Source organism: Mustela erminea, chromosome 16, assembly GCF_009829155.1.
Source record: "Mustela erminea isolate mMusErm1 chromosome 16, mMusErm1.Pri, whole genome shotgun sequence".
Classification (NCBI taxonomy): domain Eukaryota; kingdom Metazoa; phylum Chordata; class Mammalia; order Carnivora; family Mustelidae; genus Mustela; species Mustela erminea.
In genome coordinates this window covers 72,609,121-72,681,209 of record NC_045629.1, presented here as the reverse complement: position 1 = coordinate 72,681,209, position 72,089 = coordinate 72,609,121, and the positions used below count along the sequence as shown (strand labels likewise).

Sequence of the window (72,089 nt, the reverse complement as noted above, 5' to 3'; positions counted from 1 at the left end):
CAAATATTCAAAGACCACTAATTTGGCTCATATGAAAGGGGTAAGTGTCCACACAGAACTGGACCCAGAAGCGAAACGGGGCTACTAGAAATTATACTTTTTCTTTTCTCCTTTATACCTCTTCATTCACCCTTATTTCTTCATTCCCAGGTAGCCTCTTCTAGGGTGGAGGTGAGACAGCTTTTGGCTTATATTTTACCAGATTAGCAACTTCCATGAAAAAAAAAAAAAATCCTGAAGGTTTCAGGAAAAGTTGCATGTATTCCTCTAACTGTCCTGTTGGCATTACATTCTTATGTCTAAAGCACGGGTAGCCAGGGGGTGTAGTTCTCCTACCAACCACATCTGGGTCTTGTCCCACTCCGAGAATCAGGATTAGTTTCATCCCCCACTGACAAACTGCATGGACAGAGAGTAGGAAAACATGACCCCCAAAGGGCAACTGGAATACCCTAACCAGGAGGATGACTAAATACTTGGGAGAAAATGCAAGAAGGGACACGAAGTTCAAACATGCTTCAACTCCACCGAACTCCATTTTCTCTAAAATCTTTTCCAGCTGTAATCGTCTCTGGGTCTGCTTCCCAGGTCTCCAAAACGTATTCTAATGGCACGCTTATTTCCAACTTTTTTTTTTCTGCCTCTTTGCGATTAACTATTCCTAACAACAGTTACAGTGTAAGTTTTAGGTATAATAAAGTGGAAAAGCACTCTGTTCTATTTTTCCCACTACCAATCTCTTATGTGGGCATCTCTCTGCACCTAATGACATTGTATCCTAACTGCAAGCAAAGCAACTGGGAGATGTCAACCTTATTGTGAGAACTAGCTTCGCGAACTCAAAGCTGTAAAGTGACCACAAACCACGTAGGGGCAATAAATTTGTTCCCTTCTTTCTATTCAGGGGTTTGGTGAGGATAGATGTATGTAAACTCTTTAAACCCTTCAGAGAAAAGGTGCTATATAAATCCAAGTGATTATTCATACCATTAGCCAACACAAATTGAACCTCCATTCCTTGGAGACTGTTTCATTGCTAATTTCCCTGACAGCAGTTGATAAAGTTGACATTTGGTTTTAATGGCACTAGCTAATAAGCTGTCAGAAGGTTTCACAATCTTATCAAGTAATATATTACATTACAAATATTAAAAATTACTCCTGGAATTAACATAATCTACTTTGGACACTCCACTGAATGAATCTGAGACAGCATGCCACATTGTGTTATTTCCTTTCTCACCTCAGGGAGACTTACATACTCATTGGATAGGTGGGTGAGCGTTTGTAGAGTCTTGTACATTCCTCTGTGTGTGTGTTCTCTGTATGTTTATGTTTGATTTTGGGCATTCAGTCTGCAGCAGGGTAACTGGCATTTTGGCTCAATGCTTTAACTTTTAAAAATACCTACAAACATGAGGCACCTGGTTCTTTGATATTTTTATAGCTTTCCATTTTTGAGACCACTACAATTGTTATGATGGAAATAGTTAGCATTGAAAGGAAACTGAAGATGAAATCACAATAATTGCTTTATTTTTCAAGAGTGTCCTCTGGATTAGTGTTTCTCATAATGATTAATTTTATCCTTGATGTGACTCTTTGAGGTAATTTTATCAATTTAAGCTCTTTTACTTGCAAGTGCCAGAAAACCCAACTCAGACAACTCAGTTCAAACAAGAAAGAAGATTTGTTAACTTGCATGAAAGTCTAGGGCAGAATCCAAGGTCCTCAAACATGTCCCAACGAAGGGCTCAAAAGACAACCCCCAAACCCTTTTCTCAACCTGCATCTTCTAGATAGGCTATATTTTCCAGTTTCCTGTGATGACTTTCATTAGCTCAATCTCTCAAATATAGCACCCAGTCCAGCAGGGAAGAGAATTTATTCCCCCATTAGCTCAGAAAAGATGCACTAACATTAAATTTCCTTGATTCCAGTTGGCCTGGCTTTAGTCACTTGACCAGCATTAAACCAGAGAGATGGAAAGCCTGGTTTTACTGCTTAAAATTTAGCCTTCACTCAGGTCATCTGTTGCCCTCTGGGGGAGAGATGTTTCATCCAGAGTACCAGAACTGAGGATAGAGTGGGCTGGGGCCATCAAAACAAAATTGTGATTTGTGGCCATAGGGGTGGAATGAAGTGGGGGGTGGGGGGAAGGAATGGATGCAAGGCAGTAATATCAATAAATATCCATTACAGATTGGCATTATCTTTTTATCCATGAGGAAACAGAGGTTCTGAGAAGTTAAACAACTCCCGTGAGGGGCGCCTGGGTGGCTCAGTGGGTTAAAGCCTCTGCCCTTCGGCTCAGGTCATGATCCCAGGGTCCTGGGATCTGGCTTTCTGCTCATTGGGGAGCCTGCTTCCTCCTCTCTCTCTGCCTGCCTCTCTGCCTACTTGTGATCTCTGTCTGTCAAATAAATAGTGTCTTTAAAAAAAATAAAATTAAATGACTCCTGTGATATCATACATCTCATGAATGGTAGGACCAGAATTTGCAACAAAGCCCCTGTGCCACAAAGCTAATGTTCACTGTCTTCTGTGACCCATCAATATGGTAGCCTGCACAGAACGCAGCATAGCTAACCTAGCCTTATGAAGGCAGGTCCCACATGTGCACTTTTTTGTGATGGAGAGAGCTGAAGGGCAGTACCTCCTGCAATGCAGTTAATCCGTATGCCATCCATAAAGCTCATTCAAAGGGAAAATCAAAGAATTTACAGCGGTGGTGAAGACTGCAGTGGGGCAGAAGGAACTTGGCATCCCATGCTCTGTCCAAACTCCTGCTCCCTTTAGCAACTTGACTGAGAAGTGAAGAGAGTCATGCAACCTCTCTCAGATGTGAAATAAAGGATAATGGCACCTAACTCACATACACTGGAGACTGTTAAAAGAAACTGATATCTTCTAGAATGTTTTGTGAACTATCATGTACTTACAACTATAAGCTGCTGTTATGAAAATGGATAAAAGGACTTAAAGTGCCCCGTACAGCACAATGCAGTGCTGGGCAGAGAAAGGTGTCTCCGTATCTGTGAATTTGATTTCAATGGTTCTTTTTACAGTTAAAAAATCTGATCTACCCTGAAATGTCAGGATCTTAAAACATTATAAATGCTGCTTCTTGGATGCCTGGTGGCTCAGCAGGTTAAGCATCTACCTTCAGCTCAGGCCATGATCCCAGGTCATGATCCCAGGTCAGGTTCCTTGCTCAGAAGGCAGACACTGTGTGCTGCTTCCCCTCTTTGTGCGCTCTCTCTCTCTCTCTCTCTCTCTCTCTCTCTCTCGCCCTCTGACAAATAAATAAATAAAATCTTTTAAGGAGAAGCCACTCCTTGTCACTTTCTGCTGGTTTATTTTCTGCTTGTCTTCAGAATTTTGGAATCTCCACAGGGTTCTTTCCACAACTCTGCCTCTTCTCTCTTTGTGCCTTCTTCTCAGGTGTTCTCCTCCAGCCCTCTGGCTCCCATAGGGTCTCTATGCCAGCAAGCCCCAAAATGCATTCCCAGCCCTGACCTTCCAGATGTTTGATCCAACTACCAATGTGGCACCTCCCTTTAACCTTCTTACTGGCATTTCAAAATTAAATGGCAAAACTAAAATTCCAGATTTCCATCCTCACTCATGCCTCCTAATCTGCTCCTTCCCTCACCCTTCACATTGCGATGAGTTCAACCTTAATGACCCTTTCCTGCATCTTGCATCTGTTAAATCATCAAGTCTGCTTGACCTCATGTACCTGCAGATCACGGCATGAGTCTACCCTCTTCTCTCCACTTCCACTACGTTCACCCTAGACCAGCCTTCCAGTCTTCCTTCCTTTAGTAGATCTTTCTCATCCCACACCCTCCCTCTGTAGTTTGGTGTCGAGGCAGCGGGTAGCTTAATGCTTTTCAGCTGTGTATCAAGTCAACTCACTCCTCTGTTCCACATGTTACAGTGGCTTCCCATTGTCCTTGGATGGGTTACTCACTCCTGTGTGGTCTAGCCCCTGCACTTTTCTGATTTCATATCTCATAACTCTTCTCTTAGCTCACCAGGCTTCAGCTTCTCCAACCTTCTTTTTTTCCCTAGAATTCCTGCCTTAGAGACTCTCCACTAGCTGTTCTCTCTGTGGGAAGTCCTATTGCCCTTGATTTTCTTCAGAACTGATTCCTTCAGACCATGAACATTTCAACTTAAATACAAACCCCACAAAAGAGCTTTTCCAAGTTTCCAACCAAACTGACTTAGAGACCCATCATCACTCTTAATCACATCATCTATTTCAACCCTCTGTATAATACTTACCAGGACCCTCTATTTTTGTTTATTTAATTGCTTATTCGCTCCCACAAATGTGTGAATTCTATGTAATCAGGGATTTTAGATTATGTACAGTTGCACTGCCCAGGCCTAGAACAATGTCAATCACTACTGAGGAGATGAATAAATGGAAAAAATATGATGAAGTCATGATGAATTATGGCCTCTATTTAAAGCATGGCCCACCTGTGCAATAACCTGGCCACAGATGATTGACATATATATGAGAATCCTAGCTCTGTGAGGACAGGAACAAACTCTAAACTTCCAGAGCCCTGGAACCTAAGCAAATGAACTGAATAAATAGGTCTTTTTTTCTGCCCCATCACAGAGGGATAGCTCAAGACCTCCTGTGGTTATGACCTATACTTCTGTTCAGAGTAAAAGGGCTATATGGTGTGGGAAAGAGCTTAGATCTAAAGTCAGCCAGGTTCAGGCTGGAATTCCTGCTCCATCCCTAACTGGTCATGTGGACGTACATTAACTTAACATCTCTGACTTGCTGTTTTTTCAACTGTAAAATGCCAATAATAGAAACTCATTTCACCAAGTTCTTGTGAGAGTCAATAAAACTAAACAGGACACCTAGCACATGGAGGGTATCCAATAAATGTTAGTTCTCCTTCTCTTGTATCTTCATTTGTCCTTGATTGCAATAATTCACCCAATGCTTGCTGAGAATATCCTACGTTTGAGCTATTGTAGGTATCTAGGGGAAAGGGATCACATAGATAAAAAGTCCTTGGTCCATGTGTATGGCTATTTTCCATTAGCCTTCCGGTTTCACTCTCCCCACTCCCTACATACTCTTTGATCTGTGTCCCACAAGGTAGAACTACATGGCCTGTATTAATGGCTTTTCTTGCTTCCTGGATTCTGCTTAGGTTTGACCAGAGGAGAGCATCAGCAGGAGATTAGAGAGAGGGAGGAGACTGTGGCCAGAGACTGCATTCCCTTGGCTCTGTCTCCTCGGGATGAATAAGGGCTAAGTGCCTCCTTTCACCGAGGGTCATAGCACTTTATTGGCTGGTTTCCAGTAACAATTCCTTCCCTTCCCCCTTCAGCCCAGGAGTGCTAAAACCTCCCAAGGTGGTGATTATTCTTGAGGTTTCCACGCAGCCTGCTAATATGTTTGTAAATATGTATTTAAACTTTCCTCGAAGTACCCAATTTGAGGGTGCCATCTGTTCCTTACCCTGATTCAGCCTGAAACAGTCCCTGTCCCTGAGGAGCTCACACACTAAGAACTCATCACACCAGAAGTCATTAGTACTAAATGGACCAAAACAAGAGTTCTTCACTGCCATTTTACCTACCTCCCAGTGCATCAAAAATTCAGCAAAGTATATTGACGATTCATTACCCACTTTCCCCAAGAAGTCACCCAAGATATCTGTGTGCTTATGAGGAACAGACAGAATTGACAAGTGCTGTGTGTTAAACGTTATTTCTTTTTGATCCCGTGGGACTTTCAAAACAATCCACGCCAGGGTCAATTCTAGGCCACCTGGACCAGAGTCTAGGAGGTGGAGCTCAGGCATCTGTGTATTGGCAAAACCAACCTCATTGTTTCTACTGTGAAGCCAGGCTGAGGATGATGGTTTTGAATATTTCTGGGTATGGCACATAAACTATGACACTTGGAACACTGAGGAAAAAAATAATTAATTAATTAGTTAGTTAATTAATTCTGGAGAGTCTAAAGCAGCGTTCCCCAATACTGGATTAACCACTACTCTGGTCATTTGCTTCCTCACCCTGTAATCGCTCTCAGTCTCTGCCCACCTACATATGCCTCTTGGCTTGGTCTCTGCTTCCCTCAACTCATCCCATTGACTTATTTGTATAGCAAACATTCTTCTAGTAACTCCAATTAATTTGGCCACTAAAGCGTGAAGGGCTTGTCTTATAAACTATAAGGTATTTCCCTTCAAAACACTTAACAGTGTATCTTCATCTCCAAGGATAAGAAGCATGCTGCCATGGGAGCTGCCAGGAACTCCCAGTCCACAGCCTGCCAGACCAGCAGTGCCCTGCAGCCTCCACTTTCCAGGGACAACCAGACAGGTAGAGCGCACACTATACACCATAGGAAGAAATTATTTTCAGGAATTGGTTTCATTAGGGATACATTTTTCACACCACTTATCATATTGAGAATGTTTTAAAAGGCCTCATAATCACTATCATTAAAGTATATTTATATAAAAAAGTATAATTACCCATCCTTAAACAGATCAAGGGACCTTGATAATGACCTCATTCAAATCTCTTAGTGCACACGGCTTTGTACTACAACTGCCCCTATCCCCAAGAGCTAATACAGGTGATAGTTCCTTGTAAAATATAGTATTTTCTATACATACATTGGATTATCATTAATGTTTCTATGATTACAACTTCAGACCAAATTTTTTTTTAAAAAGCCCACACATATGTTTAAGATAAAGTATGCAAAAATAAATCAAATGCAACCAAACCATTTAATAATACTAGTGCTGGGAATGGAATAATGTCCAATAATTATGCCAATGCTAATAAAAACTTTACAGATGATGAATCTAAATAGATTTAAATCTGAACACACAAAGTAATGTTCTAACCATATATTTGAAGCTTATTTTCTGAAGCTTATTTTCTGGTAAGAAGGTTAAATGAACAGGAAGAGGGCCATTGGGGGTGGTTAGTGAAGAGGGAATGGCTTTCGGAAGCCAGGACCACAGTGCTACTCATGTGATTAACACCAACATGACAGAGCTACTGTTAACTCTCCAAGGAGCAAACCCATTCTGACGAACTTCCATCTTCTAGGCCAACTGAGACCTCCCTGGTACTGGTGACCGTGCAGTGCCACTGTGGATTGCAGACAAACTCTAGTTACAGCTGCTACAGAGAAGGCTGATTGTACTATCTGGCATGACCTTCCTGTCAGTTCATTGTGAATAATACTTGATGTCCAATGTAAAGAAATAATATAATGTGACTAGTGCACATAATTAGACAGATATATCAGGGACCTGCATACATAATTATCCATACATTTGTTCAGTAAACATTGCTGGAGCAGCTAGGAAGCACTGGCCCCATGCTATGCCACAGTGACCTACAGGGCTACAAGGCAGGGCACCTGCTGCGGCAACACACATGGGCGTATATTAGAGAAACAGGCATGGTTTTTGAAATAGCAGTATCTAATAAGTGCTATGATACACAGGTAAACAGAGATAGACAGGGACAGGGAGCAGGCAGTATCTGGCTGCATGGGAGATAAGCAGGTTTGGCCTGCCTTAACTTTCCTTCTTGATATGTCATTACTTCTAGCCTAAATTGGCCACTTGAACTCAACCCTTTGTTTACTCTACCTTTCAACACAGCCTTCTCCCTCCAACTTGATCTTGTTGGGTGGGTTCTCTAGACTCCTGACACACTGCTATCATACTGACTCTTCTTACCTCTTCTGATACAGTAAGATGGCTTGATGGATTGAACCTGATAGTCCCAGGTTTGACCTTTGTTCAGGTTTATAAGAACTTGGATCAAAAGGAGTCTTCATGTCCTCAGATAATTAGAAACATTCAGGGTGTTATTAAAATTAAAGAAAGGCACCTGGGTGGCTCAGTGGGTTAAAGTCTCTGCTTTTGGCTCAGGTCGTGATCCCAGGGTCCTAGGATCGAACCCCGCATCAGGCTCTCTGGTCAGCATGGAGCCTGCTTCCCTCTCTCTCTCTCTCTCTCTGCCTGCCTCTCTGCCTACTTGTGATCTCTGTCAAATAAATAAATAAAAATATTTAAAATTAGAGAAAATATACACAAGACACATGGTACAGAACCTAGGGAATGCCATAGACTTCCCCCTCATTCCAATGAATGGAAGTCTTTACTCGGCTTTTATTATTATCAAATCTTTCAAATTTCTGGGTTCGTGTTGTTGTTCTACTTTGATACCTTGTCTTTTGTTTGTTTGGGGTTTTTGTTTGTTTGTTTGTTTTGTTTTTTTTTTTTTCTTTTTAAGATTACTAGACAGTCTCCAAGTCTCATAAGGACAACCTGGCCATATGGAGTTTGATGTCTGCCATTAAAATGTCCTCAGTAATGGTGCTGTGTGGGGGATGACGGGCTGCCCTAGGAAGATGGCTTGGTGGGCAAGAGGGCCTGGGAGGGCTGGAGCAGAAGTGAACAGCCCATGCGCCAGCTGCAGACCCTCAGTATCCAGGCAACCTGGGGTGGTTCCCCAGGACTTATGGAAATGGATGCCCCCTCCCGCTGTGAGTCTGGAGAACTCATAGCAATACCAAGGTCCACCTTGCTCCAAAAAATGTTGTCCTTTTCTCCCAAATCCAGATCCCAAGGAACTCCTTAGTCTTGCTCTCAGGTGTGTCTCAGTCTCTGTGCCTGAGACACACCTAAAACACCTGCAGCCTGTGGAGCCTCCTTGTATCCTTCCAGCACAGGTTCATAGGGATCTGACTCCAATGTCCTTCCCCACTCTATATCAGGAGTGCATTCGGGGAACCCCTCACCCCTAGGAAGATGGCCTGCAGGTCTAGGGTGGCCCATTCACACATTCTTAGAGGGCTTACGTACCTCAGGGCAGGAGGGGGCAGGGACCCAGTGTGACTGTGCCTACCACTCCTATCCTGCTTCCAGGCTCACTGGGTAGGTCTCATGGTCAGGTCCATGCAGGGACAGCCTCTGTCAATGGTGGACCTTTGGGGGACACATATCACTGCCAGGGGCCTTTTTTGATATCTTCCTCCCTTTGTGGCTCTGAAACAATAAAGATGGGAAAGATTTTTAAAGTGAAAGTCTAAGTAGATATCTCCCCTCACCCCAGGAAATGAAGTTTAATTCTTACCCACCAAAGTGGACTGGACTTAGTGACTCAGATCTGAAGAGCAGTTAATAGGAAGTGGGAAAGAAACAACTTGAAGAGAAATATGGGAAACGGCTCTTTAATCAAATGATAGTGGTTATTTCTCAGTGATGTGTTGGGAAAGGCATTTCATATCTATGTTATTCTTTCTCAAGACCCATAATCCTAATCTAGTAATGAGAAAATCTAGTAATGAGAAAAAAGACCAATCAAAAACTGAGGTACTTTCTACAAAATACTTCGCCAGTAGTCCTTAAAATTGTCATGGTCATGAAAGCCAAGGAAAGATTCAGAAACTGTCACAGACCAGAAGAGACTAAAGAGATACAGCAACTATGTACACTGGGGTACCCTGCATTAGATAGATCCTAGAAGAATCTGGAGTTGAGTTAACAGACGTTTACCAATTTGACAAAATATACTGTGTTAATGTAAAAAGTTAGTATCAAGGGAACCAGGGAAGAGACTGTATGGGTCTCTCTGTATCCTCTTTGCAACTCTTCTGTAAATTAGCAGTTATTCCGAAGTAAAATGTTATTTTAAGTGAAAACACTTTCCCAAATCTTTTTATTAGGACTCCCTTATTGTTCCTGTGGATTGGCCACTCAAGACAGACGTTTCTGCCACGTTTCTACTTCATTAAAATACAGTCATAAATAAACCTATCTTTAAGATCTTCATATATTTTTTCTCTTTTGGGGAAACAAGTGTTCCTATCAATCAATATATAATTTCTTCAGGATAAACATAATTAATGATTTTTAGACTTCTCCTAATGAGTGTGTCATTGGGGAGATAGATTCAAAGCACGATCTGATTGACAATGATTTAATATTCTTCATGTGGGTGTTTTTTCTTCATGAACAGAGCACTTTGTAGACACTTCAACAACTGGGTTGGTGATTGGCTAACATTGCTATGTTCTCTTCAACGAGAAAACTAAGGTACAGAAGATGTGTGTCACTTGCACTAAACTCAGGTGACAAAATTAATAAATTTTCTCAAAGATTTGTGTCAAAATCATATGCTATAATGACATTATCTGCATTTAAGGAAATTGGTGACCCCATCGAAGATGGACATTTCCAGGGACTTACAAGAATGAGTAATTACACACTTGCGAATAGTTTCAAGCTTGCACTTTAGCTTCTAAACTTTTAATAAATAAAAAGAAAGAAACAAGAAACTCTTCGTTGTATAGGTAAAAAGGAGCAACATGTAGTAAAATTATGGAAGTTCAAAAGTTTTGTCCCTGAATTCTTGGTGAAATTTTCTAATCATTCATCCGAAGGAGAGTTGAGTCTCCGTTCTTTATGATGTCACTGTAACTTGAACCTTCCTGCATTGCTATGCTTCTCACATTATAATTGTTTTTTATGTACGTGTCTATCTTCTTTGTTAGAATGTGGGATACTTGAGGGCAGGAACCATGTCTCATCCATCTTTATATTCCTAGGACTTAGTTCCTAAAACATAACATACGCTCAATAAATGAAGCAATATTTATTATCTAAACACTGGAATTTTTTTAAAAAAGTTCTCCTTAGTAGTTTTTTGCCAAATGAGCCTGCTAGAAATGAGATTGTCAGGCAGAGTTACAAGTACAAGAGGCTTATAGGGTGGGTGGTAGGGAGCAAGCATGTTAAAGATAAAAAGAGGAAGGAGGAGCAGGCAGAGAGAGACTCAGGTTGCAATGCAGACCTGACAAAGTCTTAGACAATTCCTTAGGGAGCTCCAGAGCAGAGACTGCCTGTCAGTCTTACCCATCCTCCTACCAACGCCACCACTACCCCCAACCCACACACACACACCAGCCACCACTGGGCAAAGTGGCATAGTCATAATGCCTCAGAAAAGTGTGATCTCACTCAAATCTTGTGTCCAGTCCGAAGGGGGTTGCAGCTGGAGGATATCATTGGACTCTACTCCTTACAGTTAAAACCACCTCTTGCATGAAGAGCTCTCAGTGGTGCACCTCAATGGTGGCCACCAATTCTTTTTTTTTTTTTTTTTTTAAGATTTTTTTGTTTATTTAACAGACAGATCACCAGCAGGCAGAGAGGCAGGCAGAGAGAGAGAGAGGGGAGGAAGCAGGCTCACTGCTGAGCAGAGCGCCCGACACAGGGCTCGATCCCAGGACCCTGAGATCACGACCCGAGCCGAAGGCAGAGGCTCTAACCCACTGAGCCACCAAGGTGCCTTGTGGCCACCAATTCTTAAACACTTGGCTGTGCCTTCTTCTGGCTAGTGACCGCCGAGTTGGCAATATGGATGGATAGGCTTCCCAATTATTGGAAGCTTGACTCCAGATCTATCAACAACTTGTAAGGCAATGTAAGCACCCTGAATGACTAACTCCATGTTTTAAATGGCAGAAATTAGGATGCCAAAAGAGCTCTATGACAAGAAAACGTCATGATTTGTATGCACAGACATAAAACGATTCCAGGTTTTTTACAATAAGCTAGTATTATGTGATCTGTGTTAGCAATTACAAAGCATTTATTGTATGAGTAAATTACATTTTCTTATGTTATGTCATATATTTTGAGGAAGATAGGTCAACAACATGCTATAGTGAAAAAATAATGTATCTGAGTCAAACAAAGCTAGATTTGAATCCCAGACCTGACACTGACAGGCTATGTGTCTTCAGGCAAATTATTTAGTTTATTTGAGCCCCAGTTTCCTCACCTGTAAAATAGAGATAATAATATAAAACTGACAGCTGATGCATATGATGGAGAATTTATATGAAATTTGAAGCAAACATATGTTGATGCCTAATGACCCCGATTGCTCTGATTGCCTCACAGCCATTCTCTACCTAACGATGCTCAGAAGAAAGACATTACTCTCAAGCTCTGAGTTTCAGGGTAGAGTATTGTTTGCTTATGTCTACAGGGGCATGATCACCTTGAAAAGAAGGCTAATTCAAGAAAGAATTTCCCAGAAGTTTTTTTTTTTTCTTTTTATCTCTTATTTATTTTTTAATATGTAAGGAACTGGAACTTTGAGGGCTAACTACAGAGGAAATCATGGAGCAGGGGAGAATAAAGGAATAGAATCAAGGGAAACCATGCTCTCTAAGGAAAAGAAGACTTCTGATCACAGGGAGTAGCTTGGAAGGATTTAACATGGATGAGGCCAGATGCTCCCTGGCTCACTAAGAAGGAAGCTAGCACAGCCCACCCATGCTGAGACTTGGATACAGTAATAGCTCCACAGGATTGTGAGCAGGTATACAAAGACACAAGGTCCAAGGACAGGGCATCTCTGTGGGTATTACCTCCAAGGCCCACATGACCCCTTGTGGAGTTTATGCCTAGCCCACAGCTTTACAAATAGTCTCTTTATTAGACTATACTTAAGTTATCATAATTTCCATGTGCCATCTGTTTTCTGCTGGAAACACTGATTTTATAGATCTTAATATCATAATGTCAGAAGTTCAAACTTACCTAAGAAGATTATAGAAACCAGATGCTTTTATTGGACCACGAGATAACAAAATAATTATTTTGGAAAACAGAAATGTGTGCCAGAATATCTTAGTTACTTGAGGACCAAGTTCTGACAAATATGTCAGAATTTTTGAACTGAAAAAGAGTCAAATTCATTTCAAATTAAAAGTTAAAAAATAATTTATCTAAAAATATCAAACAGTGTCTCTTTCTTTTCCCTTCCTAAATGATTTAGTGAAAAGGTATGGAAGGGGCAGGAAGAGATGGTTCAGTACAGAATTTGGAGCCTTAGCCAAGTAGAGAGGGTGTCTGCCTCACAGAGGGCTGGGGTCACTCAACAGTTGAATGACACTCTAATAAAGGGATGACCTGCTATGGGATGTCAGAAGCAGAGTGGGTTCTGGAAGGCATTTGTTTGTAAGTGTGATCTTTAGTATTATTGGGCTTGAGCAGGGCAAGGGCAGTATGCACATAGGAAGATTACTGTATCGACAACTGGGTTTCAGATGTCAGAGCTCAAGGAGAGTGAGGGAGAATTCATGCTGAGAATTACCCCACACAACATCAGAGCTTGAAAGAGGTGGGGAAATTTCTACATGGGGGAGCCTGGGGGGCCCAATACAAGTATCAGAGCCCAAGCAGCAGGGAGACGATATCTCTGCCATGCAACGACAACAGCAGCGTCTCAGCCTGGGGTACTGAATCCCAAGCGATGGGAGGAGGACATCTACATGGTGAGAGGAGCAGTGGTGGCCGACAGGTGTGTCAGGGCCTGGGCAGGGTGAAGAGGGTACCCATGGTAGCGGCATGGTCCATGGAGGATATGAGTGCCCAAGCAGGGTGAACAGATGGTGTTTGCAAATGTGTGTGGGGGAGGGGGCAATCTCACAGGGTAAGCCCTGCGTCTTACAGACAACAGGCATGATCAAATAAATAAATGCATTAAGGAAAATGGAGTCAAGATTCTCACTATTAAAAAACAGAGTTCAATATATAAAATGTGAGAAAAACACAAAAAAACCCTGTAGTGTTGAACAGGAATTGCAGATATGGATATAATCCCATGGTTTTTAGTATATAAACAGATACATACAGCAGTGCATAAGATGTAAATGTGTGCATATGCATATCTAGGGTATATGCATATACTCCCCAGCTCTGTCCGCAGAAAAGATCTAAAAGCAGCATCATTCGAACAGCAATGATCACACTTAGGGCTCAAATCTTGCTTCCTAAGTACTTTTTCCACTAAAAGGAGTCAGAATTCCTTGGAGAAATGGCTGATTCCAAGCTGTGACAGGAAAGTACAAAATGAGCCTGGAGCATCTTTATTGGTTAGAATGTAAAGAAATATTTGAAGATGGATGGGGACATATCAAGAGGACACATAAGCCAGCTTAGAAGAGTTCCTACTAGTCAAATCACAGACAATTGAACATCAAAAATAAGAAGAGTAATAGATTATGAGCTATTGAATAAAAGAATCCAAGTGTCTATACTAATATAAATATATCCACTGAATAAATTGAAAGGTTGAGGAGCAGTGAGATACTAACATAGTTCCATCCCTAGTACCTCCCTTCAAAAAATGCATTAATCACAATGTAAAAAGGAGTAATTTCATAGTGGTGAAGTGTAGCAGAATCCACTTAATAAAGTGGTCAAACATCACCAGTAAGAGGACAAGTGCAAATCATGTGTGTCCTGCCAAACAAGAAAAAAATGAGAAGGATAGAGTATCACTTCAGTGATATTCCTACCAAAGGTGCATATTGCAAACCTAATAATGAAGAGACAGCAGACAAACCCAGATCAAGAAATGTTCTACAAAATCACTGGTCTGTACTCTTACAAGAATATCAAAGTCATGATAGTCAAAGGAAGACTAAGGAATTGTCTTAGACTCAAAGAAACCAAAGAGACACAATGTCTTACTACAACACTCAACTGCATCCTTTTGTTATAATTAGGGTACTTGGGGACACTTAAATGGGGTCTAACAATTAGGTAGTAATGTATCAGTGCTACCTTTTGATTTTGATGGTTGCTCTGATTATACAGGAGAATGTTCTTGCTTATAGAAAATGAATACTTAATTATTTGAGGGTGATGGGACATCATGTAAACAAATGATTCTCAAATGGTTCAGGGGAAAAGAAAGGAAATTCTTCATGCTGCATTCCTAACTTTTATTTACATCTGATACTGTTTGGAAATCACTCTGAAAAAGTTATTGACTGTTTCATCACAGTTGAGCACTAAGTATCCTGCCCCACAGTCATTTTGGATATGCAAACTTAGTGCTTCATGAGTATTCTCACTCTTTACAGCTCCTTCAGCAAAGAGAATTCAGACCTATTCTTACGAAGATAATCTGGGTCATATAATTTACAGGGTATCAGCTGGCAACAAGACAATCCCAGTGAGATTTCTTTCTCTTTTTTTAGCTAACTGCTTCCACTTAGAAATGAAACTTTAAATATTCTGCTCTGACCTTTTCGCCTGGGAGGAGAGTTTAATTACCTGCCCAGTTTACATAAATTATGTCGCCTGTTTGTCTAAAATTGAATCCTGGGCAGAGATCAATATGGCCTCAGAAAAGCCAGAGCAAATGACTTCTCTCAAATGCCATCAAAGGTCACAGGAACCTTTCCTGCTTGGATGGGGACACATTCTGTTCGACAACCTGGAGCCTGTCAAAGGCCTGCTGCCTGCTGCCTTGGGTACCAACCACAAGAGCATGATTGATCATCAGTTAGAGGACATTGGGTACAAACTCCCTCAGGAGTCAGCTGTGTGGAATTAATTGAATACCATGATGAGTCTGATTCATCATTCTCAAAAAAAAAAAAAAAAAAAAGGAAGGAGAGGGAGTGAGAGAGAGAGAGAGACAAAATGGTACAGAACACACCCAGAGCTTGATGCATGAGGCCTTGCAAGGTAAATTGTAATTTATACTCAGGATCCTGATGGTCACAGGTTGTGCGTGTGCTGTGTGGTTGCAATTTCACAATATTATCCAGGACGAGAGTACCTTTGGATCTCTCTTTTGTTCTACTATTATTTCTATCAAGAAGGAGATACTCCATGAGTGCCAACAGTGTGTATGGCTCCACTCAAATAACTACATTCTAAAATATTTCATAGTGTATATATATATATATATACACATATATATATATGTATATACATATATATATATATGATATAAAAAGATTTCAGACAGAGATAGGATTTTCATCTGGGATATCCAGAGAAAGATTCATAGAGAATAGAACATTTAAGTGGTAACTGGAAGAAGGGATATGATTGCAGTAAATATTTGGGAAATGAAGGCAAGCGGATGTAACAAGAACAATGTCATAGAAAGTGTGCAAATTCAAAGCCCAGAAATGACTTTGATATGACCAGAGAACCATGATTAATAGTCTTGGAAGGAGATGACAGCTCAGGAGTGCTGAAGTCTGTCCCTTAGAAAGCATATGCATTTAGCATAAAGCCAGAGGGTGAAGAATGGTTAAGAATAAACAAAAACAGGTGGAAAAACTGGAGAGTACCAGTAACTTAAAGAAAAAAGAAAGCAAGATCCAGTTAGGAAAAAGTGATGAACAAGGTCAAAAGGTAGAGAGAGGTCAAGAAGAGTAGAGCTGAGACAATGCCAGTGATAATGTGACTGCAAAGTGATTCAGCCTCAGAAAGCATGGAACACACCAGATCTCAAGGACAAGGAGGAGACTGTAAGAAAAGTCAACATGGGAGACGTGAATAGGTGCTTCTCATAGTTTGGTGGTGAATGAAGATAGGACAGAGGTAAAGACAGCAGTGGAAAGAAAAAAAAAGGAAAAGAAGAAGGAAGGGGATGGATTTGGTCTTGAAAAGCAAAGCATTGTGGTAGGCAGAAGTTATGGGCACAACATAGAGCAAGAGGTGGGTGCAGTAGATCATCATTATATCAAGTTCTCTTGGTGGAAGGGGTGAGAGGAGATGAAACTGAGAGTACAGGTTAGGTGATCTTACTATTTCGCCTGCGTTAGCCACTGATATAAATGTGCAAGAAGAAAATTAAGTTTAAGGAAGGAGAGAAAATTTGAGAACTAGAGAGTCAAGTGTGAATAGCAAATATTTGGGAGGATTTCAAACAAATGCAGAAAGCTTTTGTATTAAAAACAAAAGAAACATGTCAAGGAAGCGTAGGGCAAACTACCGTAAAGTACTGTAATAAAAAGAATTCAGGAATCCAATGGCTTGCCGAGTAAGATGTCTATTTCTCATTCCTCGGGTGAGGTATCCAGGCTAGCAGTGGCTCAAGTCTGCGATGGCTCTGTCATGTTCAATGTGTGACTTCCAAGTTTCTTCTGAGTGCCATACCCCAGAAGTTCTGGAAGAGCTTAGAGGAATGTCCATGGGGTTTTTATGTCCCAGACCTGGAGGTGGTACATATCATTTCTGTTTGTATTCCATTAACAAGAATCCAGTTCCATGTCCGCCCTGATGTAAATGAACAGCTAGCCCTCTCTGTCAAATCTGTCTATTCTAAGAGATAGGGACTAATATTAATACATCATCTCTCTTAAAGTTTAGAATGTTCTTCCTTAAAGACAGAAACAAAGACAGACAATACTAAATTATTCAGGAAATAAGCTTCAAATTCTGAGGAACATCAAGGGCCACAGGCTTGCTGGAGCTCTCCTTGGTGCTGAGCACAGGAAAGCTGCAGGGATCATTCACTATAAATAAAATTGTCATAGAAAAAGGTAAGAAACACCATTGTTCATAGTCCTTGAGGTGTTATATCAAAAGAAGTTTTGCTGCTCTTATAGGAAATTTTCCTGAGTACTTTAAGGTTTGCTATTTGATGAGAATGACTAATCAAGGAGGGCAAGGAGTCTTGGACTGGGAGGTAGATAATCTGGGATATAGTCTAATGATTTAATCATTCTCTGATGATCTAACCAAGCACTTATTTCTCCTGGTTCTCAATTTTCCCCTCTAAAATGCTGATAATGAGTGCAGTGGTTCTTATAAGCTTTCCTAGCTAAAAACTAAATATGTCGTAAGGCCTTTTAGAGTTGACAATATTTTCTTGCATCTAGTCTCATGAAGCAAGAGCCCAAGTGAATGTGCAGCAATAAGGCATTCTCAAACATTGAAGCATGGAATACAGATTTGAACTTCTCTGTGGAAGGTAGTTTAATACGGGTTTCAAGAGCCTTAAGTAAGTTCATCCTTATGGAAACATGAGAAGCATAGGTATCCATAGAGAAGAATATATAATTATTATTTAATAGAGAAAATTAAAAGCAATAAAAATGTACAAATTCAATAGGAGTATTAAATACAATGAATATATGTTGTTATTAAAAATAAGATTTTTAAAGTTTAGTTAGCATAATGGATATTGAGAAGCCATGAAGCTATTTGGGTAATTATTTAAGATAATGGAAATATACCATGCTTCTATCTCTAAAAATCTCAACTCTTCCCAACACTCTCTTGCATTTCTCCTTAGCTCCTATCCTCACCTAAAATTTGTATATTCTACTTACCACCTTCCAAACTGGGACGTATGCTCCAGGATGGTCACAATAAGCTTTGTTTCTTTTGTCTCCTGGTTTCAACTTCGGGTCCTAGAAAAGTACTTGGCAGATAATTGGCATTCAATAAATATTTGTTGAATGGATAAATTTTTTTGAATGGATACATTTAATGTCAAGTGATAAAGCAGATAAAATTAGATACATTTCATGAGTATTCTAATTTTATAAAGCTAAACATATGTGTGTATATGAATCTGAGTACATCCTAGATATTTATCATAAATTTATTTCATCTAGAAATGCAAAACCATAATGGAAGTTTAAAATAGCTTCTCAGGGGTGCCTAGGTGGCTCAGCTGGTTAAACATCTGCCTTCCACTCAGGTCATGATCGTCATAGGGTCCTAGGATGGAGTCCCACATCAGACTCCCTGCTCAGCAGGGAATCTGCCTCTCTCTCTCCCTGACCCCTCCCCCATGCTCGTGCTTTCTTTTTCTCTCTCACTCTCTCTCTCTCAAATAAAAAATAAAATCTTTTAAAAAATAAAGTAAAATATCTGTTAAGTTTTTTAAACTTGGGTGATTTTCTTTGATTTTAAATTCAATATGATTAGCAATGAGATTTAGTTGTGTCTGTGTCTGTGTCCATGTCTGTGTGGCTGAGTGTGTCTGTATGTCTGTGTGTGTTTGTGTTTCTTTTTTCACATGTGTCTGTGGTGTGTTTGTGTGTGTGTGTGTGCGTGTGTCTGTGCATGTGTGCTTATGTGTCTGGGTGCCTGTGTATCTATGACTGTCTAGTCAGGCTGTGCTGAAAACTCCAGGTCACTTCCTTCTACTATGTGGCAGCACTAATACTAATTCTCATTTCATCTGTAGATGTGGCTTCCTCTGTAGTCTGTTTTCACCACCAGCTCTTGCTTGAACTGTCACAAAACCTTTTAACAGATCTCTCTTTGTGATCACTCTTGACCCTACTATCCACTCTTCATATAGCTTTTATATGTTAAACCTATAAAATTGATCCTGACATTCTGCTATTAAAAACCCTCAACAGCTTTCCTTCACACTCAGAATAAAATCCAAACTCCCACTAACTATGGCTGAAAGACTCTGGCCACTTCCTCAACCTCAGCTCCTGGCAAGCCTTCCCACACTCCCTTTGCTTTACTACACTGTTTCCTTGGTCCTCAAGACACAAAAACATGTGCTCATCTTAAACCTTTGTACTGGATTTACCTCTGCCCGAAATGCCCCTCCCTCAGATGATTTTTAAGCTAGTTGCTTCTCATTCTCCTGGTCTCTGATCAATATCACTTCTTAAGGGAGGGTTCCTCCAGGACTCCATCCCTTCCAGGTCCACATGAGTCACTTTCGTTCTGCTGCCTCACTGTGTTGACAATAAACCGTGTATCCTTGTCTGAAATTACCTTGTCCATTTGCTTTTTCATTCATCATGTGTATCTACCTCTTCCCTAAAAAAATCAACTTCCTGGGAGCAAGAGAATTTTCTGCCTCATCCTGTACATTCCCAGGACCTAGCACAGTACTGGATATATGGAGTTACTCAGTGACTACCTGTTCAGTGTATGAATTAATGAGTTAGACCTCAATTCGTGTCGGCTTCAAGGTGTGGTATGCCTCCCATTCCATTCTCAGTGACTTCCATTCTGGCTCTTGCTAATTAACTCCATTTTTACTCCTTCACCTTTTATTCGTAAGATTTTGAAACAGAGTTTGGGCATCAAATGATTAAGTTCTGGGTAGAGATATGAGTAGAGGACATTCTCTGATGAAGGCCTGTGTGAGCAGAAGGACAGATAAAGGTAAGGGATTTGATGATATTTGTTAGAGCCACGGAGAAGTCTACAGTGATCATATTAATCAGAACCCTTGTTTGATAAAAAACAGCCACATCACACTACTATAATGAAAAATGGAAAAATAAAAATAAAGGGAATTTATGAGCTATGTTATAAGAAAATTCAAGGATATCCTGGCTTCATGTTGAATCACTCTATTGTATACCTGGAACTAATAAAACACTGTAGGTTAACTGACTGGAATTAAAATAAAAACTTAAATATTGGGTTATGGACATTGGGGAGGGTATGTGCTATGGTGAGTGCTGTGAAGTGTGTAAACATGGCGATTCACAGACCTGTGCCCTTGGAGCTAGTAATACATTATATGTTAATAAAAAAAATTTAAAAATTTAAAATCTTAAATAAATAAAAGTAACAAAAACATTCTCATTTCAAGCACTGGTGGATCTAAATGATCAAAGAATATTATCATAAATGTGTTTAGTTAATCTTTCATATCTGTTTCTTCTGGACTGGCTTTTTTTTTTTTTTTTTTTTTTTTTTTTGCAAATGATCTCTTTTCAGATAGAAGTGACCACCAGCTGTTTCTGCTTAAATCCTGATAGCTCAGCAATATCAGTGAAGATCACTCTCAAATAACTACAAGTGAAAATTTCAGGAGGTCTTTGCGAGGCAGATACATTAGTTAGCTCTTCCTTCATAATCACTCTAAAACATCATTTAAATGATAACGATAATTCATTCTTGTGAATGAGTCTGCAAGTGGGCTTGGCGGTTCTGTAAATGTCAGGTGGGCTCACTGGTACATCTGATGTCAACTGTGGGATAACTGACTCTGTTGCTCTTGCATGGGCTTTCTGCAGATTTGGGCAATGGCAGGCTGATTATTTTAGAGTAAATTTATCTAGAAAAACCATGTTCTCCTATATGCTTCTCTCCTTCAGCAACTTAGCCCAGACTTTTTTCATGGCAGTGGCATGATTCTAAGAGAGGGTAGAGATTCACAAGACACCTTGAGGTCTAGATTTTAGATTAACACAACACTTCTGCAGCATTCCATTGGCCACACTAAGTCTATAAAGTCATTGTGTATTGAAGGGAGGAACTTAATGGTGAGAGCTTCCAAGTCCTGGAAAGGGCATGGAAACAGGGACGGTGCAAAATTGAGATCATTTTTGCAACCATCCCCACGCTGGACTTGGGTCAAAGGCCCATTATTAAATTATTCACCATGAACCAACTGCTGACAGAAAGCTCAGGAGTGAGGGAAAAGCAAAGAGCTCTTCCCATAAGAACAGGTGATTAGAAAGAAAAACCAGTCATTTTCTGCTACATGGATGTACAAACAGAAAGTCAATTTATCATAGTATTTAGAGACTAAGGTTTTTAATCACATTGTTGATGTGGAAATCAGAACATTGCCTCTCCAGAAGTGTGTTTCACACAGTACTTAACCTCCCATATTCCATTTTTCCTCATCTGTGGGATAAACATCATCATAGTTCTTCCCTCATGGAATTCTTCTGAGGATTAAATGAGACCACATGATAAAGAGCTGTGAAGGGAACCTGGCACTTAGTACATGTTCACTAAATTTCAGCTGTTTGTATTATTATTATTATTATTTTGGCAATATTGAGATCTTGAAAAATTATGATACAAGTAGGAACATGTTAGGAACATCATTGAAAGGAAGGAAGCTTAGCTTTCTTTAAGATGATAGAGTGAAACACCTCCCTTTCATCTGCACCACACTTACCCCACTGAATTCAGTTTCCAGTATCATAGTAGAGCCTCAGGGGAAAAATATCCTTCCATAAAGAAAGTTAGGTAAATTTCAGGCTTAAGAAAACAAAAGCTATAAATACAAGCCCGTGGCAAGGGCATAAACCTGTGTCAGCATGGTTCCAGGGTAGTACTGGAGTCCATCATCAATTATTAAACAAGGTCAATATTTGTGGCACAGAGAAGCATTTTAGCATATATTATTTATGCAGATGATTGTAATAGGTACTCCATCCTTGAACAGGGAGCTCGAGACTGGAATACTATTAACAAGAAAACTACTTGGCCCAGGAAATAGGATATCTTCCTTTCCAGGAAAATGTTTCTCTTTCTCTCTCTCTCTTTGCATCTCTACCTCCACCACTTATTTTACACAAGAATCTCTAATAAATCTATAATTACTGGCCCTCAGGAAGCCTATGATCTAGATGGGTAAACATAGTTTCAAGTATTAAGAGGGGAAGAAAATGGTCCATATCAACAAACCCTGTAATGTGAGATAGAGACAGATGTTTAGTAGTCAAGTTTAGAAGAGAGATTATCAGTGTGAGCTGAAAAATCATGATGGATGTAACGCAGGGCGTGGCATTTCCCCCTAAATGAGACGGCTGGATGGGGGCAGGGGAGATCAGAGGCTGCATTTTCAAACTGACAAGTCTAAGAAGAAAACAGCATGGAGGAGGCAGTGAGTTAGTTTTATCTGGAGAGGGAGGTAGCTCCTTAGAGAAGGTTCATTTGGGGTGGGAAAGGCAGAAAGACCTGGATATTCAAGATGTGACTCTCCCATTCCTCCATTCACAAGAAAGCATGACTGCCAAACTGAGGTTATTCAGCTTGATCTTATATAAGCAATGTGGAGCCACTGTAGGTTAAAATCACTTTTTCAGGGGTGCCTGGGTGGCCCAGTGGGTTAAGCCTCTGCGTTCAGCTCAGGTCATGATTCCAGGGTCCTGAGATTGAGTCCTGCATGGGCTCTCTGCTCAACAGGGAGCCTGCTTCCTCCTCTCTCTCTGCCTGCCTCTCTGCCTACTTGTGATCTCTGTCTGTCAAATAAATAAATAAAATCTTTAAAAAGAATCACTTTTTCATCAACTCAACAACAGTCATCATGACGTCTTACTGAACGACTACTGGAAGCCAGTCCTATACTACAAACAACAAGGTTATAAAGATGGGCAGGACAAAGGAACTTATTTCTAAGGACCCACTGTAGGGGTGGGGGTGGCAGCTAAGACACACACACACACACACACACACACACACACACACAACTCTACTATCTATAAAGTTCAAATTGAGTTAATAGAAATCCAAATGGTCATTCAAAGGTTAGACGCTTGGGACAGCAGGAAAGGAAACCCATACCTGAGTATCAAGTACTAAAACTTGCACTAGAGTGAACTTCATTCACTTCTATGGTTCTAGCAAGCAGTTGGTGGTTTCTCAACTAGTAAACTAGTTGAGGCTCAACTAGTAAACTCTGGCTTTTTGTTCTCAAGTCATGTCTCAGAAATCCAGTCAGCCAATCACCCAGGGAAGAGCATTTACACCAAGCTCTGGGAATTGTTCTGGCTCCGCTTAACTGTCCTCCAGGACCCCTTAGCATCTTGTCATCTGCTCACGTCTGAAAATCTAATGTGCAAGATGCTCAAGGAAAAGGAAATTTCTAGACTTCTGGAAATAGAGGGGTTTGGTTTTGTTTTGTTTTGTTTTCCACCCACTTGGAGCTCTAGTTCTATGTTCATAGGTGAGTGGTAGCTCCATGGTGACATGGAACAGACAGCAGCTTTTCTAATCCCGTTCGCCAGGGCCCTGACCCCCTCCTGAACAGAGAAATTGAGGTGAAGAATCTGGAGGTTGTCTGCGAGAGGTCTCCCGCAGGAAATCATCAGACAGTAACTGCTGCTAGGCACCCACTCCTCTCTTCCCCATCCAGTTTCTCCAGTTGTTGTTGTTGTTTTTAAGATTTTATTTATTTATTTGGGAGAAAAAGAGTGAGCGAGCACAAGCAGGGGAAACAGCAGAGAGAGAGGGAGAAGCAGACTCCCTGCTGAGCAGGGACCCGGCCGCAGGACCCTGGGATGAGGACTTAAGCGGAAGGCAGACACTTAATCAATTGAGCCACCCAGGTGCCCCAGCTTCTCTAGTTTTGAATAATAATAGCTAGCAAGGATGAAGGACTTTCCTTGTGCCTGAACTAAGCTTGTGAACTTACAATGTCTTTCAGTCCTTACAGAAACCCTCTAAAGAAAGTACTATTATCATTTCTATTTTTACAGGTGAGATGAAGTAGAGGTTAAATGATGCACCCAAAGTCACTGAGCCAGTAGCCGCTGGGAGCTAGGGTACAAAGGTGTGTGGAAGTTAAATCTTGGAAGTACATATGTTTCTGTACTTGCTCCAACATAAAAATGAGCCTCTTGCCCTGAAAACAGGAGAGTACATCACTTCTAAGGACGGTCTCATATTGTAACAAATGATCAATAAATGTTTGTTGAGTGAATAGATAAATTAATATGTATTAATTCATTATTATTAATGTTATTAATAATATGCATCAATAGATTATGGATTATGATATATAATATATAATATAGATCGTAATATAATCGATTATAATATGCAGATAGATTCATATTTATCTATCAAGACGCATGCATCAATATACAAATACGTCATATAGAATTCTAAAAAATACATATAGGTAATTTTCTGTTTATTCTTTCCCTGCTAAGTGATAAGACATGTAAGGCTAACGCTGTAGTATTTTCTTATCACTGCATGACAGCTCTTAGTAATGTCTCAGCTCATAAGAGGCACTCATTACATAGTGTGGAATTACAACACAAATGGGCTTCTATACTTATCAAGGAATCTTATCTAAATTTCTTACTTAAACACAAGTCTACATATATATAGATCCTGTGATGTAGGATGCCAACTTTTGAAAGGCTATGAACTATGCATTCCTTTAGGATAAATCTGTGGGGTTATATAACTACCATCAACAGTGCAGAAAGCCTAAGAAACGAGATCTGCCAAGCTATAGTCAAATTACTCCAAAAAATTTTGATTTGACAGGAAAAATATCTATTTTTGAGTCTTTGCTGCATCAAGTTGTCAATGGATGGTGTGAGGGAAGCACAGAAGTGGGAAACAAGTCTTAGCATTTAGGCTGTTACTGTGGTTGGGGTAATGAATCCCACCCCTTACACAAGCACAGAATAGCACAGGATGCTGGGGATCACGTCTCTGAGGCCCACGGCAAGAGTAAGCACTGTGATTGACTGTCATTGACAACCAGAGAGATTACGAAACATCCAGGGCTTTTAATCAATATCTGCTAAGTGACCAGGTGGGGGATATGTTCTGAATGTCAAAAGATTAGCATCATTAGGGATGTGTCAAAGGAAGAGGCAAGGGGCGGAAATCAGAGTTCATAGAGCTTGGAACTGGATATATTGGACTCCTGATGTCAGTCCTCCTCCCTCCCTCTCTGTTTGACTTCATCAGTCCTCAGTATCCCTATCTGTAAAATGGGAATATAGTTGTATCTACAGTTACTATGAAATCTAAAAAAGATACCACATATAAAGTGGTTAACACAATGCCTGCCACAGAGTGATGACTCATAGAACTGTTAACTTCCCTTATTATAAATACAATTCAGGAAGTCACAGAGTTAGAAAGTTAGAGCTGGAAGGGACGTGGCCCATCACTAACTTGAACTCAGTCTCATCTAGAGGTAATGAGCTTTCTTCCAACCATCTTGCTTCTGAGGACAGGTGGAAATTCAGCAAAGTTGAGCAGGACTTTTTTATTTGTATTTATCTTTTGAAATATGGCTATTGATTTTTTCCAGAGCAGGGTCATAGTAGTGGGCCTTTTTAAAACCAACTTAATACAGCATGTTTCCCCATTTTCATCAAAGATTGTAACCAAGGGCAATCCATAAAGAGATGGGCTTTCAGCAGAAGCAGCAATTTCATTATGCTCAAGGAGTTTCATCACAAAACTCTTCCAGCTAATGGTGAGAGTGAAGTATGTTCAGAGTCCTCTTTTGTCCTTTCATTAATGAATTAGAGTACACACATACTCAATACAAGTGACAGAGAAGGCTTGGGAGCATCATTGAAATCATCCCTACCAAGGCCACCTGCATCCGCAAAGCCAGTTTCTCATTAATAAAAGGTCTTACTCAGAGCAGGATGCTACTCTCTATTGCTTTTATATATTTTTTTAAAGATTTCCTTATTTACTTGAGAGAGAGAGAGTGAGAGAGAGAGAGAGAGCATGCATATGAATGGGGGGAGGGGTGTGCAAAAGGAGAAGGAGAGAATCAAGCAGACTCCATCTGAACGCAAAGCCTGGAGAGGAGTCTGATCTCCAGACCCCAAGATTATGACCTGAGCTGAAATCAAGAGTCTGCTGCTCAGCCAATTGAGACACCCAGTTGCCTGCCCCTCTCTACTACCTTTATACTGCATGAAATAGGAGTGGCTTATCTTAGCAGACACAGAGCCCAAGCATGCAGTTTGAGCCCTGTTGCTATGGGATTTCATTGGCGTCGCTCTGGTCCTGGCTCAGCCTCTTCCTGGCCCATGTTTTTGACGAAGCTAAAACCCTCATTTTCTCTTATATAGTGTATTGAGAGAGCCCCATACCTGGTTGCCTGCCCATCCTCTCTTCCTGTCTCCAATCCATTCTCCACAGAGTTGACTGATGTATCTTTCTCAAGCACAGACCTGCAGGTTTCCTACTTTTTAAAAGGCTGCTTTGGCTTACAATCTCTCCTCTAAATTCTTATTGTTGCTGTTATTATTAACACCATCATCAACACCATCATCATTATTTCTGGATAAAATCCAAAGTCCTTGAAATAGAATTCAAGATTTTCAAAACTCAGTATTTCCAGCTTTATAATAATTGGGATGACTACCATTTATTGAAAGTTAATATGCTGCAGGCATTGGGCTCAGTGGTTTCCCTCCATTGTCTCATTTCATTCTCACAATCCTGAAAGGTAGCCATACCATGACCATTCAACAGACGAAGACACTGAGGCCAGGGAAAGTAATATGTATTGTGAAGGTCACATAGTCCATAAGAAACACTCAGAATTCAAACCCAGATTGATTTCACTCCCAAGTCCATGTTGTTAAACCAAAATCTCACCCTTATCCCCTTTGCCTAGCCCCCACCCCCGTTCACCCACACCTGACTGCTGATGCTTTCTAAGGAAAACTAATCCTGCCAACTTTCTTTTGATTCTTGCTTTTGCTTCTCCACAGGAGATGATGGAACATCTTCCAACTCATAGAACTAAAGGAGCTTCCTCAAGTGTTCCTCTAGCTGATGCTGTGAGTGCCCCGCCCAGTTTCCAAGCACAACACAGGTACAGATAGGTGGCGGCTGATGTTAATTATTCCGAAGCTTGCCTTTGGCTTTCAGAACCCACCTCTTCTATAGATTTCCATGAGGTGACCCCATACACCCAACAACCCACCCAGGGCAAATGATTGACCTATGAGGGCAAATAAAAGCTCTAGCCCTTGCCTTAGGGAGGACAACCTTTCTGGTGCAATTTGAAAGCACATCTTTGCATGGTGCTTCCCCTGCACTATCCTACTTCCCTTACTACCTGGACCCTCTAAGAGTACACCCTAAATAAGTCTCCATCTCAGCATGCTGCTTCTAGTGAACTGACGTAAGTTCATTTCCTCTGTGATGCCATTCTCGGTTTCCCCAGAAAAACTTTACATCTTCATCATCAATGCTCATAGGAAATATTTCCATTATGGTACTTAGTGCAATGTTCTGATACTGTTGTATTGACAGTTTCTCTCCTACAATAGAACAGCAGTTCTTCTAGGTCAAGGACTGTGCCTTTTAAAGCTCGGTACCCTCACACAGTGACAGGCACTCAGGAAGCACTCCATACTTGTCAACTCACTTGAAGACTTCTGTCCTGCCTGTCAGACTGGAAGTGTCCAGTTCAAAGAACCTTGGTGCTCTGACCTTCTAGCCCTCCTTCCCCAGGACCCAGGCTAACATGACCCATGGCATTGAGTTAATCTTCTTATATTAGGTACCACTTTGCTTCTGCATTCTCTTCCCCATCACTCTGTCTCTTCCCCTGCACTTGGTTTATCTTCCTTCCTGTCTTTTTACCTTGCAGAATATACAGCGATGTGGAATTCAGAATTACGAATCTGAGCCAGCCAGATGACCCCCTCAGCTGGATGCAAATGTATGACCTCTTTAATTTACGAATGTCATGCTTTTTATAGGGAGGGAGAAATGTCCCATTAAATGATATCCATCTCCCCAATCCCATTAATAAGCTAATAAAAAAGTTAAAGAGAAGTTCATGGAGATAGACTGGCTTCTGTGATAGTATGTTGGCTAAATGAAATATTAATAAAAACACAACATGTGTCTGTGTCAGATTCCTCAGTGAGGAGGGCTGAGACTGTAATTAACAATGTGAGTTTCTAGTCATTTGTCTGTTGCGTGGCTGCAGTGTCTTTTCTGTCTGAGTTAGTTTTTTATCATGATCAAATGGGCTTTAACGAAAAACTGGGTGGCTAAAAGAAGAATCATTCAGTGAGAATTAGATGCTTTCAGCACAATGCCTCAGTTAATGCTTACAACAAGCCTATAAGCTAAGCATTTCATTAGCTTCTTTTTTTTCAGATGTATATTTTTATTTTTTAACATTTTATTATATTATTATTCTATTCAATTAGCCAACATATAGTACATCATTAATTTGGGTTTTTTTTGTTTGTTTGTTTTGTTTTGTTTTTTTAAATGTAATGTTCAATGATACATTAGTTGTATGTAACATCCAACCAGGACACTGGAACTCAGAGAGTGTGATTGACTTTCCCAGGGTCACACAAGCAGGAAATGTCAGAATTAGATTTGAATTCTTGTTGATCTGGACCCAAAGTATACTCTCTTTTCAGCATATCATATTTTATGAGAACCTGCTATAAATCAGGACAAGATTTGAACAGAGAAGTGATGATTGAAGTTGGTAGAAAAAGCCAGAACTCCTGAGTCAGGGAAAATGCTGAGGAGGTGGGCAGCACTTCTAGCCATGAGAGGAAGAGTTCTTTGGGCCAGCCAGGTGTTCTATTTACAAGGTTTGCTAAGAGAGGAGATAGGAGGCTCAGCATTAGTTAGTATTCAAGACAACTGACCAGGAGTGTTGTTTAGCCAAAGCAAAGGAAATATAGGGCAGAGGAGGTGCTGACTTTTTGAATGGGTCAGTTTAATCCAATAATCCAGAATGGGGTAATCAAATTCATCCCTATGGTCCCAGCAATGGACTGGGAGAAGGGGAGTTCTCAGAAGAAAGAAACGGCTCTCATTTGTTAAAGCAAGGCATTCTCCTGATTGAGAGTAGGGATGAATCCAATTACTTGGGCTTCTTGATTTATGGGGAAGAAAAAAAAAAAAAAAAAAAGGTATAAAGTGAGAGCCAGACTAGCAGGTGTAAGGAAGACATAGACCATAACAGTCTTAAGTTAGCAAGATAAGGCCCTCTTTCATAGCACCGGAGCCAAATTGGTTTCCTTTGTGTCCCAGGACCTTCAGACATGCTGCTCTCTCTGCCTAGGATATTCTTTGTCCTCCTGTTCACAGAGATAACTTCCATTCACCCTCTGGAGCTCAGTTCAAAAATCCCACCCTCATAGACATTTTCCCCACTTGGCTCACCAGTCGTCAACATAAGTTGAATCATGTTCTGATCATTCTAATACATGTGTCATGGCTTTATTTACCCTGCAATAATTACTGCTCTATTGAATAAAGTAATCAATTAATACAAGTAATTAATTAAACTCTGTGGTTACCTAGTTTAGGGCTCTTTTCTGATAAAGATGAAATCCCTGTGTGAGAGGGAAGGCAGTGTCCTTATTCAGTCCTATATGCCCTTTATCTTCAGCATAACACATGATGTTTAAAGTAACAAGCAGTAAGTATTTCTGGAAGACGGGACAAGAAGGAAGGGAAGAAAACAGATTTTGTTGACTTAATCAGAGTCTATTGTAACCATCTGTTTATTAGTCTTTTCAACTGGACTTTAAATTCTTTGATTCAGGGAGAGCTTGTTTTTCATAATTGTAGGCCTAGAACCCATAGTAGTCAGTGTATGGTAATCAGTTAAAAACTAATGGGGAGCATTAGTGTCTAAGTGGGTTGAGCATCTACCTTCAGTTCAGGTCATCATCCTGGGGTCGTAGGATGGAACCCCCTGTTGCGCGCTCTGCTCAGCAGGGAGCCTACTTCTCCCTCTCGCTTTGCCCCTCCCCAACTCGTGCTGTCTCTCTTGCTCTCTCTCTCTCAAATAAACAAAATATAAAAACAACAACAACAAACATTGGAATTATAAGTGTAGAGCTTGACCTTCTTAAATTACCACTCCTTTCCCCATGCTTGAGATAAGGACTGTTTCAAGAGTCCATAGCATTTTCCCAAGTGGAGGTCCAATGACTCCAACACAGGTGGGTAAGTGACCTCTCCCATCCGTCAGATCCATGGGTTAGAATCAAAGAACAAAGTGGATCATACTGACTTGTGTTGATATCTTGAACTGGGAGCTTTTTATACTCTTGTGATGAAGGACCTGTTATTTTGTTTGATTATTTATTTTTTTGTTTTTTTTGTTTTGTTTTGTTTTTTAGTTTTCAGATCATTGCAGGTGATAATCGTCATCTCATTTCAAGTGCTGAATTTAGGCATTATGGCCATTCAAGTTACTGTAAAAGCCCCTACATGGTTGCTTTCAATACTTCCTCTCATCAACTCTGATCCACAGACCAGAGCAGTGCTGTTCTAACCTACTCTCCTAATGCTCAAGCTGCCTATGATGGTTAATAGATTTTAGGTTCACATGATCTATCTGGAGGAAACATACTATATTTTCTCAAGGCAAAGGTTGGCAAACTGCCAGCAGATAGACTGTTAGTGTTTTTAGTCAGATTTCCCAAGCTCCAAGGTAAGACTGAGCAGGAGAAATAAGCCTAAATGAGCACACAAGGAAATCTCTGACTGCTCCCTACAAGACCTATCTCTGTATGAAAGGAATGATACAAATTATGCTTCTGTTCATTACTAGCATGTATAGATGATATATCACAATGTAGAGCAAGATTTATAGAAATATGAACACTTAGATACAGGCTGGTAATTTTTCCCCGCACTAAACTTCAATTATCATCCATCACCACTTAATCCAGCTTTGATTCTGCATTATCTCATTTATTCTTCATATGATCCAGGCTTTGCGTGGTAAGCAACTTCTACTCTCCAATGCAGAGCACAAACCCATCTATTCATGCCAGCCTCACCTAGTCCCCTGAGCAATGCTTTAGTGAAGTCAGCCTCTCCTACCCCTGAGCAATGCTTCAGATCAGAGAAGTCCCTCTATTCCACAAATTTCAATGTGTCTCCATTTGATTATGTACAACCCATCACAGGGAAGGATCTTTCTAGCAGTCCAGTTGAGCTCCGTTTCTTTATGAATTAAAAAATATATATATTTCTCTCCTGCTTGCAACTATTTACCTTCTTTCCACCTCCTGGACTGAATATAATTGCATGTAGGAACATTGAGTTATGGCATATTCTTTGGTGTCCAACTGTAAAACAAACAAAACAACAACAACAACAACAACAAAACCCCTCAAGGATAGTCCTGTTCCAATTGTGAAAAAACTGCCTTGGCCATGAGATTTATGTCACCAAAACCTTCTAATCATCCATCCTTTCTTTCACTGTCTCATTATCATTCAGAGGACTATTCATAGAAGCAAGATCCCAGTGGTTGTTACAACTGGTTTTGATCTCCTAGAACGATTGATTCTCTCATACAGAGAATATTCTTCTTTATTTCCTTCAAATGGTAAAAGATGCATTCCAGCCAAGTGGAAGATATGTGATTTTCATGAATGTCGTTTGCTTCTTTCATGCCAGTTGCTCACTGGGTTTCTTGGGTGTGTTCAAGGCAGGAGACTTGTAGGTTAGAATAAGAATTATAAGCAAGGTAAAATAATAGGACCTGGAGCCAGGGGCTAAAGCCAGGGTCTAAGTCCACCAGATTAAGCTGAAATGTTATAGAAATGAAAGAAACTGGCTTTATGAAGACTCTCTCTGAAGAAATTCTTCATCTCATATCCCCGACCATGACCGTCCAAGCCCTTTTTTGTTTCTAGTTCTGACAACCCTTCCCTTCACATGCCTTCAGAGACAGTGGGGGTAGCTGAGGCCTCTGAAGCACTAGAAAGCTGTATTGAGATGTTTGTAAAACATTTTGAAAGTTCAAAATGCAAATGGAGCTCCAGAGTATTCCTCACTTTTAACTTATGAATGACTTAAGCCTTTGCGAAACTGTTGAGACTCTAACATGCCATCTAATTGATTAGGGCCCCATTTAAAATCGACACCTCAGGGGACACCTGGGTGGCCAGTCAATTGCCTGTTGTCTCTTGCATTTCTGCTCAGGTCATGATCTCAGTGTCTGAGATCAAGCCCCAGCTCTGTACCCAGCAAGGGAGTCTGCTTGGGATTCTCTCCCTCTGTCCCTCCCACTTAGGCTCTCTCTCTTTCTCTCAAGTAAATACATAAACCTTTAAAAAATAAAATAAAAATAAAATTTGCATGTCATGATCAAAACATGTCCACTCAAGACCTTGTGTCATTTGTCCAAAGACAGTTGGATGCATGTGGAAGGAGAGGAGTTGTTGGGTGTGTAAACCCTATGCAAGATTTCACACACGGCTGCGTAAAATATCATCTCATTAGATGGTTGCCAGGAACCTGGGAGCGCTTATCATAACCTCCAGTTTATGGTGAGAAAAATGAGACTTTAGTAACTTGTCCAGCTCACAGAGGAAAGTTCTGTCCTCTCTGAGTTCAGGGCTGGGTATTTGGTCTTCACTGCCCAGAGATCTCATCCACTCCATGGATTTGCTCTGAGACCTTAGTGACCTTTCTGAAGTCTGAATCCTATCATCTCATCTTCCTACTTAAGAAATCCCAGAGGCGGGGTGCCTGGGTGGCTCAGTGGGTTAAAGCCTCTGCCTTCGGCTCAGGTCATGATCCCAGGGTCCTGGAATCAAGTCCCGCATCGGGCTCTCTGCTCAGCAGAGAGCCTGCTTCCTCCTCTCTCTCTGCTGCCTCTCTGCCTACTTGTGATCTCTGTCTGTCAAATAAATAAATAAAATCTTAAAAAAAAAAAAAAAGAAAGAAATACCAGAGGCTTCTTAGAGCTTCCAGAAGACCATACCATCACTCATAAGACCAAGGTGGTCGCTGGCTATGTCTTGAATACACCCTCATCCATTCTCCATTTGCTCACTGCACTCCAGAGACACTGACCTCCTCCACATCATTCAAACAAATGCATTTTCTCTATTAAATCAGTCAGTACCAGAAGGTATCCTCTTTGTTTGTCCTTACTGCCAATAGTCTTCACTCACATAGAAGTTCCTTGAAGGCAGAGTTTTTGTCTCTATTCATGAACTAAGAATAGTGAGCAGTGCAGAATTCAAAACCACTCTCCCATCTTGTGTTGGCTGCATGTGTGTTTCCCTCTGCTGGAACATGCTTCTTTATCCTCACTTGACTAACTGCCTTTCATCCCTTGTACTGCCCTGGGAGGAACTTCCCTGGCTTCTCCAACCAGGGTGGCTCCTGCTTCATGGGCTCATAACTCCTTTCCTTAACAATTCTTACCAAGATCTGTAACAGGCTGAGTTACGCCTCTATGATTTGCATTTAGCTCCTCCACTAGACCCAAAGCACCACAAGAAAGGAGACATGGAGAACCTGCTGGGCCCTTCAAAGGGCCTGGCATAGAGTAGGTATTCAGTAACCATAGAAATGAATCAAGAAAGCCTGAATGAATGAGAATACAGGAGGCAGGTTCGCAGGGCAGACTGCATTCCAGTGCCTTCAAGTATGTCTGAAATTATAGCTGCAATCATCTGCATGGAAGCTGCATGTCAGGAGGGAGAGTTTCCAACATTTTGGACAAGTCAGGTTCCCACAAAGTAGCAGAGATGAAGGAGGAAGGTGGGCAGCAGAGAAGGAAGATAAGGCCTGAGGATGATGGCATAGCAGTTACCTGTGCAATGCTCTGCAGATCCTCCCTGTGGGGAGAAGACACAGAAGCCGAAAGCCAGAAGCAAAAAATAAAGGACAAAGAAGGAATAGAAGGGTCAACCAGGAGAGGCCTGGAAGAAGGACAGACCAAATGCTGGAGAGAGGAAAGAGGGAGAATGTGGAGAAGCCAAAGCTTCCTGGCTTTGAAATCTAACTGTGGAAAGATCATGCCTCATTAGAACAGAATGGAGTCTGATAGGGCTTCATGGGTCCAAACTCAACTCACAGGAACTAAATCGTCACCCTGCTTCTACTCTTGAGATTTTTCAACCACAGGAGAGACATCCCAACTTGCTTCAAGTGTGCTCACCACCGCTGTGGCCTGACAAACATGGCGGCTCCCCTGCAGATCTCCAGCAGCTCCCCTCCTCTGTATGTATCTCTCCTTCTTTTCCTGGCAAAAGCAACACTCTTCGTGAAAAAAGCAACTATATTTTCTAGGCTTCTTGGCAGAGGAGTGGCCAATAATGTGGAAGGTAAAGCATTTAGGTGGAAATTCCTCTGGTGCTACTTGAAAATGAATTGAATCAAGCAGGAGGTAGTGCCTGCTCTTCTTTTAGCCCTTCCTCTGTCCTTCTAACCAACATGCTGCCGGGAGCTCCAGCTGATGTGAAGATGGACCATGGCACAGACCTGATGACGGAAGCTTGGTGCTAAGGAAGGATAAGTAGGATAGAAGGAGTCTATATCTCGGATATCTTTGGAGTTGCTCTGTCTACCTTGGACTTGACTTACGTGCATTAAAATGAAATCCTTCTATGGCAGGTCACTCTTTGGGGTTTTCATATATGCAGCCATACCTGATTCCCACTGGTGAGTGAGGCAAATCAAATCTGGCCTACATTCAATTCTCTATGCAAAATCCCTTTCAGAGCAATGGCAGAAGACAGACCGTGGTATCAAAAACACTCAGTTGCTGTTTGACCTTGAGCAAAGCGCTTAACATCCCTGAGTCTCTATTTCTTTCTCTGTAAATAATAGTTAATAATTCTCTTGTGGTGCTTTTGTAAGGATTCGGTCAAAGTTTAGAATGTGCCTTGCACAAATGAGTAGCTCAGTAATTATTATAATTGTGCAAAATTTCATTTTCTGGGAATAAGTCAATGTTCATTTATTTATTCAGTCAATATTTTCAACACCTATTATGAGGTAAAGCTGACAGAATATTGGTCAGGATTCCTATAGTAAATAAGGCTGATGGACCTAGCTCGGATATTTTGGGAGATGCCATTGCAGTTGGTAGATTGGGAAGAAAGCAGCAAATAGCCAACATGTAATTTTTATATCTTTCCTATTTGCAAATTGAGTCATAAAACTGTAGGTATGGTCCTTGCTCCCACTTCCCGACATCCCTACCTGCTGCCAGCCCCATTAATTCCATCGACGTTCACCTTAACGGGAGGTTTCTTTCACAAGCCTGCTCTTATTGATGCTTTGGACCTGGTCATTCTTTGTCGTGGGCGTTGCCCTGTGCTTTATAGGACACAGCATCCCTGACCTCGTCCCAATTCAATGCTAGTAGCACATTTTCCCCTAAATCATGACAATAAAACATGTCTATAGACATTGCCAAATATCCCCCAGGGAGCGAAATTGCCTCCAGTGAGAGTCAGCACAATGAGACCTAAACTGCTCAAGAAGGAGAGTTTTGCACCGGGGTCGCAAATTTTGCGCTGATGGTGACTTCACGGAGGACTAGCCCTGACTCATGTGTCACTTAGCTGCAAGAGCCCAGTTCTACCTCCATAGCCTCTATAGGATGCCTTCTTTGGGTCAATGGCCTTTGCCATAGAGTGCATCTTAAACCATTGCCCTTGATCATGAACTACAAATCTTTCTGGCCAGCCTCATTTAGCTGTTTCCTGCTTACTTTCACCTACCTGCCAGCCATGGGGCATGCTTTCAGTTCCTGGACACTGCCAGCCTCATCTTTTTCCCTAGAACGTCACATGCCCGCCCTGCTCCCACCTCCCCCTTTTCTCAGCTAACACATCCACTCCCACTTACTCCCCCAGGTATCTTTAAGGCTTTCTGGGGCCCTCAACGCTCAGTAGGATCTCCTACCACTCAACACTCTGATTTCACAGGACTTCTTCTAATTGGAATCAGTGTTTTGAAGAAGATACGCTAAAGTCCACCTCCTCTGCTGAACTCTGAATCTTGCTGTGGGCAGGGTCCTTGTCTGGCCCAGCTTGTGTACCATCCCCAGCATGTTGCCTATGACCTGGCAGGAAGCAGGTGCTCGGTGAATGCTACATGGTAGAAAAACAAATTTTATGAACTAAAATAAATAAATAAATAAAATGAATGTTTTTAATATTCTTTTATTTTAATTCCAGTATGGTGAGCATACAGGGTTACATTAGTTTCAGGTGTACAGTATAGTGATTCAGCAGTTCCGTACATCACCCAGTGCTCATCACAAGTGCACCCCGTAAACCTTACCACCTATTTCATCCATCCGTCTACCCACCTCCCCTCTGGCAATCACCAGTTTGCTCTCTATAGTTAAGAGTCTGTTTCTTCATTTCTCTCTCTCTCTCTTTTTGGAGAAACAATGTTTTTATAGGAGGTAAAGAATTTACTACACTTATCACCCTGTATCTTTTTAAAGAGTTCCTGTATGCCAAGGAGATATCTAAGCATCTACAAAGATGGCAATTGCCAATCTTCCTTCTGTTAGTTCCTCTTTTTTGTTTTCTGAATTGAATTGATGGGAAGAGATCAGAGGCAGAAACACATCTGCTAGTCCTGGGAATATCACAGCACAGTGCAAGTTTTGGAAGCCTCTGGAAGCAAGCCAATCCTGAAATTCACAATACATTTGTTTCAAATGTCCATCATTTTGGTTCTTTGTAAATTGGAATGTGTAAAAAGAACTCATTGCTCAGGAGTATTATCTAAAATTTGATGTTTTCTGAGACTCCAACTATTTTCACCTAATAAAATCAAGGAAAATCCTTCTAAGAAAATCTCTGAAATTTTTGTTTCAAAACAAAGGTCGCAAACTGGGAGTCTCAAAGTTATATCCAGCCAACAGATGTTTTGTTGGTGTTTAACCAGAATGAGATTGGCGAGGAGAATGTTAATATCAGTTACCAACAATAAAAAAAACAAAAAAAAGAAGAAGAAGAAGAATATTCCACAAAAAACCTGGATTTCTAGCTTTTTGTGGGAAATCAGAAGATTCAAGAATACTGGAACTACCTTCCATCACACTAACATTTGCCTGACTGAGTCTAATGGCACTAGGGCTCCCTAGAAGCCACTACTCCTGCTTGTTAACACCTGGCTCTTATAGGCTTGTAGCTTTGCAACTTCCATTTTCTGCCTTGCCTCGTTCTTATCCCTAATTCATCTCGGCTATTAAAAACCATGCAGGGGTGCCTGAGTGGCATAATGGAATTAACACCCAACTCAGGTCACGATCTTAGGGTCATGAGATCAAGCCCCAGTTAGGCTCTGCGCTCAGTGGGACTCCACCTGAGATTCTCTTGCTCTCCGTCTCCCTCTGCCCCTCACTCCTCTCTCTAAAATAAATAAATAAATCTTTTTAAAAATGCAAATATGAATTCACATAGTCACATATTCAAATCGTAGTAATATAATTTTTTTCTTTTAATGAGCAATTAGTCCAACCTCTCAGTCTTTAGAACAGTGCTCTTTAATGTGGTAGCCACTAGCCAAAAGTAGCTCTTTAACATTAAATTATTTAAGTGAAGTTAGATCAAATGAAATTGGAAATTTAAGTCCTTGGCTGCAGTAACCCCATTTCAAGTGCACTTGTGGTCAGAAGCTACCATATTGAAGAGGAAACATTTTCCTCATCACAGAAACTTCTACTGGACACTGCTACTCTAGAATATCTTTTGTTTAAATATTTTAAAAATTTATTTATTTTAGGGAGAGAGAGAGTGCACAAACGGGGGGAAGGGCAGCAGGATAGGGAGAGAGAATCTCAAGCTGACTCCATGCTGAGTGTGGAGTCCCACATGGAGCTCGATCCAATGACCCTGAGATTATGACCTGAGACAAAATCAAGAGTTGGTTGCCACTCAACCTATGGAATGGGAGAAGATATTCTCAAATGACACTACAAAGGGCTGATATCCAAGATCTATAAAGAAGTCCTCAAACTCAACACACAGAAAACAGATAATCATGTCAAAAATGGGCAACAGCATGAATAGACAGACACTTCTCCAAAGAAGATGTACAGATGGCTAACAGATGCGTGAAAAAATGTTCATCATCACTAACCTTCAGGGAGATTCAAATCAAAACCACATTGAGATACCACCTTACACCAGTTAGAATGGACAAAATCAACAATGCAGGAAACAGCAAGTGTTGGAGAGGATGTGGAGAAAGGGGAGGCCTCTTACACTGTTGGTGGGAATGCATGTTGGTACAGCTACTTTGGGAAACAGTGTGGAGATTCCTTAAAAAATTAAAAATAGAACTATCCTATGACCCTGCAATTGCACTACTCAGTATTTACTCCAAAGATACAGATGTAGTGAAAAGAAGGGCCATCTGTACCCCAATGTTCATAGCAGCAATGACCACAATCACCAAACTGTGGAAAGAACCAAGATGCCCTTCAACAGACAAGTGGATAAAGAAGATATGGTCCATATATACAATGGAATATTATGCCCCCATCAGAAAGGATGAAGACCCAACATGTATCAGCTAGAGGAGATTATACTGAGTGAAATAAGTTAAGCAGAGAGAATCAATTATCATATGGTTTCACTCACTTGTGGAGCATAAGGAATAACACAGAGGACATTAGAAGAAGGAAAGGAAAGGTGAATTGGGGGAATTTGGAGGGGGAGATGAACCATGAGAGACTGTGGACTCTAAGAAACAAACTGAGGGTTTTGGGGGAGGGGTTAGGTGAGCCTGGTGATGGGTATTAAGGAGTGCATGTATTGCATGGAGCACTGGGTGTGGTGCATAAACAATGAATCTTGGAACACTGAAATTTTTTTTTTAAATTAAAGTTAAAAAAATAATAAATAAAAAAATTAAAAAATAATCATTATCCATTGATGCTATGAAAAAAATAATATGGTGCTGCCGGTATCTTGATCTCAGACTTCTAGCCTAAAGAACTGTGAGACAGTAGATTTCTTTTGTTAAACTATTTAGTTTTGAGATACTTTGTTACAATAGATTCAGAAAACTAACACACTCATTGTTCATTCATTTGTTGACAAAAATAATGGCTGTCAAACACTTATTCTGTACTAAAAATGGCATAGGCATTTCAAGGAATATCAAGATAATTTGATCTTTCCTCTAAGTCTAAGTAAAGGTGGTAAAAGCATCATTTAAATAGTTAACTAAAGTGGAAAGTGGTAAATACCTTGTGAAAGTTCTTTTTGCTACTTGAAATTAGCTAGAAAATTTAAGATAATATCAATTCTCCCAAACACCCCTACAAGAAGTCTTTACAGTGAGGGTTCAGTACTAAGCTCTTTAAACTAAAAGGGGATAATCTCTTCCTTCTTTTAGTGAACAAAGCAGGAAGTAGTAGTACTTCTTTCTTCTCACCCCAACCTCCCCACTCTGGTCACTACCAGGAGCCCCCTTATTGTCCGGATGTTTTCCTACATGGTGGATGCAGCTGGTGACAGAGGCAATGTTCGTGATCCCACTCAGTCCACAACTTGACTGCTAGTGGGTCCCCATCAACTACTTATTCTTAGAAATACCCTAGATACCACATTATCCAATCAGGTGAATGAACACCGTAGAAGGTCTGGCTATGATCAAGGCTAAACCTTCTTAGTTCCCGTGCTCCCCCAAACCTCCTGCTACCAAAAACAATAACCCAATACTCACTGGCCTGGCCTCCCCTAAGACTATTTTCATCAAAATCAGGGGCTTCTTTTTTGTTAACTCACATTCTTCTAAGATCAACTTTTTAAAATTAATAGTCTAACCATCAGTGACACACCTATTTGTTTTAGTTAGACAGATGAGAAAGATGATTCACTTTTTTATCAGAGTGTGAAAGTTTATAGTCTGATGTCTGTTTGCTTTTTCCTCTCAAATTCCTGGACGTAATCACAAATAATAATGTCATTTGCCTAATTAAAATCCTTGTACCCTGCTCAGACTCTCACTGTAGGTAGGGACCATGTCTGCCACAGTCAATGTATATCACTAACGCAAAGACCATACAACAGGTACTCAATGAACATCGAATGGTTTGAAACAATTAATTTTATGAACTAACAAATTTTAAAGTGAGAATTTTTTCATCGTTAATAAATTAGTTTTACAGATGACAAAAGGACTATGCTATTTCAAAGGATGGGGGAAAATGCTTTCTGCTGAAACGATCATGAAAAGCTTTGAGGAGGAGGCAGTATGTGAGCAGAATCTTTAAGGAGGAGGGAACTTTAATATGTGGAACTGAAAGGAAACAATGATACAGAACAGCACAAGCAAAACCCTGAAGGCAGGAATGCATGAAAGAGAATTATAGTAAACAAAATTGGAGCAGTGAATTGTAGGCCAAATTGGAAAAGAATTTTTTATTTTTTTCCCTATAAGTAATGAGGAGGTATTATATTTAGGGAAAGAGATTGATATGTTCAGAACTGTTTTTTAGGAAAATTAATTTGGCAGTAATGCTTCAGAATGAGTGAAGTGAGGAAAATTAGAAGCGGAGAAAGAGAGCATGAGACAAGGATGCTCTCATGTCATTATGTTTGTGTATTCCTTTTAAGACAGCTGCTGTGGTTATTGTGCTATGGTGACATAGTCATCCCTCAGACTGAAGAAAGTTGACTATCATTGTATCAGAACAATGTTTTTGTATTCAATGCATTTTGTGTTTATTTCCCTTCTACGGAATCTTTTTCAAAGTCTTTAGACATTTCCAATTTCAGCGCTGTGTGCATGAACTTTGTCCACTCTTCTAGTTAGTGATGGCAGTGGACTGCCAATCAAAGAGCAGAGAACTGAATCCTCTGGGTCTAGTCCTGTGGTTCTCAACCTTAACTTCACTTCAGAATCTTGCCTGGAGAGGTCTTTAAAGTTCTCGGTACGCCAGGCCATACCCAGGTCAATTAAATTACAGTACAAATTAGGCATCGGTGATTTCTAAAGCTGTCCTGGTAATTCTAGTAGTCACCCAGGTTGAGAACCATAAATCCAGAATGTCCCTGCTTTTCTGGAAACTGTCCATCAAGAAATAAACCTTGGTGGGCTGTTTTTGCTTTATAAATACCCCTGTTGTTTTTCTCCTGACTCAAAGTCCTTTATTCCCATGAGAGGAGAAATGAGGTTTAAATGATGGCAACCATGTTAGAAATGAGAGAAGATGGCATGAGTGATATCAGGGAGGAAGAATCAGCCACGAAGAGATGGGTGCAGGGGTGGAGAAAGGAAAGGGCTAGCCCTGAGCATTAGAGCTCATGTTGATGGGTCAAGCGGGGAGCAATTAACACGACAGGGACCAGGATGTCAAACAGGTTTTGCAGGGAAACGATGAGCTCAGCATTGAACAAATTAAGTTAGAGAAGTCAGCAGGACATTAGGTGGAGGTGTCACACAAGAATTAGATATAAATGGGGCGCCTGGGTGGCTCAGTGGTTTAAGCCTCTGCCTTCGGCTCAGGTCATGATCTCAGGGTCCTGGGATTGAGTCCTGCATTGGGCTCTCTGCTCAGGGGGGAGCCTGCTTCCCCCTCTCTCTCTGCCTGCCTCTCTGCCTGCTTTTGATCTCTCTCTGTGTATCAAATAAATAAATAAATTTTTTTTAAGATTTTATTTATTTGACAGAGATCACAGGTGGGCAGAGAGGCAGGCAGAGAGAGAGAGGAAGAGGAAACAGACTCCCTGCTGAGCAGAGATTCCCAATGTGGGGCTCGATCCCAAGACCCTGGGATCATGACCTGAGCTGAAGGCAGAGGCTTTAACCCACTGAGCCACCCAGGCACCCCGATAAATAAAATTTTTAAAAAAGAATTCGATATAAATGGATGAAACTCTGGAAAGAGGCCATGCTGGGGAAACAGATTCCGGGGTCAGCTGCATTTAGGTTGGTGGAATATATGACACCAGATGGACTGCTAAGGGCAGGGACCTAGAAAAAGAAGAGAAGGAAACCAAGGACAAGTCCTGTTCACATCATCATCCCAACCCCTGAAGATCAACACTTTGCTCTCTGTGGTTCTTAGCACAATCTGCTATGGCAGAGCATCGCTCACATGGCATTGATCTCATAATATGTGTATATCTCTGTGTCCCAGCTCTGGGCTCAACTTTGTCAAGGGCAAGGCCATGAGCAATTAATCTTCACATTTACCAGCGTTGAACCAATTTCCAACACATAGTTGGTCAATGAATGAATGTAAAAGTGAATTAATAGAAAGTATGCAGCCCCAGGGGCAGAAGCCACAGTCATGTATCATGGCCGTGCCCCCATGTTAACCTTGGCTGTCACCACCACACCCACATTCTATCTTCAGCCCTTGCTTCAGCCTCTCAAGAGTCAATGAAACAAATAAGTTTAAACTAGGGACTTACACCGCACTTACTGAGCACCTGTTACTGTGCTGGATAAAACAGACAATGAAATACTTTTTGAAGGACATGGTCCTTGCCTTCAAGGAGCTTATGACCAAGCAGAGGTGAGAAGTCATCTCTTCTGTGAAGCCTTCCCTGATAGGTACACTAAGATACTCTCTCCTTTACTTTCTCAATCATAAGGACTTTGTACATATTAGTACAGTAGCTTAACATATTCTCCTCTGACCCTTTGATGCATTTCTCTCCTTTACATAAGATAGAACAATCCTCAAGACAAATAATTGTCTTATTTATCTTTATACCTCAATGGCTAACACACTCACTCTGGACTACCTTCATTTCCCTAAATGCTGCTGTATTTTGCTTCTGGGTATTCATAGATGTTTTTCCATGTATCTAAAATGTTAATCTCCAGTTTCATTTGGTGATGGTCTATTTTATCTTGAAATTTCAGCTATGTGCCATTTCCTCCAGGAAGACTTCCCAGACTCCAGGTTTACTTTTGGTTAGCGGACCCTCCAAAATGGTCCATGCTTCACATTTCTTGTCTGTGCCCGCCATACTACAATTGCCTGAATGTTTATACAGTCTCCCACCCATTCACATTGTATCATAAGCTTATTTGAGATGAAGGTTATCTTTTAGTTCACACTGTGTCCCCCAAACCCAATTTGATGCCTATAATAGATTTAACTCCCAACAAAGGTTAAATGCATGAATGCAAGCATGAATGAATGAACAGACCAACAAAGTAGCTATTCACTATGTGCTCTATAAATTCAATGTTCAGGTTTGTGAAAACTAAAAGATACAACTAGAGAAGAACATGTGGTAGTGTGAATGTGACCAACGACTATACCACAGGACACAGATCACAAGTACAACAGGACTCCAGAAGTAGATCTGGTCAATGAAAAGCAATAACAACCATTTGTACATCGCATTCCAAATAGCCTTAATAGTTGTTAACAATAATATAATCTATCTTCTATACTTTTGATCTATTTTATTTTGATCACAATTAACATTATTATTCTTTCCTGAGGCAACAATTAATTAGATTAGTGATCAAATACTGGAAAGATCAATAAAGAATTATTTATAAGTTAACAAACTTTGGAAATTATAAGCAGATTTTTTAAAATATAATGAATCTAGAGGGTGCATATAATTCTGATAAAAGCTTTCGTGAATTCCATAAGTTTAAAACATATGATATGTTTAAATAATATATGTTTATAGAAATTCTATGTTTAATTTTAAAATGTTAAGTGAAAGGTACCTGGGTGGCTCAGTTGGTTAAGCCTCTACCTTCAGCTCAGGTCATGATTCCCAGGTACTGGGATCAAGCCCTGCATTGAGCCCCACATCGGTTTCCCTGCTGGGGAATCTTTTTCTCCCTCTGCCCCTTCCCCTGCTTATGCTCTCTTGGGAGCCCTCTCTCTCTTTTTCTCTCTCTAATAAACAAAATCTTTAAGAAATAAAAATAAAAACAATAAAATGTTAAGTGAATAAGTCCTCAAAAACAATTTTGACAAGTCACTATCTATTACATCTATCGTAGTCAAACTTTATGGATCAATAATCATAATATTAATGTGTCAGCTAGAGACTTCCTAATTCATAGCTTCAAGGTCATCTGTTAAATGTGGCACACTGAAACTTGACCAACCACATATAGCTGTGAGATAGATGGATATATTGGTGGGTGTATGGATAGACAGATGATAGATAGATAGACAGACAGACAGATAGATAGATAAACATAGATATAATTACCTTTTATGAGTGAGATATTGTACTATAGGCTTTATATGTACAAGCTAATTTATTCTCCACTACGATTCTAAGAGAATATTGTTATTCACTTGCCATTGATTAGAATAGTAAGCTCAGAAAGATTAATTTACTAACAATTACTAAACAAAGAAGTAGCTGAACCAGTCTTGAACTCATAATTATCTGACTCCAGAACTTTGGAACATTCTGTGCAGCTTTGCTATGTTGTCTTTGAAGACAAAAAAATCAATTGTTGTTGGGATCCAGTAGCATTCCCCTACTCTGAACCCTGCTGTTCTTATCAAACAAGTGATACCGCTGCAGACCCACCCAGATCCTGAAATCTCCAATCTGGCCTCAGCATTAACCTTTAACTAGCTGAATCAAGCAGCCTCGTATGGGCCTGTTTGCCCTATCTTGAGTGACCACGTATGGGATGACATACCTAAATAAGAATTGTCTGTGGGAAAACACTACTACTGAGTCACTCTAGCTACCAAGAAGGTGAATTTATGTGATGGTTGAATCCATTTGAGTTAGGTTCCTCCCCTCAACAATATTGTAATGGATTTTCTAACCCAGAGCTTAAAAATCATAATGGAAAGCTTGGTTGAGAGAAATCACTACCTTTCTCCCCTCAGAGACAACAGACACAAAATTAATTATATAACGTTCACATATACATATGCATTGTCTACATAGATATATCCATTTATGTATAATGATACACTGATACATATAAATGGAAACCCAAGTATTTACATGCACTCAAGCACACACCTGGATTTTGCATACAGTAAAGACCAAGACCTTGGTTTTGCCTGGTGTCTGTAAGTCTGGCATAAATTAAGTGCTCAAGAAACAGTCGTTAAATGAATAAATGAAGTCTGATTTTAGCCATATCTCTCCTGATCCTCCTCACTTGACATTAAATGAAGACTTAACTCTTCAGTTAGCAGTTATTGAGGTAATTTCTCATTTAATCCCTATTCTGGATCCCCTTCTGCTGTTTCCTGGCTCTGTCTCCCCCACTGATTGGTTCTCTCCATCCATACCAGTCTCAGCCCACATCCACATATGTGGGATCACTTCCTGCCAGGACAGCTTTTTTTTTTTTTTTTTTTTTTTTTTTAAGATTTTACTTATTTATTTGTCAGAGAGAGAGAGAACAGGCAGGGAGACCGGCAAGCAGAGAGAGAAGGAGAAATAGGCTCTCCGCTGAGCAGGGAGCCCAATGTGGGTCTCGATCCCAGGATCCCGGGATTGTGACCTGAGCTGAAGGCAGACACTTAACTGACTAAGCCACCCAGGCATCCCCTGTGACAGTTCATTCCAGAGAGTTCTCAGGCTGCCTGACTACAGTCATTCCCCATTTAGTCATTAGACTTGAACGTTTTTCTTTTTTCTTTTTCCCTTGAGCGGAACAGTCTTTATTATCGCAATTCTTATTATTTTTAGTTACTAATAGCATTGACCTGCAGAACTATGAATGCCCTTGTCCTCCAAGGCCAGTGGGCTGTGGGAATGCTGTTGGCATAAGGCCTACTACAAGATTTCTGAGTGTCCATGAACACGATAGGTGTAGGGAAAAGACCACTGGGTGTTTTAATACAGATTCCAGGCTCTTCCATTTATTAGCTGTGGGACCTCCATCAGATCACTCTGCTTATCTAATCAACAGTAAACCCATCTTTAGACAAGGATTTTAAAGGGGTTAAAGAGGATAGCACGTATGGAAAGCCCATACTCAGAACCTTACAGACATTGCGTGCTCAGTGAATAGTCCGATTTTCGACTTGAGCCTACACAAGGAGATTTTGTAAATCTCCACGGCTTTAGGTAGAGAGAGAATGTCCATATTTATTGGTAATTGGACTATTTTCTTCCTTTTCTGAGAAGACCTTCCCTCTGTGGTCCCTCCATTTGTGCCACAGTGAAGTCACCTCAGCCACAGTGATTGAAATTTACAAGAGTCCACCTGCCTCCCTCTAGGGTTTCTTTAACTGTTAACTTGCTGGCATGTAGCTTAAAGCCACAATGCAGAAGACTCCAATTTTGGAGTGCAAAATGCCTTCAGCTAATAACACCAAAAAAGATCCTTTATAGGACATTGAAATCAAACCAGATTTTCTTTTTTCTAAATCTAATGGGAGCCTAGGGCTCAATGGATTTGCTCTCTGTGTGGTCACCATCAGAAAATATTCCAAAGACACTGGTGGAAATGAGAGCCTGTCACAGGCAAGTGAGAAGTGAGGCAGTGAAGAATGTAGGAATGTGCGCCACATGAATAATGGACCATCTGGTCACAGCTGGATAAGGGTGTCAGTTCCATTCTTGAGGCAAAATTGTAAGCTTTTTCTTTCTTTACTTTTTCTTTCTTTCTTTCTTTCTTTCTTTCTTTCTTTCTTTCTTTCTTTTCTTTTCTTTTCTTTTTTTTTTCAAGAACTAAGTTAACAGAGCAAAGAGAAATGCCAGTGGATGTGTAATTTGCCTTTAAGTAAAATCTCTTTCTGCCTTGCCATTTTAGTAGAGAATTCTTTCTGAAATGTCATTTTAGATAGTAGTAGCCCTCTGTTGCCACGAGATGCTGGACATAGAGGGGGCCCACTGGGAGGAAGGAGCACATGATCTTGAATTAGAAGAGCTGAGTTCAAATCCTGACTTTGCCACATACCTGCTACCTAACTGGGTATAGTTACTTACCTCATGGAGCCTCACTTTTATCGCCAATAAAATGGAGATGATCCTTGCTTCTTTAAAGGGTTATTATAAAGATTAAATGGAAATATTGCTTCCATGGAATATATTTATCACTTAAAAAATATTAGGCCCTTCCTCCAAGCCTATCTTTGTACCCATATAGTAAGAAGAAAAAAAAGAAAACTGGAGAAAAATCACAGATGGGCCACATTCCAGCACATGTTCTCATGCTCCCAAAGTTGGGTATTAAACAGGCATTGAACACAGACTTCTCCGAGGCTTAGTACCTTCAACTGCAAGCAAAGATAATAATAGTCACCTCTGCTATTCCTATTTCAAGAGTAATTGTAAGGCTCAAGTCAGATCTGAATTGTGAACACTTTGGAAAGAGGTCAACAGCTTCCTGTACTCTTATTTTCTCTCCTTTGCTGGCCCTTGTGGATATGGAGAAAGACGGCACAAGTCCAGTCACCATGGCTCATAGTCATCCTTCTTGTTTATGTTCCTTAACATCCTGGGGTTTCTCAGCATTATGATGACCGAGCACAGCACTTTAGAAGTGTACAAATTCAAGTACAATTGGCAGTCTGACTTCCATGGTCTTGTTTAGAACAAGATAAGTGTCTGGACGGATGAGGAGATAATGAAGGGACTGCCCAAATTGCAAGAATATTTTTAAAGCTTTATTTATTTATTTATTTATTTGAGAGAGAGAGAGAGAGAGAGGAAGAGAACACGCAGGAGAGAGAGAGAGCGGAGGGAGACGGAGAGTATCTAAGGCAGGTTTCGTGCTGAGCACAGAGCCTGATGCAGACCTCAGTCTCATAACCCTGAGGTTCTGACCTGAGCCAAAACCAAGAGCCTGGCACTAAACCAACGGAGCCACCCAGGTGCCCTGATATGGCAGAATATTTTAACATCCATCTTGTTAACATACCTGTGGAAAAGGTGGGTTTCTCGTTTTTATTGTACAGATGAAAGCAGCAAGTCCGGAAATTTTAAGTCATAGAATTGTTAAAACAAGACGCTAAGAAAGTTTGTTTATTACATATTCTAGCTTTTATCCCCAGAGCACACTGCTCTTGACTTCACTGGGAGAATAGACATGATACAAGCATCCAGGAGAAATGCTGTGGTAGCATTCTGGTGAGGGCTACCTGGCAGAGTAGTGAGTTGGAGGCGAACTCCAAAGGATATACACAGCAGGAGAGGGAGGGGAATAGAGCTCAGCCTGGCCCCCTGCTCCCCCATGGAGGCTTGTGTGAGTCAGCATGTACTCCCAGCTAGAGGCCAAGCCCACTTCTCATTGAGCCATGGTTTGATCGACATGTTCTAGCTTTCTCCCTACAGTGATCGTATGTTGTCCTGTGTCAGGTTCATGAGTTATTCCCCAGCTTTCCAGTGAACCATGGAGCCATCATGCGTCCAGCTTCTCAGACCACTTATGACCTTTAGGGAAACTAAGTACACAAAACATGCAGGGAGAGTGGAAAAAGCTTGAGCTGCCTGAAAGGGGATTCTTGCAAACAACTCCTTTGGTTAGATTTGACTATGCCAATACAAGTTCTGCAAGGTTAAGAGACTCACAGTTTAGGATTGTTTCCTTGTTATGTCATTGTAAGCAAAATGCCTCCAAGTTTCATCAGCTTGGATGACTGAAATTTCCACCTAAATTCCCTGGCTCGGTTTTCTCCATATTTCTAAGTCCACAATATTCTCGCTACCTCCAAGGGTGCCTCTCCTTAGCCTTCTGTCTCCCTGTGAGTCCTGATGTTGGACCTTCATGCAGCCATGGTCCTGCTAATATTTGTGGGAGGCCATTCCCAGTGTTCCCATTAGGCACCCTGCCCCCGGGGCTCACGCCCCAACTTGCCTTGTCAGACAGTGCTGCTCACCCCTGCTCCGGGCTACTGGCTCACTTTTCTTCTCTTGGCAAGGAAATGTTTCCCATTCTGTTTCCTCTTTTCAAAGAGGGATCCCACAACAGCCCTGCTCAGACTCTGACAGTGCTCTGCAACTACTTTCTTCTCAGATGCAATGTCACCCCAGCCCCACCAAGTTGTGTGTGCATTGTGGTCACAGCACTCAAGCCAAGACCCGCTTCCCTCCAACCCTTGATGCCATAAAAGATTATGGCATCTTTTCTTATCAACTACTATAAATTACACAGTTGCTAAATCCATCTCACTAGGCTTTGCTGCTTATGCACAAGAGACTTTCTCCCACGACACTAGCAGTTCATCTTTGAAATTTAGCTCCATTGCCTCTCCTACTTACCCTCTTCCATCCTCTCTGTGACTGAAGTCCAATATGTGTATTAATGGAGTTCCTTCTCAGAGTGCTCCTAGACCATGCTCAAATGGATTCTGAGAATGCTCCCCTGAGGTCTCTCACTGGACAACTCTACTTCCATCCCTACCCTACCCTAACACAATGTCAAATCAAAACACTGCCTATTTTATTTCGGGAAGCAGTTTGAAATTATAATAATTTATGCTTTTCCTCAAGGTTCGTGAATCTCATGAATGATTTCCCCATAGCACAAATTCTTACTAATTCTTTCTCTCCTAACCTCTAAAAGTATTAAAAGTCAACAAACACTAACAAGTACCTGTTTTGTGCCAATAACTGCATTAGGCAATTTCATAGATATTGTCCTCTGTTGGATATTCAGAATAACCCTGTGCAATAGACATTATTATCCACTACACAGTTAAAGACCGTAAGGCTCCAAGAGGTCAAAAAATTGGCCCAACATTATTCAGGGTAATAAGACTTTTGATCTTTGTGATTTACAGCCAGGGATCTTCAAATCATTATAGTGGTTTCCATTTAATGAACATAGCTTAATGTTCAGTTTTGCATTTTTTTTCTTTTTCAGAAAAGATAATGGCATCTTTTCTTATCAACTACTATAAATTACACAAGACTTTTAATCCTTTTGTTTGGCCATCTTCTGGTACAAAATCAATTACCCCAATTACACATCATAGCTTAAAACAATAACCATTTTTATTATATCTCACAGTTTTGTGGAACAGGAATTCAGAGAGGACCCCACTGGGTAATGCCCCCTCCATGATGCTGACTGTCACTTCGCGAGCAGTATTTATTTCTGGACGGGCTCTTCTGGAGAGTCCAAGAGGATCTGTGCACATGAATGGTAGTTGGTGAGGGAAGCTGGAAGCCTGGGCTTCGCTGGGACAACCTCCACAAGGTTGCCTGCCTTGAGCTCTCCAGCATGGGAATCTTGAGGAACCAAACTTCTCACATGGTGTTTCAGGATTCCCAAAGAGGATGTTCAAGAGGCAGGGAGTAGAAACTGCTAGTTTCATAAACCAGCATACCAGCACTTACACCATATTTTCAGAACCTGCCAAGGTTCAAGGAAAGGTGACAGAGACTCCACCTCTTAAAGGGAGGAACTCGGAAGAAATTAGAGCCTTTCCTAATGGGGGGGCGGCTTCTTCAACATTCCCTGAATATATATTCAGTAAATGTAAGTAGAAAGAGATAATAATCATATTTTAATTTTTTTAAGATTTATTTATTTTAGACAGGGAGAGCAGGGGGAGGGGCAGAGGGAGAGAGAGAACTCTCAAGCAGACTCCCCACAGAGCATGGAACCCAGCATAGGGCTTGATCCCAGGACTCCGAGATCATGACCTGAGCCAAAATCAAGAGTCAGCCGCTTAACCAACGGAGCCACAGGGGCACCCCAATAATTATATTTTAATATAATATAATATTAATAGTTAATAGTTAACATTGTTACTGGCTCCAGATGTCCAAACATACTCTAGTGAGACAGACTTCTCAATCTCAGCATTGTTGACACTCTGGGCTGAACAACTCCTTGGTGGGGGCTTGAAGATTGTCCTGTGCATTATAGAATATTTTACAACATCTCTGGCCTGCTAGATGCCAGTTGAATACTCCCCTGCTGTGACAATCAAAAATGTCTCCAAACAATGCCACGTATGCCTTGGAGGATGAAGGTGCCCCAATTGAGACCCACTGCTCTGTGGCAAGCACTAGATGCCAGGATACAGTGGAGTATCATACAACCCTCAGTAGGGCACAAGTCAGGTACTATAACATCGCCATTTTACAGAAAGGTAAACTGAGTCTCAGAGAGTTGAGTGATACCATGGTTACTCCATGGGAAAAACCCAGACCTGTCTGACTGCATAGCCTACATTCTTTCCACCATGCCCTTAATTTCTGTTTTCTATTTCAAAATATCCAGAATCCAGGTAGGTATCACAGGCTAAAATCACCAGTTCTCAAAGTCAGAGGCAAAACCCCCGTCACGTACCTCCAGCATCATGGACGCCCAGCTGATTCCACGAGGGGGCCTAGCTTGATCCTTGCTCACTTGAGGCCATCTCCAGCAGAGAAAGCGTTGATCCACTCAAAATTAGCAGGCGCCTCTGTTCCCTGTCCTGCTGTTTGCTTACAGAGGGAATTCGAGCCTAATTTGGATTGGCGCCTGACTCCGGGCCCTGTGCCAGGCCTCGGTGCGGAGAGGCTGGTGCACACGCGCTCACCTGGGGTGCAGTCTGTTTCCGGACACAACCCAGTGGCCGCAGCCACAGGTGTCCTGGTGTGGGCTTGTCCTTGCAGCCGCCTTCTTCTCCAGCCTCTCACTCAGAGCAGTGCCTTGGCACGTCTGCCTCCCACCCTCCCATCCCCCGCTACCTCCCACCCTCACCCCCTCCCATCCGCGCCCGAACTTGCTGTCCTTTGTTGGAGGAGAGAAACATGCAACTGGCAATCTGGAAGTGGAGGGTAGAACAGAGGCGAGGACACGAAGTGGGGGTCCGTGGTTATGTCAAGGAAGGCTTCACAAAGGAGGAAGCCTGCAGAGGTTCCCCAGGAAGAACAAGTGAGAATCTTTGGGGCAGAAGAGACATGTCAGGCAGAGGGAATCTCCGGGGAAGGCCAAGGATGCTCTAAATGCACAGTGTCCAGGAGCGGCCCTGAGACACGGGGGAGCGAGAGGCTGAATCATCAGTTGGAACGGCCAGGGACTGCGGATGGGGTGCTGGCATATTCCTTGTCTGCAAAGGGAAGAGTAGGACTTTAAGGAAAGGTGTGAACGTTGGATTTGTCCTTTACAAAGATGACTCCATTGCCTCTGGGCAATATGGTTTGGAGAGGGGCAGAGCAAAATGCAAGGGACAGAGCAGGGCGTGGGGAGGGGATCCCATTAGGAGTTTGTTCCAACATTTTACAGTGTCCTCATTCAACAAATATTGATAGAGGAACTCTCTGTGCTGCAGACACTCGGCTAGATGCCAAAATGGAGTGCCATCATCCTGGCATGTGCCACTCTCTTGTCCTAGTTAGGAGGGCAGATACTGAACAGCAGGCACAACTCAGCACATTGTTAGGATCGTCTAGAGAGGAGGAGTCAAGTGGCCTGGGAAAGTGCCCAGCAGGAGAGCCCACACGGTCTGAGGGTAGCAGTCAAGGGTGGGGGCAATTTATTGTTGTTATTAGATAAATCAGTACCCCATCAACCCTCTGACTTAGGTGATGTTAGTTCATCATTCCCCAGATGCAGGAACAAAGGCTTAGGATAGGGCGCCAAACCTGTTCCTAGAGGCAAGGTTGCCAGCTTTTAAGCCAGGAGTAACAGCACCATGAGAGGCAGGGAGATGGATTCCAAATGAGACTTATTCTTTCTGCTTGGTCCTGCCAGCAGAGTGTGACCGGGAGGTCTCCTGATTCAGCGGGCTTGCCTTTCCGCCCCTCCCTTGCTCCCCACGACCAAACTCTCCATCTCTCTCTCTCCCTCTATGTCTCTGTCTCTGTCTCTGTCTCTTTCTTTCTCTTCTTCTCCATCTCCATTTCTGTCTCTGTCTTTCTCTCCAACTCTCTCTCTCTCTCTTTCTCTCTCTCTTTCTCCTTGCTTCCTTTTTTGTCTCCCTCCCTCCCTCTCTCTCTCTCCCTCTCCAGGCTACATTGTTTTGTGGAGCTACGTGGACAGAGCCAGCCAGCAGGGTGACATTGAAGCAGAGATGGGAGCTTGCCGCTCCTTGCATCAGAAAAGCAGACAAGGCCTCTCTGGCAATTGGCAGTCGACACAAAAAAGCTTGTGTTGAAGGTGACTCAGCTCTGGCCTCAGCAATCCTCCACCATCAGCTGTTAAAAAAGAGACAAGACAGCTTTGAGGAGACATCAGACTGGTTCCACTGCAAGAAGCAGCTGGGCAGACAATGCTGGCTTTTTAATGAGCCACACGGCAGAGTGTTTTCCTAGGGCATGAACATAAGTCCTGCTGGTCCTGGGCAGGTCTTTATGTCCTGCTTGACTGTGGTATCTGTCTCTGTCACCTGGAAGGTGGCCCTGGGAGCTGTGTGACCAGCTGACTCATTCTTCATGGCCCTGAGATAGTGAGGTGAAGATGGCTTTGAGCTGAGAGAGAGGGTGGGGTTCACATAAATGCAGAGGCCTCTTCCCCACACTCCTGAGGGAAGCTCCAGGGCCCAGCAGAAAGGATCTGGACTTGAGAACCAGCTTTATGAACTTGGAACCCACTGCCCTGCCCCTCCCTCCAGCCCCCAGCAACCAGGTGACCAGAACCTGTCTGCACCTTTGTTCCAAGTGAGAAAGAAGAAGCAAGAAGAAGGAACAAATTGTCTTTGGACCTCTCCCATGAACGAGGCTCTTCACCCATCTCCTCTGGTTCTGACTCCATTACCTCCATAGAAGCCTATTTAACCCAGAATCCTAACTTCCCTCCCAAGGTATTTGTGAGGCCCAGTGAAACCGCAAACCTGTGAGATAGGCACTTTCATAGTTACTATCACTGTAAATATTCACCTCATTCTATAGATGAAAACCCGGAGTCTAGGAAGCCTCGTTACAGTCTCTGGTCTGGCTCTGTCTGGTTCTAGAGCCCTGATTCTTAACACTCTCAAAATACTGCTTTCCTCTCTCCCTTTCTTCTTCCCTAGGGGTTGGCTGAAACCCATTGAAGAAAGAGTACAAGAGGAAAACGGAGTTTAGTCAAATGCTTCCTGAACAAATTTAATGATTATTAAAATTATTAAGGAACTATGAATACATCAAAATCATGTATTAGTAATTAAAAATAATTTCATAAATATTTATCAGGGGCTATTTATGGCCTAGGTATTGTGCTGCTGTGGGAGATAAAAAGGAATTAGGCATGAATTCTGCCTGCCTACAGTTTAGAGTCCAGGAAGTACACAGAAATCCCTAGCGATAGGAGGAGTGACAAATAATAATAATCAGATAATGCCCCTGGCCTATGTTGATGTGTGTTATGTTCTAGATGCAATCAGTCAGCATCTTGTATGCATCATCTTTTCAGCATTTTAAATAATCCTCACAGATAGGAATTATTACTTCAGTTTTATAGAGGAGAGATCAGAGCTCACAGAGGTTATGTAATATGACCAAAATTATATAATTTGGAAGTGGGACAGAACCAAGAAGCAAACCCAGGTCTGTGTGACCCAAATTCACCCCTAAACCATGGTGCTACGCTCTTCCTCTCCCTAACTAGCCTCTTTACTTGCAACTGAATAAAACAAGCTAGTTTGACAAAATGGCTTTAATAGAAAGCAGAATGACACCCATTCGTGCTAATAGGGGACAATTTCAAATAAAATCCTGTGAACTCCCTTTTGACCTTCCAGTTTCCTATTCTCTTCTACTGTGTCTGGTCCTCCCGAGTGAAACACACACACACACACACACACAGATCCTCACACACTACTGTTCACACATGCCTCTATAATGCTGTGCGGCCAAGCCAACTCTCTGGCAGCCGAGAGGGTCCTTCTTTCCCAAAGGCAGCTGTCACCATCCTGTCACTTTCAACAGCCCTTATCAAACAGTAGTGGTAGTTGGGTTCTTCTTCAACAACTTTATTTGAATGACATTCATGAAGAAGAATAGAATAATGCGATGCTTTTCTCACTCTTCTCTTCCGAGTTGCTCAAGGATATCCTAGCCATAGATAGACTTGAAGTCACGTAGAGGATGTAACTGGGGACAATATTGAGGGCAAGAAATTAACTATGGTTAAGTAGATATTCCCCCACTCAAAAGCACCCCAAGGAGGTGCTCTCCACAGAAGCATTGTTTTCTCAGTGAACACCAGAAGCACAAGGAATAAACATTTTCACTAGATTCAATGTATTTGGGATGGTTCACCCTCTCTCTACCTTCCGTCATCCCACAGTCTCTCAGATCAGGCCACAGCTGCCTGCAGGTCACGTTTCCCTCCTTCATCTTATACACGCTGTGCTTCAACCACACAAAAAGATTTCTTCATTATTCAAAAACGTTGAAAAGCTCTGTATGGTATTCACCTTCCACAAAACACATCAAGGTCAAGCTCAAGGTCCAGCTCAGAATTCACCTTATTGATAAAGGCCTCCCCTGACCACCTAGTCTGGGAGGCTCAAGGACTTCTCCCATTGTGTCCTGCTTCCCTCTGACACAGCCATTATCACCTTGTATTTGGGTCGTGTCTTAGAACATTTTTCTCTCTCACTAAATGACAGTCTTACAGACAGGGCTTTACCTAAATGTTCTTTGTTGTCCTACTTACTGGTGAAAAAGAAAAAATAGCTTACATTCTAGTAGGGAATGAATGGGAAAGCAAACAAATAAACAAAGAAAATATTACAGATCGGGATAACTTCAGTGCAGGAGAAAAAAGAATGTCAACTACCTTCAAATGGGTGGTCAGGAAAGGGCTCCTATAGAAGGTAGAATTTAAGCTGAGATAGAAAAGAAAGATACAGGTTCCAATGAACTGGGCCAAGAACGGTTCTGTAGGAAGCCCAGCACATGCAAAAGTCCTTTCCTGGTGAGAGCTCGGTCTGTGTGAGGAGCTAGGAGGCCCCATGCAGCGGAAAATAGTAAGCGCCAGGGAGACCAGGCAAGGACAGGGTCCACACAAGGCTAGGCCAGGTCAGGCTGCACCTTGCAGGCCACAGTACAGAGCGCTGCTTGTTCTAAATGCAGCAGAAGCTATTAAAAGATATTTAGTGGGAAAAGGACATTATTTGATTTATTTCTTTGAAGGGCCATTCTGACTTCTCTAGAGGAAGAAAACAGATTAAGGTCTTAGAAAGAACAAGAGTGGGAGTTGGGAGGGCGGCAGGGAGCTATTATTCCAACCCCAACCACAGCATCTGACCCCATGGAGGAGCTCAAGAGGATGAATGAACGAATGAATGAACGAGGAATGAATGAATGGGTTAAATTGCCCTGGGGCTTACAGAAAAACCGGCTGGCCAACACTTTCCAGCTGGTTGTGATTACATCTCCCCCTCACTCATAGCACCCACAGCACTTGAGTTACTCTGAAAAACTTTCAAAAGCACATTCTGGAAATTCCTCATTCATAATAGGCCCAGATTTCCCACGTCACAGGCTTGCAAAAAAATCACCCTCTTGTCCTGGTAACATTTTATCGTGTTTGACATCATTTCTTGCCACTGTGCTTCATTCCTGTGAACAGAAAACAGCCTCCAATTTCTGGCGAAAAAAAAAAAAAAAAAAGAAAGGAAAAAAAAAAAAAAAAAGGAAAAGAAAGCAGGTTCTGCTCTAACCAGAAAAGAGAAGGCGAAGAGAGAGGCAGGAGTTCCGACGGGGACTTGCATCCTCTTCTCAGGAAGCTGGCTGTGGGCCATACTTGTGGTCTTGACTTTAAACCTGTAAACTCCCAGCATCCTCAGGGGAGTCAGGAGGGGCAGGCTCCTGGCGCTGGGAGTTCCTGAGCAGCACAAGTATCCACTTTTCCTCAGCAATCTCCTGCTTTATTAGCTAAGCTGCTCTGAAGTCCTGGACAAGCGCATTTCATGCCGAGTTGATGGTGAAAGCGTTTTGGCAGGTTCCATTCCCAGGGTGCTCCGGAAAGGAGACCACGGGCTGTTGAATACAAGCCATGCTGGACGCTTTCCTAAACCAACAGGAATCAGCTGCTCTTTGACAGTGGGGTCTGCTAACAGATGGGAAATTCTTCAAGGGGAACAGAGGCAGAAGGAGCTAAGAAGGTGCTGAGTATTCCAAACGGATATGATTCCAGCAGAGCATTTCCCCTCCCCCAACTACGCTGTAGCCCCTATTAAGGACCCTTATAAGGGACATGAAAGTCGTTCGCCAATACCATGCTTATAAAAATGTAAAGGCAATAAAATTAAATGAATTGCTGCGCTAGAAGGAGACTGAATAATCAAACAGTCCCATTTCTCATGAGGAAGTTGACATACAAAGTTGTGGAGTGACTTTTCAAATTGGCCAAGCTGTTAAAGGACGCAGCCAAAAAGATGTCAGGTAACCAAAGGGCACTCTGCCCAGCCTCTTTCTGATACCATACCTTGTCAGATATTCAGGAAGGCGCTACAAGGTGATGACTTGGGACATCTTATCATCGTACAGACCTGGGATGGAATCTCTGCATAGCGCTGGCCACATCTATGGCTTTTGCAGGATCTTTGCTGGGGGAAAAAAATGGGAATAAGAGCACCTGCCTCGTAGATATAAATGAGATAACAACCATAAAGTCCCTGCACAGAATCTGTGTGCCTGTGTGTTCACCAAATATGTCACTTTCTTCTGGGTATCGAGGACAACTCTGTTGCCAGCCAATGGAAGGTAGACAGAAGTGCTGTGTCTATCCCCAGAAACCCACATGCCCTACTTCATGTCTGTTCTCTCCACAGTGACTGCAAAGTAAAAATGGCAGAACCCCAAAGTAGCTGGACTCTGGAGCCTTGGATCACCTTGTGGAGGAGACTCACCTGACCGATGACATTTACTTTGACTTCTTGTGAGTGAAAAGACTTTTGTGTTATTTTAGGAGGTTGTTATAACAGCTACTGTTGTTTCCTCTAACATAGGAAACTCGTGGTAACTTACAGTTATTATAAATGGCATTATTTTGCTCTATTCAGAATCTGCATCAGCTACAGATTGCTGCAATCAGACTTCTTTTCACAATAAGCACACAGGGATGGCCAACATCAGCTCGGAGGAGAGGCACCATCAGATTCTGAGACCTTCTGTGTTTTGCCAAAAATTAGCAATGGAGGGAGTTCTCGTTTTTTTAAACATGGATTTGTTAAGTGATTCCTAAGCTCACATCACTGTGTGGAGGAGAGTCACCTGACTGACGATGTTCACTTTGAACACTTGTTCAAAGGTTGGTACTGGTAGGTACTATCACATATGTTGTCTACGCTGTCCTCACAGCAGCCTTCCAAGATTGTGAGGTTCCAGCTGTGAAAACTCCTACATCATGTACCTCCCACACACTATTCTTTCTGCCAAGGATCCCCTTGCTCTGGATGTCTGCATGACTCTCTCCTGTTGCCAGGGACTTGATCTATCTACAATATTCCTCATCCATCCCCTTCTCTATCTGATGGGTGCCTAGTTTGCTGTTTCTTCTCAGCACTGCTCCCCTCAGTAGACCAAACCTGGCCCTGGGTAGAAGGGTGCTTCTTAACTGATGCCACATTGAGTTCTCATTGTCCTTTAAAATCAATATTTTATGAGTAGGAGGGGTAAAAGTTGAAGGTTCTGTAAAAAGAAAAAAAAATTGAGCAATGACAAGAAGATGTGCTTTAGAAAAGTATGAACGAGTACTTTCTCAAATTGTGTTCTGAGTGTTTTTAGGCTGTCCTCTAGAGATTTCCCCCTTCTTTCAATATATGCACGTTCAAAGGTTATGGTGGTCCTTGCTGAAATCAAGTGCTATGGCCCATTTTGTTATTGACAAATCCTGGCATGGATGTTGAAAATTAGTGTCCCTCCTGAATAAGGACAGAAAAGCCAGGTGATAGTTCTTCTGGAGAAACTACCAATATTTGCAGTTCATGAAGAACAATGAACAGGGATTTCTTACATGTGCCTATAAAGAAAAGCAGGCACTTGGCCCTGTGGAAGTCATCCTTTTGGAGCATGCCTGGTGACGGATGAAGTGGGTTTTGTGTAAAATGCAAATTCACATTTTGTGAAGACTGGAAGTTCATTCATCTAAATCATGTCTGTTACAGTCTATGACGGCTTCTGAAAATTGCCAGGGTCGGTTTTTTATTTGATCTTTCAACATTATTGGAGGTCATATAAACAGGATTATATGAAGTCTTTCACTGTCAATTAGTGTAATTCTAAATCAACATTCTGTCAACGATGTGCAGACTTTACAGCATAAGAAAGAAGAGGAAAGAGCTCATTTTTTCTTCAAATAGATTTCCCTGGCTTTTGGTTAATGCTTAATTAACAAGGAGAGAGGGAAGGAGGGAGAAAGGGACGGAGGGGGGGAAGAAGGAAAAGAGATACTAAATTTATTTCAAGATGTTTAAAGAAATTAGTCCATTCCTTATTTTCATCTGGAGAAAGAAAAACAGAATTATTAAAAGGTGAAAAAAGTTCATTTTCTATGAAAATTGGATGCCTAAATGGTATTCCAATTTTATAATCTAAAATGTGACTCCTTCTGAACCTAACAAGGAGGAGACTTATTTTTAGCTAATAGATCTCGCAGAGGGCACTAATGTTTTTGATGGAAATGAAGAACAGACCAAATTTCACTTTTTTGAGGACTTATCAGCCCTTCTATTAAGTGTAATTTACTTGACTTACATTTGCCTTCAAGGATTTCAGAGCACTTATGGGATAATACTTTCCATAATTCTTCATAAATATAAGGAAGAACACCCTTCATTTGAAAATTTCTACAAATACTTGATTAATTTTTCACCTTCTTGGTAGCTCCACTGGAAGCCTCCCAGGGATGAATGGGAAAAGTTTTAATACCAGATAACTTATCTCATTTATCTCCACACTATCCTTGTAAAAAAGAATATATATATATATATATATATATATATGTATATAGTGTATATACACTATATATATATAATGAGTAGGAGGGGTAAAAGTTGAAGGTTCTGTAAAAAAAAATTGAGCAATGACAAGAAGATGTGCTTTAGAAAAGTATGAACGAATACTTTCTCAAATTGTGTTCTGAGTGTTTTTAGGCTGTCCTCTAGAGATTTCCTCCTTCTTTTAATATATGCACGTTCAAAGGTTATGGTGGTCCTTGCTGAAATCAAGTGCTATGGCCCATTTTGTTATTGACATATATATATATATATATTCTCAAGCTAATAAAGTTGGGAAGCACTGAGACATGAAACGGGATAATCCAGTGCGAAGGCCCTTTCCTGACCTCACGATCTATAACCCACAGAACTGGCTGGTGCCAGGAGCTCCATGTTTTCTGCTCCAGAATAGATTCAATCTGTAGAGCCAGAGCTCCTGATGGAATCCCAGTCTGCCTCTTACTCTCTGTGTGACCTCTCTGTCATCCATGTAGCGAGTGAAATTATATTCTCTACTGGGAACTGCCATGAGAACAGAGTCACAGGAGGTATGACAGTGCCTGGCCCTGTGTCTGCCACACCACTCCATCATCACTGTGGCCTTCATCTACCTCCACAGCTTCAAAATTAACCCCACGTCCAGTCTGGCTTCCTTTAAATTCATCCTCAAAGTGGCAGTCAGTGTGAATTTTCTGAAATATAAACTGGATAATATCGCTCCCATGCATTTTTTCAGTGTTTCTCCGTTGTTCATGGAATACTGCCCATGATCCCTAAAGTGGTGGACAGTCCAAAACCCAGTGCTGCCTCCCACCTCTGGTATCTTCTCCTGTCCTCCCTTCTATGCTCCTATTTCTTGTCCCTGCTCTGAACATGCAAACTTCAGAACCATCTGATAGTTCTAAAAACTTCCTTCCATTTATTTGTACTCTCTTTCTGGACATCCCCCCTGCCTAGAACTTTATTTTCCTTCTCATCCTCAAAAGGTTAGATCAAAATACTTCTTTGCGTGTTGGGGTGGGGGATGGGCAGAGGGACAGGGAGAGAAAGAATCTTAAGCAAGCTCCAGACCCAGCATGGAGCCCCCACAGGAAGCTTGCTCTCACAACCCTGAAATCATAACCTGAGCTGAAATCAAGTCACTGGCTTAACCAACTGAGCCACTCAGATATTCTCCAAATATATCTTTCTTCCTTTGAAGCAAGAAACCCCAGTCTTGTGATGCCCAGAGGAAGGAAAAAAGAATCTGCTCCAATGATGCGCAAAGAGGAACAGGTGTCAATTTGCTCACCAAGGTGGGGATCATTATGAACTCATCTGTGCTGCTGCTTTACACATGCCCACTGTGGCCCGTTTACTTGCATTGCTAATGGAGTCGTAATCTAAGTATTCCCCAGGTTGGCCTGGCCAGCTCACAGTACATCTTAAAAAGCATCTGCAGCACAGATTGAACCAACTCTCCAAAAATATTGGGAAATGATAAACATATGATTCTGCTTAAGTAGTTACGCTGCTGCAGTGACCGTTGAAGATCACATCTCCCTGTGCCTACCTCATCTCTCTGTGTGCACAAAGGCAGTCAGGGAGCTCCTTCTCAATTAGCTCCAGTAAGTGAGCTGAAGGACAGGACGGAGAGGTGGGATGTACTAATTTCTGTTTGGAATTGTGGTGAATTGGGGGATACTACAGATGATCCTTACAGGACCCATAAATACCTCCACCCTGCCAAGCCTCCATCACTTCTTCTTCTTAGGAAGCCCCTAGAGGAAATATATGCACAAGAGAAAAGGACAAATCAGAATCCAAGTACCACTTTATTATAATTAGGTGGGCTTTCACCTGAGACTCCGTGATAAATTCCTTGGTAACCTGGGCTGAAGACAAGGCTTGGAACACACAGTACACAAAAGCCTAAAGGGTTTTATGTACCTTCAAGCTCAGTCACAAATCAATGGTTGCCTGGGTGGCCCCAGGTAGAAAGAGACTTAAGAGATTCAGACCTAGCGAGGATTTGAAAAGAACAAAAAGTATCATGTGGATCTCCTCCTGTGTAGAATTATTATCCCACTCACATGACTGCTTTAGGCTTGAACAAATGTAAGACAGAGACGGAGGACCACAGCTACTTAGTTATCCTTACAGCATAGTTACCCTGCCCACTGGAATGCATACTCTGGGTAGTGTCCCAGAATCTCGTTCTCCCTCTGCTCTCCAACTTACGGTTACATATGATCTTCTGCGTCAACACTCTGGCTTTGAAGCCACGGAATGAGCTAATGCCAGACTCTGAACTCAGTTTTTTCCTCTTTCAAGTGTGTTTTAGGCAAAATGCATCTGTGGGGCTTTCCAGCTCTGATGTAATGTTATGTGACCATAAATAACATTACCTTCTATAAAGCAAGAGGATTAGGAAAATCCAGTACTTCTCCTGATAGCGAAATTAATTTCTTTTGGATGTAAATTTTATTTTCATAGTCTTCACACTTCTATCCCCAGGCAAGTCTTTCATAGGAGACTGCGTGAGGGAAAGTGATTGATGGGGCCAACATCCATCCCAATCCTGCAGTGAAAGCCCCCAAATACCTTACTTCAGAAAGCTCAGAGTGTAAAAAATCAGGGAATTTACTCGATCAGCTCCCTAGAGAATTCAATGAGAATCAAAATAGTCAGAAACAAGGAGCAAGAATTTCCCATGTGAACATAGTGAGATAGTCAGCATCTTCTTCTTTTTTTTTTTTTTTTTGTAGTGGGATTTTTTTAATTAATTAATTTATTTTCAGAAAAACAGTATTCATTATTTTTTCACCACACCCAGTGCTCTATGCTTCTCTTCCAAGAAATTGTGTTTTAAAAACACTAAAAGGAGTGTTTTCAATGTTTTAAACCCTGTAGTCTGCATTTCTGATAAAATGTCGATATGACATGATGCCACACAGGATCCATAACATCCAAAATGCACATAGAAGGCTGCCCCAAACTGGGAGCAGTAGAAGGTAAAAGGGAGGAAGAGTTAAAAAGCTAAATGAGTGACAAGAGGGTCCCGAACTCAGAAGCATCTGCAAAGATACACTTCTTAGAAGTGAGGTTCGCGACGTAACACACAAAAGCTATCACCCTTCTCTGAAACAGGTGAGGGAGCCGAGGGGGCAGTTTTGGCAGAGAGGAAGAGAAGGATCCACAGGCAAAAATCACACGGGTCAGCAGTATTTCCAGGGATCATGCTAACCACGGACCAACAGGGAGCCTCCAGGGTGTGAAACCTTCGAAGTTATTCTCCTACCCTTTGGAATCTGCTGAAAATAGTGGCTCTCAAATACCCATTTCATTAAAAGATGAATAATTACACAGGAACAAGAAAGCCATTTCCAACATAGTGTTGAAAAGTCTGGAAAAGAGAAGCAACATTCAGCATGAGATGAAGCTTTCTCATCAGAAGAACATTGTAAACAAGCGTCTCCTGAATCAAAACCTATTAAGAAAGCAATTACTATTATTAAAGAAGCCCGCAGGCTGAAATGGAGTGGCTCGGAAAGGTAGAGCAAGACCACAGGAAGACTTTTCAGGTGACATAGGTGAGGCAGGCTGCTGAAGAAATCAGCAAAAATGTCCTACATCCACAGAGAGAGAATAGGAGGGAAAACCAAGGGGAGAGAGATTACAGGAAATATAATGAGAATCCGAAAGGAGAAAAATGAGGAAAACCTAAAGAAGTGAAGGGAAGGGATCCGCGAAGAGGGGAGCGGAGTGGGAGGGAAGAAAGGAGGGAGGAAAAGAAGGAAAAAATGAAAAAGATTAGAAAAATCCACAGCAGTAAAAAGTAGACAAAGGAGAGTCTATATATATAATGCTTATATATGCATAAAGAAAATTTGGTAAGTCATCAGGTTTAACAGGAAATGCATCATGTAGCATTTTTATATGTATTTTTAAAATTTTGGATAACACGTATTATTACATGTACATTTCTTTAAAGCAGAAAAAAAGGAATAAGACAGAAGCACGATGGGAAGGAAAGAAAAGTAGCAGACTTGATCCAACCATTTGCGTATGCGGATGTACTCAGCAAATACTTACCGAATGCCGTTATAGGTCAGGCACTGTTCTCGGTACCGAGGAGGCCACAAGAAGAAAAAGCAGACAGAAACAGGAATGGCTGCCCTTCCTGACAGTGATTGTAAAGAGGGGAAATGGACCATAGGCAAAGAAAAATATATTGTTTCTCAAAAGGTAACACGTGGAGAAAAATAAAACACAGTAAGGGAAACAAAACATGCCAGGAGAAAGAAGAGTTGCTACCCTGGATACATTAGTCAGGAAGAGACTCACACATAAGGTGACATTTGAGCCTTGAGCCAGGACCTGGAAGAAGGGAGGGAGGGAGACATTCAAATATCCCAGGAAGAAGGAATGGGAAGCAGAAAATGCCCTGTGGCAGAAATGTCCTGGCTTTTAGTCCAGAATGAGAAGCACGCAGGAAGAAAGAGGTGAGGGGGTAGACATGCAGGGACGTGATAGGGAGCACATACGAATGGCTTGGATGATCAGTTTAAGAATTTTAGCTTTTTCTCCAAGGGGCAGGCAATTTGAAGAGTTTCAAGCGGAGAAGTGACATGACCTGATTTCTAGTTGACTTTAAGTGCTGTGCTAAGTTAGCAACTACTTAAACCAAGACCAAAAAAGCTAGACACTTCTCATTAAGATAACCACAGAAGGTTGGGCCACATTCTCAAAATTTCAGGCACAACTAGAAGTTTAGAGAACAGGCCCCTCCAACAACAGTGCCCACCCCTCCCTCCTACCCTTGTGTTGTCATACGTGGAGAGACTGGTCTCAGAAGGGGTTGTCTTTGGAAATTGTATGACAGGAGAGTGAAGTGAGGCCACTGCTCATCAAAGCCAAGGAAGGAAAACTTCAAAATCGTTTTATACGGGATAGGGGGTGGGGCTCTCAAGAGGAGGTTTTCATTCTCTAATGTATTATCTGCTTAACTTTAGACTTCTAGAATTTTGCCAGTACTACCAGAAAAGACAAATCAAAGGCTAAGGGGACAGGGCAACACTCATAACTGCGTGAAGGACAGATACACAGGACCACTTTGCTTCCAAACTCATTGCAGAAAGTATGACGTTTGAATCCCAATAATGCCAAAATTCTCAGAGTTTGCTGTAAAAGATAAAAGAGACTGGGGTTCATTCATAGTGTTGTTGGGGTCACCCCAAGGGCCTCTAAAGTACAGAGGGGTGCGGAGGTGGACACAAGGATGGGAAGGTGTCAGAGGCGATTTCTTGGCACCAGCTGTGTCTGTGGGGGCATGGCATCACATCCCACAACAGTGACAATGAGCTAGAACAGAGTTTTGAAAACCCAGAGAAAACACTTATCAGTGTTTAACCAAAAGAGAGACATTCATGTTTTCTGTCTCTATCTATCACCTAAATCCTCAAAACTGGAGAAGACTACTTACCTCTCCATACCCACTTGCATGCTGTTTGTGGAACTCCGTGACTATAGTGATTCTGCGTTGTGCATAAGCAAAGTTTTTACAAAAGTTAATGGTACATGAATAAGTCACAGGAATAAAAGGTACCACACAGGGACTATAGTCAATGATATTGTAGTAGTGTTGCAGGGGAACAGGTGGCAGCTACACTTGTGGTGAGCACAACATGGGGTTGAGCTCTTGAATCACCATGCTGCGCGCCTGAACGGAACATCATGTGTCAACTACAATCAAATTTTAAAAAAGTACATGTAATGTGCAAAAGGGGACCAAAATGAGGTAAGAAAATAGCTGAAATTTGGCAATCTATGATTGAACTCAATGCATGTATTTTACATACCTTGAAAGTGAAGGGGGGAATATGACTTTCACAAGATCGTATGGCTGGTTCGTAGTAACGCTAAATATGGAAGACAGAGCTCTTTTCCCTCAGTTCATTGCAAGACCTTACAAAGCTGATCAGAGGAGCAGGCAACAGACTAATCATGTGACATGAGGATGTGGGCATATTTATGCTCATAGCTCCTTGTACCATCTCCAAAAATAAATGGTTGCACATAGAGAAAACACAGAGCCATGAACCAGAGCACTGGTGCACTCACTACGGGGTGTTATGACGATAATTTATAATGCCATTGCAATTACAGTAGAATTATAGCACGCCCAGCACCTAATAGAGCTGTGTGCATACTCTTGAGAAAGACAAATGTGCTGGCATCTCTAGCTGCAACAATGAAATTGAACAGCCCCATCCTCGATTCTGCCATTGATTTTTGTAGCCCTCCCATTAACATGATAACTTCACATACCATCTCTCTATCATCCCTTGGAGGTGAAGACATAGTTTTACAGTATAAATAATTAGACCCTCAAAATCCAAGGTGACAAATCTTCCACTCCTCCAATTGCCATGAATCAGGACACATAAATCAGGGCCCCTTTCGAAGATATGTTCGTGGGGAGAAGACATGTTTACAGAATGAAACTGCTTTGTGTTTCTTTCTTTCTCTTTCCTCTTTTGCCTCCTGGGCACACTTGGCTTTGGATGCGAATCAGTTAGGACAGGGTGACTGTACAAATCAGGACATTTTTGTAAAAGGAGTCGAGGACTCTTACACTAAGGCAATTAGACCAACTATATATTCCCTGGCAAAAAAAGGGGCACATGCTCCTCCTGGTTGGGGATCACAGTGCCTTATATCATGAGTGTTGGTCTTTGTTTTGGGGTCTCATCAACTGCTTTTCTATAGGTTGCTCAATATTGCCAAAGAGATACTAAAACAAAAGGTAATCAGCTTAATGCTTAACAGTGGCTACCTTCTTCTCAGTATCGATTTTGTGATCCTAAATGTTTATGATTGAGAACACTGGGCTGTTTAGAATGATCTAACAGGTTCATCAACCATTCTGTACCTGAGTCTTTGATGAATATAACACACTTGTATACAATAGGACTGAAAGAATTGAGCTATTCCTATTGTATGGAGTATTTTATATACATAATATATACTATCTACTCTTTTAAGAGCCCAGTGTACAGATATCAATTAAGCAATATTTTCAACGAAAACACTGAGATCAGCAAAGATGAGCCATTTTCCTGAGGTCACACAACTTTAGAAGTTGGAAAGCTTGGGGGCGCCTGGGTGGCTTAGTCGGTTAAGTGTCTGCTTTCGTCTCAGGTCATGATCTTGGAGTCCTGGGATGCAGCCCCGTATCAGGCTCCCTGTTCAGCGCAGAGTATACTTCTCCCTCTGCCCCCGCCCCATTCATGCTCTCTCACTCTCTCTCTCTCTGCACTTTCTCTCTCTCTAATATATAAATAAAATCTTGAAAAAAAAGAGAAGTTGGAAAGCTTGTATCCAAACTCAAGTCTGTCTGACACACACCCCCACTTGTTACTACCTTACTGCTTCTCTGAGTTAGTCCTACTTTAGTGTTACTTGAACACTGTTAAAATGCTTTTTCTAACCTGGGCTTGCACACTGGTTAATTTACTCATTTGCCCATTGAACACCCACTAGGTATTTTATATAAGAAGTTATTTATTTAGGGACGCCTGGGTGGCTCAGTGGGTTAAAGCCTCTGCCTTCGGCTCTGGTCATGATCCCAGGGTCCTGGGATCAAGCCCCACGTGGGGCTCTCTGCTCCATGGGGAGCCTGCTTCCTCCTCTCTCTCTGCCTGCCTCTCTGCCTACTTGTGATCTCTGTCTGTCAAATAAATAAGTAAAATCTTTAAAAAAAAAAAAAAAGAAGTTATTTATTTATTTATTTATTTATTTATTTACTCTCGCCTTATACAAACTCATCGCGTTCCGGAAAGATTTGCAGTAGTTTACTCTTCTAAAATACATACTTAAAAAAAAAAATACATATGTTAAGAAATCAGGAAGAGACCAAATGAGAGTATAGAGAATGGGAGCAGAGAAAAAGAAGCTGAGCCAAGGATGAAGTCAGTATTCAAAAGGTGAGCAAGCTGTTACTGAACATGTCCACTGTAGCTGCCACCACATAAGAACTGGGAATTTAGATGTAAAATGACAAGGTGTCATCTCTTCCTAAACTCTGATTCTAATGAAGGAGATACATACACAGACAGACAATTACAGGGCCCTTGGGAAAACTGGAAAAAATGTACAAAACCCAGTGGGAGCACATAAGGAAGACACACTCTCTTATATTTGCATAATGCTCATTGTGATCTGGTACCTTCCTAGCTTACTTGTTTGTTGTCGTCTTCCCTGTCCAGAATGTAACCTTCGAGAGATGTGCTATCCTGTTTGCAACTGTGTCTCCTTTACCCAGAATACAGCCTACCATATTAGAGGTGTTCAAGGAATGAGTGAATGAACAAGTCTCACTGGCATTAAAAAAAAAAAAAAAAAAATCTTTTGTACAGCCAGTAATTGGAAAACAATTCTAGATGTATCTTTCTCCCTTAGACCTTGGAGGTGACCTGCTCAGGAAGTCACTTAATACAAACACTGAAACTAAGCAGATTCACAATCAGTGCCTGGAGAGTGGGTCAGTGAATATACATCAACCCATAACCAAGATGGGGATGGCCATTACTAAGAATGGTGTCATAGCTTAATGATTTGTCCAGTTTGCCACATCAATAAGAAACCAGTGAGATATTTAAGTCCAACACCCTCTGGCTTGAGGTCTCTATGCTTTCCATCACCTCTCACTGTAGAGATGAAATGAGGTAGGAGAGTTGAGAAAATACCTGAATAAAGAGAACGTGAGACATTCAGGGCACAAAGGAAGGACACAGGAAGGTGGAAAGTCAGAATATACAAATGCTTATTGATTCGCTGTAAAAAAAATCAGATTTCAGCAACAGAGAAAAATTGCTGTGCATTAATCAATGCATCATAAAAATGCATTGAGACAGACTGATGGCCTTAGCCTTTTGAAAACTTACTAGTTTTAGCTCCTCTTATTCTCTTACATTTTCTTATAGTAAGATCTCACCGTGCTTTTCAGAAATCAGTTTGAGAATCAGGAAAGGACTCTTGGTGAAGTTCTAGAAATTCCATGTTATAAGCCTATTTTTTTCAACCTTAACAAAAAGCTGAGGCAGTAACTTTCTCTCCTCTGGGCTTTAGTTTCTGCTTGTGTCAAGTGAAGAATTTGCAATCAGCCTCCCAAGGCTCTTCCTGGCTCTGTCTGTATTTCCAGGGCTCTGGACAAAAACAGGAGACTATTTCTGGTCCCAACTCGTGCCTTATATTTGGCTCATCTCTTTTGTCTTTCTTCTTAATTTCCTACTCTTACAAACTGGGATACAATGTAGAACATTGGCATGAAGCTTTGAAGTTCAAGGACCCTCTTCTTACTAACTTCTTTTCACCTGATCTCACAGGTCTTTTGCAGATCAAGTAAGTTAATGAAGAACTAAGTACTCTGATAGTGACCAATTACAGCAATTTAAAGAATCAAATGTCCTTTGTGCTAATATTATTTTTATATAGACTTGCTAATAGCCTGTTTTCAAGCCAGGTTAAAAGCATTTTTCTAGAAGATAGGTTAAGACAAATGTAAAGATAGACTGTTTGCATTTTTTTAGATTAAGAATAAAGTAAGATAAAATTTGGGGTGCCTGGGTGGGACAGTTGGTTAAACATCTGACTCTTGTTTTGGCTCAGGTCATGATCTCAGGGTCTGGGGATCAAGCCCTGTGTCAGGCTGTACGCTCAGCATTCTGCTTGGGACTCCCTATCCCCCTTCCTGGCTCTTGCTCTAAAAATAAATAAATAAATCTTTTTTTAAAAGGTAAAATTAAACGAAGTAGAATAAACTAAGCTCAACTGAAATAGAAGACCTGGTCTCTCTTCTGTAGTTGAGAAGAAGGATTTGGGCCCAGAAAAACTAACAAAAAGCAATGTCATCAACAAGGATATGAAAAGTAAAAAGCACATGGGCCTGAGGGCCTCCATGTCCCCCCCTATAGATGAGAAGTCAAACTTGACGGAGGAGAAGCAGCAGAGGCCTGTTTCCAGTTCAAGTGCCTCCAGGGCTACCTGTCCCTAGAAGTCACTGGATGTCTGGAAATGGGAAGTCCAGGATATGAGGTGTTGTGGGACATGTATACCTTGTAGAGAACACACCCCCTTGTCAGCTCCAGCTGATATTTGCCCTGCACAGTTTATTCAGAACATGGGCCCTTTTTTTGGTAAAAGATGCCAACAATTTGTATTATGATGTAAAAAAAGAAAACTTGACTTTTAAATGCTGACAACTGAATTAAAAAGAAAAACAGCCCACCCCTGGGTGGTTAAAAAAATATCAGGCTGAATCTAAATATATGGCAGTTTTCCATCTTCGTGGTAGATGATCTGTAATTTGTTTTACTGCTGTGACATTCTAAGATGCTATGAGATCCCAATTGGTATGGGAGTACTGCCTGAAAACAAATCTGCAGGTCACGGATGACACTGAGTAGTGAGCATTACAATAGAAACATTAATATCTTATACACACATGATAAATAGCTGCTTGCAAACCACTCTGATACCTGTTTTGTTTTGTCTTATGGCTTTCAAAGCAAACCTATGAGCAAAGGCAGGTACTGGGGAGACTGAAATCCAATGGATGTTAAAGTACTGTTATAACATTCTACGGTAGGTTGGTAGCAAAACTTAAGGATGGTGGTATTTCAAATGGTATGAACGAGCATTTTTTCCTATCAGTCCAACAATAATAAGAGTAGCTACCACGCAACCCGTGCCCACTAAATTCTTGGAACTTTACTAAGGGGCTAGATCATAATTGGATTTCAACCTCACACCAGCTATCTGAGGTAAGCAAAGTAGACCCAATGAAAGATGACGAACAGTGGGACTCAGAGAGTTTTAATAACCGAACAAGGACACAGAGCATGAACAGAGTAGTGAGTCCTGAGCTCTGCACCCCACTACCTACATGTGAACTGTAACCTTGCATTCTTTTTAAGAAGAAATTTTCTAAGATTAAGATGTGGGTACCAAACACTGGGGAGCTAAGAGTGGGAAAGCAAGAAAGGAGTGTCCTTTTACTCCCAGGCAACAAAACTTTCCATTAATCAACACATAGAGTTCCATCCATGAGCTCAGAAGATGAAATATTCTTTAGAGAATACCAGTGAAAGTATAGACCATACTTTTTCCAAAAGAATCATATGAGCCATGGTTGGAGGGGAGTGACTAATGTCAGAGACATCACCTGTCATTGATGTCAGAGCACACCAAGTCCTGAGTTGTATGCTCTGAGAGTAATTCCTAGCTGTGTCCATTAGTCCAATAGCAGAGGCAAGTCACTTACCTATTCAGAGTCCCAGTGTCCTCAGATGTAAGCTGGAGCTAGAAATAAGTCCAAACTCATGAGACTGTGAAAATCAAATCAAATAACATAAAAGTATTATGTTTGGTATAAAAGGATATTCTAAAATGAGCTCTTATTCTCGCAGGAAGCAGTTAGAGGCAAGAGATGGACGCATAGCAGGTATCCACGGGAAGTTGAACTCCAAGAGTGTTACAGTTTCCTGATGGACTTCCAGTCTCCTGGTGCCTAGATCTACCATCTACGTCTCTTTGCGCACTTTCTTCCTCCTTCTCTTTTTTAATTGAGAAACTTCATTTCCTTATTCCCTTTTGCTGTTTCATAGGTCATTGCTCTTTAGGGGTGGAGGTTATTTCTGTGATTCAGTTTCCTTTTCATTCAACCATGTAATAATATTTCCATATCTGGCAAGCTCCCTCTAGAAGGGGAGCCAGCAAATTGTGGATCTCTCGGTACTGATGGAAGTCACTTGCCTAGATTTAAATCCCCAATAACATTTTTAATACTCAGTATTAAGCAGGACCATAAATACATCAGAGATAATGACCATCTTTTCTGTATGAGCAGTGACAGTCAATAAATTATGGAATTTGTGAGTTGCCTGCAATTCTGTGTGAAGTGTTAAAGACAGAAGAAATTAGTTGTTTGGATGTGTTAGTGTAAGAGCCTGCCCTTATATCCATATGTGTGTTTTAATGGAATCTTCTAAAAAGAAAATATTTCATTGTCCATCTCCTTAGAAATGGTCTCACCAGATGACACCAAGTACCGCTTCTCATCAATTTTATCTTCACAATGGAATAAGAGGGATTTATTGGTTATTGTTATTAAAATTCAACTGCAACTTCACTAAGATAAAACCTAAAGGTCTATTTGTCAAGATCTGCAA

At 41.4% G+C, this 72,089-nt stretch overlaps 2 long non-coding RNA genes across 2 annotated transcripts; both read right to left on the bottom strand.

The window, feature by feature from the left end:
- Positions 1-16,814: 16,814 nt before the first annotated feature.
- Positions 16,815-51,686, bottom strand: LOC116575335. Its single transcript, XR_004279719.1, has 3 exons — positions 51,315-51,686; positions 18,191-18,282; positions 16,815-17,068 (listed from the first exon to the last, which is right to left on the bottom strand). It is a non-coding gene; the product is annotated as an uncharacterized LOC116575335 (long non-coding RNA).
- A 2,441-nt stretch (positions 51,687-54,127) lies between these two features.
- On the bottom strand, positions 54,128-64,068 carry LOC116575331. The gene is made up of 4 exons (XR_004279715.1): positions 63,952-64,068; positions 57,366-57,486; positions 56,266-56,497; positions 54,128-55,021 (listed from the first exon to the last, which is right to left on the bottom strand). It is a non-coding gene; the product is annotated as an uncharacterized LOC116575331 (long non-coding RNA).
- Positions 64,069-72,089: the final 8,021 nt, after the last annotated feature.